The sequence below is a fragment of the Hypanus sabinus genome, unplaced genomic scaffold (genome assembly GCF_030144855.1).
Source record: "Hypanus sabinus isolate sHypSab1 unplaced genomic scaffold, sHypSab1.hap1 scaffold_1400, whole genome shotgun sequence".
In the NCBI taxonomy this organism is placed as follows: Eukaryota; Metazoa; Chordata; class Chondrichthyes; order Myliobatiformes; family Dasyatidae; genus Hypanus; species Hypanus sabinus.
This window is the reverse complement of record NW_026779473.1, coordinates 7460-79548: the sequence shown is the minus strand read 5'-3', so window position 1 is coordinate 79548 and position 72089 is coordinate 7460.

Genomic DNA, 72089 nt, shown 5'->3' with positions numbered 1-72089 from the left:
CCGCTAGTAAACCAATCCTCATTCATGCCAGTATCTTTCCTGTAATACCCTGATCTGTTGTACTGTTAAGGAGCCTCATGTGCAGCAACTTGTAAAAGACCATCTGAAAATTCAAACAAACAACATTTACTGCTTCTCTTTTCTCTATCCTGCCTGTTATTTCATCAAAGAATTCTAACAGCTTCGTCAGGCAAGATTTCCTCTGAGGGAAACTATGCTGACGTTGGCCTACTTTATTATGCTCTTCCAAGTACATCGGAAAATCATCGTTAATGGACTCCAAGATCATCCCAACCACTGAGAGTCTAAATGTCCTATGATTTCCTTTCTTCGGTCTCATTCGCTTCTTAAAGAATGGGCTGATATTTGCAACTGTGTAGTCCGCCAGACCCATTCCCAAATCTAGTGATTCTTGAAAGGACATTACTCGTTCTTTAAGAGAAAGATGATGGGCGACTTCTTCACTCAGAGGAGATGAGACTGTAGAATGGGCTGCCAGAGCAAGTGGCAGGTTCGATTTCAACATGTAAAAGAATTTTGGATGGGTTCATGGTGCGAGGGGTATGGGGGAATATGGTCCCAGTGGAGGTTGCTTGAACTCGGCGGATAGACGGATTGGCACAGACTAGATTGGCAGAATGGCATTATACTGTGTTGTAGTGCTCTCTGGCTATAATGTCTGCGCAAACTCTTCGGCTACCTCTTTCTGAAGCCTGGGGTGTTCACCATCTGTCCGGGAGACTTATCTACCTTCAGAACTTTCAGTTTCCAAAACACATTTTCTCCTTAGTAATAAAGTCTACAGTATACTCACTTCTGTCCCCGATGCTCTTGAAGTATTGGCATTTTTGTGGAAAAAAATGATGCAAAGACAAAGTAAGGAATGTAGAGTGGACAGCGGAGGAAGAAGTACAAGGTGGTAGGTCATGGGTGAACATCGGGATGGAGAGGGGTCAAGTAAAATATCTCCCCAGGATATACTTTGTACAACGAAACCAGGATTCAGCACTCCATGACAGCATGTGTAAAATTAATAAGGAGTACATAGCACTGAAGTTAAATGAAAACACAATCCAGAAAAATGAAGAAATGGTCACTATAGAAGATCAAGTTCACCACTCATGTCCCTCCATAGGAGACCTCCCGGGATCTGAGCAGACAGGTTTCTATTAAAGATCTGCCCTGAACACTGGGTCAAAGGGGCTCAGCTGATAACTCTTGACCACGACAGCCCTTAAATTCTAACTTTTTTCTCCTGGCCATGTGGACTTTGAACCAGCCTCTTCCCTATTTGGACTCTCGCCAATTACCCACTTATCTCCTCAATAGCACTCACCCAACTGTTTCTGTTCTCGCTTATTACCCGGTCCACTTAAAGCCTGCCTCGACTCATACTCTCTGCCTCTTCGTCCAGGTCCTGAACTGAGTCGTTCCAGCCTGCGATAGTGAATTTGTTGAATTCTTGTTGATAGTGACTACTGCCAACTGAAATTGTTGAATTTTGTGTTTCCGGATTCTGCCTGTTTGGAACCTGATTCTTGCCTGAAGCATCCGTAATCGTCTTCCCTCGCCGGACAGCTTTTCCCGGGTAAGACCTCCGCCTGCCATTCCGGCTACGTCCCTGCCTCCTGGTGTTGATAGACTAATAAAATCCTGGTAAAAGAACATTCATTGGTCTGTACTTGAGTCCTACCGCAACCGGCCCCGCCTGACAGTCTGATATTAACCTGCTGACTAATTCTGACACACGCATATCGTCCAGAACACCGCGCGCTTATCCGAAACTTTCTTAAGTTCTTCCAATACCACATTCATAATTTCCCAATTTTCCAGCTGTTGGCCCAATCCTGAACTCACACTGACACTGCTAATCCCGTGGGTGTGGATATGCAGGCTGGGTTAACCATCTGTGTTTCAGTGTAGCCGTTGTGCTGGTAATCTGTATCTAGGTCTTGAGTTCAGTCTGGGACTGAATCTGAATTTCTCTGTTGTCTGAAACTGTGGAACGAATGAGCTGTCGGTATCTCTGTGCTTTGTAACACACCTTGCGTGTCAGAGAGGAGCGACTGCTCCGGTGCCTCCACAGGCGGGAAAATCGGAGTTGATTGAAGTTTTCCCTGTTGGTAGGAGAAGGAAAGTCGGTCAGTGAGGGAGAGGTATATGCCAGACGGTTGTGTGAAGCGGCCGTTGCAGCGTGTGCCACTGTCAATCTGTCGGTCTGACCCTCTGTCTTTTTCACACAGTTATAATATAGCATATGATGCTTGTCTTTCATTCATTCACTTTCATCCATCCTACGTCGATTCATTTCCCAATTTAGAGACCTATGTTTAATATTTATTATTGAATATTCCCTTTGCAGATCGAAGCATTTCTTCCTTTGAGTTCTGGCTGGTCTGAGATGCCCTTAAGATCCAATTACATCAGCAACATCTCAAGATTTTTTTCCCAGCACTTTGTGTGTTTGCCTTCCTCTGAGGATCTCCAGCATCTGCAAATTTTGTCATCTTTAATACATCAGCATCGCGGTCATCCGAACACGGTCATTCCGCGTGTGTGTGCTTGCGTCCAGGATGATGTTGAAAATGGAAAACCACAGGGACAGAAGTTTGGGTTCGGACGTGTCGTTGAACTCTGTTCACAAGTGGTTAATTAGCGGAGAAAAAAATGAAATCTGTAAATGTGGCTGCTTCGGGTGTTTATCAATGGAGTTCAGGCATTCTTCTCACTAGGTGAGGAACCGCGGAGGTAATGCCTAGGAATTTAGAAGTGCTTGTCGTCTGTCGGCCCAATATTTACACCAGAGACAATGAATGGTGTTGAATCACCATGATTGTTCAAGTGACTGTAGTCAGTCAGCGGCATAACAGTGTCTCTGGAGACTGAAAATTTCTATAAATCCGGGACGCTTTGAATACATTAGTTCAGAGTTTCCGAGGGAGCTGTGAATTCAGGAGCAACACAATTGGCAGTTTATCACGGACATGGGTTATCCAGTCCTTTTGAGGATAGGAGAAGTTTACTATCCTTTTATTTCAGCCTTTGGAATTCTCGGTAAGCTGCGGCATCGGCTGCCGTTGTTGGGAATTGAAGTTAATGTGTATATAGTGATTGTTTCTGTCACTGGTTTCCACAACCTCATATCCAGTGCTAGTATTCGACATTCTAGGAATGGAATCAAAGCCAGCGACTGTGGATTCTGATATCTGGATCTAAAAATAAACCGCTGTAAGAATTCAGCGAATCCGCCAACATCGGAAGACCTCAGTGGGACAGGCAGATATCTTCCAGCGGTTTGTGTTCAATAATGTGACGCTCGGGTCTCTGTGCTACTGGTCTCGAAGCAGCTACACTGCATTTGCAAATTCTGTGTTTATACTGCCGCGGAGATGATGCTAATTGATTGTCTGCATAGGTATATGAGCGGTTCTGTCAGGTACGTGTCATGATCATACAATCGATTAGTGGTAACGATTCAGCAAATTTGTGGAGCTCCCTGTCGCAGCAGGAAGATTGAGGGTTTTCAGTAAAAGTGAGCGGTGTGACAGAAAGTGAAGCAGTTGCTGGACAACACAATGACGTCGTTGCTGATCAATTAACAAAACCGACGAGTTGATTCATAAATACCAACACTGTGAAATGTATTATATTATCCATATAACTATAAATACTGTAAAATGTATTATAATGTATCCACATCTGACACCGCTACATACATCTGACTGTGTCACCGTGCCTGCTACTGGATGTTGTATTATGCTCCCGGCTTCCCTGTGATAGAGTCAGTCGGGGGCGTCAAGTATATCTGAGGGGCTGTATCAGACTCGGCTGTGACTGCTACCTCAGTCAAAGTTCTGCTGTAAAGTCGGCGAGGTGGCAAATGCTGGAATGGGAAACAAACACGGGAAATGCTGGAAACACAAAGCCTCAGGCAGCTTGTATAGAAAGAGTAAGAGAAAGTAGTGTCATGGGGGGTCTCTGAAAACGGCTCAGAAAATACACGTTAACTGCTTTCCCACATATTCTATTTTGCCTGGATGAGTGGTTCCGGGAATTCCTGTTTCTGTGTGTCCTTCGGCTGTTCTGTCGCTGACAGGGAGTCACAGAGAAGTTGATGATTGTTTAATGCAAGAATCCCCCATCGGCGTCCGAACTGATTTATTTCATTCATATCAGACGCGGATGACGCCCATAAAAATGTTCCAAATAGTATTGACTCAGAGGGTACCTAGTTTTGTATGTCCGCTGCCTCTTCATATTTTTTGGCCATCAGAAAGGAATCCGAATTTAACTCATTTGACTTTATTTTATTGTGTAAACTCAGCCAGGTCTTGTCCCTCTCTTCACCCTTCTACCGTTAAATGCACCAATAAAATGGGAATATTACATGATCCCCGAAAAGTGTGGCAATGGGTTTTAATCAGTTTTTTAATCAATTTCCTATTTCCGCTCTCTCTTCAGCGAACTTGATGGCGATTGTGATCCTATCCCGGGATAAGTGCGGTCTCTTCAAATGTGTAATTCTCTACCTGGTGGGAATGGCAGCGGGCGATCTCCTGGTCGTTATCTCGCTTCCGCTCCTGATGTGGACTGCTTGGCTTTACTTTCGCCGATCATTCCTGTTCATCACACCTGTGTGCAGTATCGCTAGGTGGCTGATTCATACGAGCACTAATGCTTCGGTCTGGCTGACTGTCTCTTTCACCGTCGATCGATTTGTGGCTATTTGCTGTGAGAAGCTGAAAACAAAATATTGCACCGAGAGAACGGCGGCTGTGGTTATCGGGACAGTGAGTGTTCTGGCCTGTTTGGAGAGTGTTCCCTGGGGCTTCGTATACGAGCCTGTGATAATAATTGATGGTATCCCCTGGTATTGTGTTCTTACAACGAACTACAGAAACTCTCCCTCATGGGTGGTATTTGAGATGTTTCACCGCATTTTAACCCCTTGTGTCCCATTCTTTCTGATTTTGTTTTTCAATATTCTGACTGTCAGGCGGATTCTGGTGGTCAGTCAAACCCGCAGGAGGCTCCGGGCTCAAAAGAGTGGAGAGAATGACAAGGACCGGGAGATGGAGAGCCGACGCAAATCCATCATTTTGCTCTTCAGCATAACTGGCAGTTTCATATTGTTGTGGGGAACACGTTTGGTATTTTACATCTATCGACGGATTTCAAAGAGTTTTGTTGATTATTCTGTCACGAATCCCGTTTACATTACAGATGAGACAGCGGGAATGCTGCAGATCCTAAGTTCCTGCACGAACACGTGTATTTACGTCCTGACTCAGAGCAAATTCCGTAAGGATCTCAAGAATGTGGTGAAATATCCAGTTAATCGGATTTTGAAACTCATTAAAACATAGAAATAAATGCTATCCAGTAGTACAATTCAGCTGACTTCACGCTCCTATTCTGTACTCCCACTTGTAATAAATGGAAACAATGTGATGAACAGAGTTTCAAACAAAGCAGGAGAATATCTGTGGATGATCGAAATATAGAACAACACATACAAAATCATGAAAGTTGTCGGCCCGAATAGTTGAATGTTTACTCTTTTCCAAAGTTGTCATCCATCTGCTGAATTGCTCCAGCATTTTGTCTGTGTTGCCTTACAGTTATACAACAAATATATACAGTCGATCGCAACGGCACTACTGGACTCAGCATCCCAGTAAAAATCCCCTTTGCATCTCACCCTCATCCCGCTTAAGTTGTGCCTTGAGGCGAACCAGTCAACCCTTCTTCCCGATTCTGATAAAACAGCTTGATATGGAGTATACTTCCGTCGGTATTAACCATTCCTGCTCCCATCATTACCCGTCCTTTACTTCACGCTGATTTTCTCCTCTCCCTTACCTGTATTTTACCCTTCTGATTTCCGATTTGAACTAATTTCCAGGAACAGAATGTTAGCTTTCAAAGGGAATGTAGAGGCGCGGTGTTAGGTGGACGAGCCGATGCTGTGAACCCGAGGACCAAAGACACAGAACTGATATGAACTAATCCTGCACAAAGTACTGGTGAAAGTCTTCAGCTCGGGCAGCAGACTTGTAGAGAGAGAGGAAAATAAATCCAATTCTGATGAAAGGTCTCTGCACTAAAAGTCCACAGTTTACACTTGTCCACAGATGCTGCCTGGCCTGCAGAGCTCCTCAAGCACTTTGGAATTCTAGAGTCTGCAGATTGTGTCTTGCTTCTGACTGCTCTAATCTTAGTCAGTGTCAACGAGATATTCGACTATACCAACGCAGGAAAAAGAACATGGAAGGTATGTTTGAAAAGGACAGTGTGATAGAAACGGAAACTTGATAATTAATGGAAAAAAAAAAACGTTCTGCTAATTTTGAATTGATGCAACTGGAGGGTTTCTCTAAACAGATACGATCAGTGATAAATTATTTATTCAATTAGAAATATGTTGGGAATTGCTGCAGTTGGCATTCTGATTTTACATTCTCCAGAGAAAGCTAAATTGAGAAATTAATCTGAGTGGTTGGTCCATGATGTTTATTATTTTAAATCGTGAGCGGGTAATATCGCAGTAGAAACTCTTAATATAACCTTGGTTAAGACGGGTAATAAGTAGTGAGGATAATCCTGGGAATTGTAAAACAGTGACTACTGCCATCAATGGAGGCTAAACGTTTGAAGGGGATTCTTCACGACGGGTTTGACAAATAATTGGAGAAGCATAATCACAGGCAATCAACTGGCTTTGTGAGGGGAAGGTCAGAACTTACGTACCTGAATGACTTTCTGAGAGAGTGACAAAACAAATTAATGAGATGGATGATCTGTGTATGGAATTGAGTGAGGCGTTTGACAAGATCCCCCACAATAGCTCGATCCAGAACGTCGGGAGGCATGGTGAGTATGGGGCTGGCAGTAGATGGGGCGTTTCCAAAAGATCAGTTATGTAACCCTGCTTTCTCTGATATTTGTAAATGACTTGAGAGAAGAAGTGGATATGTGGGTTGGTAACTTGCAGTTTGTGTTCCACGTAGCATCCCGGTTAGAATCAGACGATTCCAGCTCGGGGCGATGGAAATCGGAGTTCATTCCTGTGTTTTTTTTTTCCGGAAGGAAATTGTACATCCCCTCCGTGATATTTGTGGGTATTCTTACAAGGTAAACGGAAAAAAAAAAATAAACAACGAAAACAACTTAGCGATTAGGCTGGTGTAAAATTGAGGTTATTGTGTTCCATGGTTCATTATTCTTCGCTTCATCTCTAAATGAATCAATAACAACTATGTGATATTGTGGACAACGTAGAATTACATCACAATAAGTAGTTCATACACGATAAAATTTTAAACTGGATAACAGAGTACATATGGTAGATTTGACCGCAGTGTGGAGGAACAGGAGACTCGTGCTGTGCAAGCCTATAGATCCCCCAACATTTCCAAATAAGTTAATTTAGTGGTTCCGAAGGCTCATGGCTGAAGAGCTAGCAACTCCGGATTAGTGATCTGACGAGGGAAGAGATGTTAAGGAAGTCCAGGTGAATGTGTGGCTAACGATTTGTGCTGGAGGTCATCGTATACACACATTATTGGACTTTCTTCCAGCATTTGGTATGACTGGTGTAAGCAGCACTGATATTATTTATGTACTGAAAAAGATTTAATATTCTAACTGGGGAGTTTAATGCAGCGACCCCGGCATTAACATGTGGTATGCGCATGCCTGCTGTTGGGGGGTGGGCGATGGAGTAGGAACTAGAACCACAGGTGAGCAAGTAGTATTGAATGAAAGGCAGAGACGAGGTCAACGAACGCCAAACTGAAGATCAGACTGGACACAGTTAATTATCCAGGTGGCTCCGAGGCCGGGGTCAGTTTATGTCACAAAAGGTGTGTAACACTTAAGACAGACGTACTTCGAACCTGGATTAATACGTAAAGTAGTGAGCCACCTATTACAGAGTTATGGTTCAGAGCAGAAAATGGTTGTCCCGACAATAAAAGTTCTCACGCCCCCTAAAATTAGTTTGCAAATCGTCCTACATACCCAGATCTGGCTGTCACCCAAATTCGTGTGCACTCCCATATTTAAAATTCCCACTTAAAAATGCGCACATCACTGAAATCCACGTGCACCCCCAGATCTGCGCATATTCCCATATGCACATTAAATTATCCAGACGAAGATTCACTCCAAACACAAAATGGCGACCTGAGCGTTAAATTATCCGCACGCATCCCAAGGTCCGACATAGCTAGATCCATCTGAACCATCATGTACACCCACAATAACTTTGCCACTCCCATATTCGTCGACACACCTCTAAATCTGCTCAATCCCCAAATAGATCCACAGCCCCATATTGGAATACACACCCTGAATCAGCGCACGTGTGAAAATGCGTGTGCAATCCCATTTTCAAGAACTCACCTAAATCCGTGCGCATCCCCGGTTTCATGACCTCCCCAAGGATTCGTGCGCAATCCTTGATCCGCCAAACACAGCCAAAACTATACGTATTCCAAATACATGTGCACGCCCATCAGTGAGCTCTCCCAACACGCGGACACACCACATATAATATATTATCCCAAAGCAAAGTCCATTTCAACCAGTTCACAAAATGGGAGCCTTGTCATTAAAAATCCACATCAAAACCGTCTGCAAATCCTGATCCGCCAACACACCCAAAACGCATCCCCAAGTCTGTGCACCTCACCTAATCAGTGCGTACCCAAAGACATCCCACATACAAAATAGATTATTCCAGAGAAGGAATGATATCAAACAGTTCGGAAAATGTCTGTTTCGACATTTAAAATTCCCACGCACACCAAAATGCGATTTCAACTGCAGATAGGGCGACAGACAGAACTCCAATGCATGTCCCCAATTTGTGTGCACCGTCAAATTGGACAACACTCTTCTCAATTTGTGCACATCATCAAATCCGTGCCCAACGCTCAGGTAAACACTTTTAAATCTGTATGACTCCCCAAATCCATGTGCACTCCATAATACAGTTTGCAGACACGTGTTTGCCTCCAAACCCCTGAATCTGCGGATTTCCCAAATCACTGTGCACACCCATATTTTACAAGGCACCCCTATATGTGCGCATCTCCAAATCCATGAGCACACCAAAGCAGTGTGCACCTCCATATTCGCCGATGCTGCCCTAAATCTGCCACATTCCTAATTGAGTTTCCATCCAAGCCCGCAGACACATCCACATAATCATGAGGTTAACATTTCAAACTGTTCAGAATATGACCGCATTTTTTGATTAAGCGTGAACACACGATCAGAAATGCTGAGCTGATCAAGTTCACCAGTTCCCAAAGAGAACTCTGCAAGGCCAATCAGATGGTTCACTGCTGCTTGGCGATAAACCATAAAAAAACCGCATCTATAATTAGGAAACATTAAAAAAGAACAAGTACTTCATCATGATGATCATGATGAAGTAAGCTGGAGAGAGACATTTATACACATCTTCACCTCCGTAATTCAAAGAGATTGAAGGATAAGGTTGCAGGGTGACAAAACATGACAGGAGCACTTGGCACTATAGACTGATCACTACCGCGAGAAAAAAGCATTTGTCCTTTTCTCACTTTCTCCAGCAGTTTACGGCCGAAGTCCAGCCGCAACAGAACAGGGTGAGAAGATGGTCCTCGACATTAAAAATCCACACGTAACCCAGAATGCGTGCGGAACCCCAAATTCCATGTGCACTCAACCTGCTGACAACCGCATATGCACGTTTGGTTCTGTCAGATTCAAAAACATTTTACAGTGTTAATCCCAAATCCGTGTGCGTCCGATACTGGAGAACACATCCCTAAATCTGCTCAATCGCCAGACATATTTGCATCTACATATTCGAGAAGATACCATGGAATCTGTGCAATGTCCAATTCAGTATGCACCCCAAACGTGCTGACACCTCTCACTTTCTCACCAGATATTCCCAGAGCAGGAACCGTTTCAAACAGTTCAGAACGCAGCTGACTGGACTTTAAAATCGGTACATAGCCAAAAATTCGTGATCAAGTTTATACCCTCTGACACAAGCAACCCTGTGATTAACCCGAAATCCATGTGCATCCCCATCTTCGACAACGTACACCTATATCTGTACAAATTCCCAAATCCGTGTGCAACTCAAAATATATACCCATCCTCAAATACGAGTGCACCCCAAACCGTGTGTGTATGTGTGTGTGTGTGTGTGTGTGTGTGTGTGTGTGTGTGTGTGTGTGTGTGTGTGTGTGTGTGTGAACCCACTGAGAAACCCAAATGCATATTCGATTATCTCCGACGAAGAATCATTTCTAATTGTGACATAATGGCTGCCTAAAGAAGAGGAAACATGAAATTCAAGGACAGATGTCGACGTTCAAATGACACTTTTGTTACTGTATCTATAAATGCAATAACTTTGAGATTCGCCACACCTTCGAATCCGCAGACACGCCAAATCGGTAGAACACCGAGATCCGTGCGCACCACCAAATCCGTGTGCACGTTCATGTCTACGTATAATTTGAAACCCGTGGATACACCGACTTGAAAACTACATTATCTGAAAAACATACATCCCCAATATCTGCCCACTGCCCGCAAATCAAATTAGTATGCACCTCAAATCCAGCGACAACCCCGAATCTGTGTGCACCCCAAAACTTTTTGAAACACGTTCTAAGGAACAGGATATCTAAGTCAATTGTAAAATGGTAAACTGGATTTGCAGATGACATCTGGATTTAGAGCGTGAGTGGACAGCGGAGTAGTTTATGAAAACTTTGAGCATCAGTGAAGCTGCTGGAAAAACGGGCTGAACATTTTACAGTTGGAATACAATGTGTCATTCCATCCAGATGGGATCTAGTGTGAGCTGTTGCACTTTGGTCGGATCTAGCTGGGTAGACATATATAATAAATAGTAGGGAATTGTGGAATGCGGGACAGCAGAGGGACCTAAGAGATAGATAGGGTAGACCGACACTCCGAAATCCGTGTGCATCCTTAAACCCGCCGAGGCGCACAAATCTGTGCGCATCCCCGATCCAAGTGCACCAAAATATTCAAACAAACCATGAAATATGTGCAAATGTATTTGTCATACCTATCCTCAGCTCCTTAACAAAGTTCCAAGTTCGATTTTTAATGTATCTATAAATGAAACAAACTTGTGATTTGTCGCACCCCCCAATCCACCGACACACCCAGATCCGTGTCTACCCAAACTCGCCGCGCACATGTCAAGATCTCTGAGCACCCCCAAATCCGAGTGCGCCCCTACATCAACGAATGTTCATCCCAGAGCAAGAAACATTTCAAACATCTCACAAGATAGTTTAATCCACATTAAAGTAACAAGAACAAAGCTTGACGTTAAGGTGCATTTTTATCCTAGTATCTGTAAATGAAACAAATTGAATTTTCGCATAAATCCAATTCCCTTGACATCCAAAAATCCACGCCCACTCCCAAATCCGTATGCACACCCGAATGGGTGCGCACTCCGAACCCGTCAACATCTCCTGTTTACAGATAAGATTATCCGAGAGGAGAAACAATTTCAAATAGTTCCCAAAGTACCAAACTCCAACTTAAAAATCACAGTACTAGCAGAGTAGAAAACTGATAGCATATTTATTAATAAAGTACCTATCAATGAAACAACCTTGAGATTTGTCAGGACCTCAAATCCAAAGACAGCCCCAAATCCGGGAGCACCCTTCAATCGTGTACACAACCGAACCTGCTGAACATGTTGATTTTCCCAAAGGAAGAGTCACTTTAATGTGGCAGCATTCACCTTAAAGAAATCGCGAGAACATAGTACACAGTTTAAAGTGCAGCTATTATTAAAGGCACTAGAAATGAAATGACTTTGAGATTCGCCACAACACTAAATCAACCTACAGCAAAAATTCATGTGCACCCAAATGCGCCGACCTGTCCTCATCCCCAATCCTCAGTTACCCCCATATCCGTGTGCACCCCAAATCTATATGGCCATCTGAACTCTGTGCAACTATATTGGCTGATACATCACTAAACCAGTGCAAACTCCCAATCAGAAAGCACAACCAAGTACGTATGTCATCGCAAATTCACCCACATACCCATATAATCACTGTACACACATACTCGCCGAACGTCTGCGAAAGCTATGTACGCCACCAAATCTGTATGCACCACCAAATCCAGTGAAACACTCCCATGCACATTACATTATTCTGGAGGAAGCAGCATTTCCATCAGTTTCACAAAGTAGCTGGCTCATATGTTAATAATAGCTAGAACCAAGTTCACAAAATCGTCCTTAACCGATCAGTAAGAATAAAGTATTAATTTGTAATTGCATTTCTTAATAAAGTATCGTTAAACATCCAGCGACAAGCCAGATGCCTATGAACAACCAAATTCGTGTTCGACCACAAATCCGCAGCATCTCTCGGATCTGTGTTCATGCATTAACCTCCGTCCACCCCCAGGTACATGTGTTCCACAAGTCTACGCATATTCTAAGTGTGCACTCACAAATCAAAGCGCACTCCAAACGCGCTGACACCCCTCTAGGCGCAGCAGAGCATGTCAAAGCAAGAATTATTTCAAACAGTTCACGGAATGGCTGCCTCTAGCATGAATATCGTCGAAAGTAACTGTAGCTAAAACAAGCTTCAGATACGTCACGCTCCAAATCCGCAGATAGCACAGATCTCTGCGAATCCCGAAATCAGTAAAGAACAGAACATTTCGAAATCAGTGTGCACCTCTATATTGACGATTTTTACTGAATTTGTTCGCATCGCAAATCAGTTGCCACCCATATATGCCGAAGAAGATCTAAATCTGCGCAATCCCAAAGTCGGAGACACCCCAGATGCAGAACGGATTATCCCAGACCAGCAGACATTTCAAGCAATTCGGAAAAATGGCCGACCAGAGGCTAGAAAGCCATATGTGCTCCAATATCCTTTTTGCAGATCAGCGAGACACTCGAATCTGCGTGTCAACCCAAATACTTGGGCAGCCCCATATTCAAGACTATACGCAGGCCACTAAAATCCTTCTGCACCCCCAAATCTGCTGACAATCCCACAGGCATAAAATGGCTGTCTTAAGCCAACACATCGATATGCACCCACAAAAACATGGAGACTCAGATATTCACAAACTACCCTAAATCTGCTATCCACAAGTAGGTGCGCACCCCTGTATCGGAACACACCCCTACGTCAGTGCACAATACCAAATCAGTCTGCAACCATTTATCAGAGAACGCTCATAAATTCATGCACAACCACAGATCCTTAAGAAGCACAAGACCGTGTGCAACCCATATTCGATGACAAAAAATAAAATTGTGCAATCGAATCAGTGCGAAGCCGAAACCAGGGATCTCCGCCACGTAAATCAGATTTACCCGGAGCAACCAGCATTAAAACAATTGAGAACATGGCAGCCTCGAGATTAATAATCGGCACGCAAGCTCACCATCCGCCAACTCACACAAGTCTATGTGCATCTCCAAATAAGCCCATGATAGAAAAAGGCATCACAAATCAACGCACATCCCCAAATCCAAGTTAATCCTTGAATTGGTGCACATCAAGAAATCACTGCGCACCCTAAACGCCCTGAGACACCCACTTTCATTTCTGGGGCTCGTTGTATGCAGATTTTGTCATTTGTGGAAGTTTGAAATAATTTCTTTGAGATAATCGAATTTGCCTGTGTGTGGTGTCCACGGTTTCGAACTTCTTCAAAGATATTGGAATGCATTAGCATTTGTAGATGCACACGGATTTCTCACGTATTTGGTGTATCTGCGGGTTTGTAGGTTTGCCGAATCCCAAAGTTGTTTCCTTTAGACCACGAGAATAATAAATTTATTTCAAATTTGACATGAACTGCTTTAAACGATTATTCCTCTGTGATTCTTCCTCTTCCTCATGGATTTTAGGGTGAGCTCCTTTTGAGGTGGTGCACCTATTTGAGGTGTACATGGATTTGAGAATGAGTACAAATGGGCGTAAACAAGGATTTTGGGAGAGATAGATTTGGGCGTGTCGGCGGATCTGAAGTTGCACTTGAATTTTGATCTGTGGGCGGATTTTAATGTCGAGGCATCCATTTTCTGAATTTTTGAACGGATTCTAAAGTGCATGTAGGGAGGAAAGCGGTTTTGGGGTGCGCACTGAATTGGGCCGCGCAGATATTGGGCAGTGTCGGGCAATAAGAGGTGCACACTGTTATGGTGTGAGCTTGGATTTGGAAATGTGCACGGATTTAAAGGTGGGGTGAGCACTTATTTCATGAAGGCGTAGACTTAGGGGTTGGCGGCAAATATGCACACGGATTTGGAGATACGAACAGTCAATTACTTCTGTAGTCAATTAGGGTGGCGTAATTAGATTTTGTGATGTTTGTATATTCCGGGGACTGTTTGTCAACAGTTGCAATCGCATTTGGGGTCCGTGCGATTTTCAAACGTCGAAATAACCATTTTCTGAACTGTTGGACATGAGTTCTGCTTTTGAGTTATCTATTTTTTATATGTGCTGTGTCATCATGTTTGGAGTGCGGACTTCATTGCATAGGATGATGTGCATAGGTTTTGTGGATTCATGGCGGGCAGTTTTGATTTATCGATGCAAAGCATCTGCTAAATTAAATTCCGATAATCCGGAGCGCTGCTCAACTTTACGGACTATCGGTCTAAATATCAATACTGTAACATACTTTAACTTCACATTTAAAGGTACTGCGCTGTGCTTTTAGAAATTACTACAAGTTTGAAGGGAATGCGTGAACATTTTCGTTTGGGCCGTCGGGGTCTCCAATTGTAGCGGTGTTCCCCACACAGCGCTGAAATAACGACACGCCGTCGATGAGTTGCAGTTGCAAAAGAGATTTATTCAAACTTCGCGGCCTCGCTTTAAAATCTTCCTGTTCCCGCCGTCCCCGAGCGGGAATGCTGTAGGGGGCGCGGATCCACAGTCCCGTCCCGCGAGTGGGCTTCTCCCCTTGCTGGTGAAGCAGGCTTGGCGCCCGTTTTGGGAAATGCCTCATTGCCGGCGCGCGCCACTTTGTGAGCCGGTTCGAGTGACCTCGGAAGTGGGTCGCCACAATACTGTAAAATAAAACGTACAGTGAGATTGCAATTACATGTTTACATATACATGGACTGTACTTAAATGGAGGCTGGTTTCGGGATTATCTGAGTATCAGATGACTCTGACAGAAAATGATAAGTTAACAAACTGAATTACCTCTAAAATATGCCGACGTCCAGAGCGTTATGCGGTGTAATATACTCTGCATGTTTTAAATTTTATACATTTGTATTTTTCTTTTGTATAGTTCATTGTTGAAATTTTGTTCATGACCATTTTTTTAGAAGGGAGGTGTTACGTACCCGTGGGTATTGTAGCGTTCTCGTTCGGGTGTAATGAAAACGCCGAATTAAACGCCGAGATCAACCACAGTCAATGAAAACTAGGTCGCAGTAAGCTTAACCATGTACTGTCCATTCTTCACATTAACATATGGTGAAAACTGTTGATAAAACAATACAAGATTGATACAGTATTTGTTCCTTTCTTAATATCACATTTCCATTGTAAATACTTGTAAAAGTGACTATAACTACATGACATTAAGGTGCAATATACAGGCAGAGTTTACCTACGCCACTGGCTACTTTAAATACACTTCAATGCAAATTATCCGCAACTCTTTAACTAACGAAAACATAAACATTATCGACCGTCGTTAGTTTTAACAGGATCGGCGTTAACATCTTAGTTCAATATATCGATTATCTATTAACTTATAGCATTGCTCTCACTGTGATTTCTAATGCTTGTAAAACAACTTCTGCTCAGGTATGCCTCGTGGTGAGTCCCCACACTCGCGTCGATCTCAAACCGGTATTTTCCCACAAGACGCGGCGAAACCGGATGTGACGTCATCGCATGCCGATATATTTTACAGGCAATGAATATACTTTAAACACTTCTAATTCTAACTAGAAAATACTAACAAATGAATTACTAAGCGAAAATATTATAAACTAAATAACTGCCATAAAGACAACACAGGTATCTTGTGACAGTCACATGACCATGATGTAATGAGGCTCTGCCTGGTCTGATGAATAGTCTTGAGATGGTCGTGTAACAATTTCCATCCCTAATGGACATTCGCTAGATAAATCAGGGTTCACGCTAACTTCATTGAGGCCGGCTTGAGTTTTGGGAAGGGTGAAAGAGACTCGCCTAATGTGAGGATTCAAATAGTTTACCATTTTTATCCAGAAATCATTCCTCCCGCTTCCCAAAAAGCAAACTCCGTTATTCCTCTTCTATTTCTCCCTCCGCAGTTGATTAACTAATACTCCATTTCCTATTCTTTGACAGTTCCCATTTTTCCCTACATCACTAAAGTCCTCTCTGTGTTCGCTGGTGTCAGCACTGTTCCCTCTGGTTGCGCGGGTGTGCGGCTGCGCAGTAACTGAACTGCTACCGCGATCATAGCATTTGGGGTCGTGCTGCTGGGTTTTGTATAATATCATGTAAATATAATTCTGGAATTATGGTGATAAGTTTTACAAATCTTTATAATATAATGAAATATTCTGAAATTAATTGTGTTAACGAATCTAATCCATAAATATTCTGAATAATAAACGTACAAAAACCTTTAAAATGAAACATTTTCCAACGTCATCATATTTACAGCGTCAGTGTTTCCAGTTCCAACACTGTTAAAATAAATACAGTAAAGACAGAGTGGTGGAGCGGAAGACGAACAGGAAGGGTTAAATGTGTGTCTACTATCGTAGCCACAGTCCCCGGCAATTTCACGTCTCTGAGGATCGAGCACCTGAGTGGAGTGAAGTGGTTCAGCGTGCTGGATCTGAAGAGTGGGGATTACCAGGTCCCCATGAGTGAGGCTAGCAGGAGAAACGGCGTTCATATTTCTAAAACCACAAAATGTATGCAGAATTCATCAGGCCAGACAACATCTGTGGGAGGAGGTAGTGACGACTTTTCGAACCGAAACCCTTCATTCATATGTCTTACAGTTCGAAATAGTGCCACAGGTCATTTCCGGACACACGGCTACTCTCCAGCGTGTCATGGGTAATCGGTAGGGGATATATACTTGCGTGTGATATTGGTGTACCTGGACATTGTGTTCGGTTCCACCTTGGCGGAACATGAAGCGAGCCTGATGAATGTGTTAGGCCCTTGAAAGCTGGAGGATTATAACTTCCCCTGGTTAATTTTCAATACTGCAACACGTCTGTCAACCGTGTTAGTTACACAGTCTCACGGGATGAAATCGCCACGAACCCTCAAAGATAGAGGCGGTAGCCACATGGCCAAGGCCTCAGAATTTGAGCGCCCTCCGCTCCTTCCCTGGATTCTGAGGGTACAGTCGGAGGTTCCTGAAGGACTATTCAAAAACGAGTCTCCATTTGAATAAGCTTTTGTGTGGTAACCCTCCCTTGGGAAAGAAAAGGAGGAGGACGAAAGAAGAATGTAGAGGTTATCTTAGTCCTTTGGAACCATTTGAAAGAAGATGGGATGCAAGACCTGAAGAGGCGTTTCAGTTGCTGTAGGAGCGGCTGACGGAACCGCTTGTGTTGGTTGTTCCTCAGACTCCCAATTGCCGTATATATTGCATGCAGACGCCAGAAGAGAGGGCTTACGTGGCATTCTAGATCAGGATCAAGGCACAGGGTTGAGAGAAATTGCTTTTGCCAGCCGGAGTCTGTCTATCCGAGCGGTATTGCCCCACGAACTAACTGGAGTTTCTGACATTGATTTGTGCTCCAGTTGGTAAGTTAAGTACCACGTACGTGGTGGAGTCGGACAACAATCCATGGACATATTCCTGACCTCGGAGAAATTGGATGCAACTGGTGGCATTGTCTACCCATAATTTGCCTGTGGTATCTGCTGCGGAGCCGGAGCATTGATGCGGAGGCTTTGTTCGGATATGTGCAAGAAGGGTTTTATCAAGTGTTGCTCCAGAAAAATCTGATGTACCTTGGCTGAGTACGCGGGTTTGGTGCACGTAATGAACTGGAGTTCGTGCAATTTTAGTTTTTGTCATCTAAAATGTGTTGGTGGAGGCAGCTATTAAATGAACAGTTTGAAAAAATTCTTCCTCCTGGATACTCTGCTATGCCTGAGGAGGGTGTCTGCGCGTTTGGGGTGCACTTTGATTTGTGGGTGCGCAGTTGCAATGTGCACAGATTTATGAGGCACGTGGATATGGAGATTCACGTGTATTAATGGATGAACACAAATTCGACTGTTGCGGCATTTCAGCACGAATTTGGTTGTGCATGGCGATCTGGCTTGTCGGTGGATATGGAAGGATATCTAATAAATGCACTTGAAAGTTTGTACTGTATTTTTATTGATTGGTTAAAGACGGTTTTGTGAACTGATTGAAATTATTCCGTCTCGAGGATATTCTTATGTGCATGTGGGATTGCCAATGCGTTTGCTGGCGCACACTGATTTGTTCTGTGAGTGTGAAGAATCTCATTTATAGAAACCCGGCTACTAAATGCAATTTAAACCTTGATCTTTGTTCTAACTATTATTGAATTATGAGCCAGCTACTTTATGAACTGTTGGAGATTATTCTACCTCCAGAATAATCTAATGTTCATGCGGGTGTTTCAGCGAATTTGGCGTTGCATCCAGATTTAGTGGCGTACACAGATTTAGGAGAGCTTCTCCGAAATCGTGTGCAGTGATTGTACGGGTGCATGGATTAGGGATTTGGGAGACAAACGTATTTGGTGGTGCTTTCTGATTGGGAGGTTGCACAGGGTTAGGGATGTGTCAGCCAATATGGGTCCGTATCGATATGGATATCCGGGTGCATGAGGATTGGGGATGAGAACAGGCTTATGTGCCTATCGTCGTACATGGGTGCACATAAATTGGTTGGTCTCGTTCGATTGGGGGTTGTGGCGAATTTCAAAATCATTTCATTTATAGTACCTTTAATATTCGTTGCACTTTAAACTATGCACTATGTACTCACGATTGCTTTCAGGTGAATGCTGGCACTGAAAAACGATTCTTCCTTTGGGAAAATCCAATGTGTATCAAATAACCGTTTCAAATAACTCCTGCTTCACATTTGGTATGCTTGGATTTGGGAATGCACACACATTCTGGGCTGCGTGCCGATTTTTTATGTTGAGGCCCATATCCTTACCCAGTTATGATCTGGCTGGACCTAGTCCTAAAACTGTTGGAGAAATTGCGGAAAGGACAGATGCTGCTTTCTCCCGGTAGCCATTAGTTTTTAGGGCCAAGTGCTCCGGTCACGTTTTGTCACCCTACAAACTTATCCTTCAATCTCTTTGAATTATGGAGGAAAGCAGGGGTATAAATGTCTCTCTCCAGCAACCTCATCATGACTCCAGTATTTCTACCATTTTTTAAAAAATATCTCCTAACTGTACATGCGATTTTAAAATGTTTTATCGCCGACCAGCAAAGAGAAATAATTTTCTTTGGGAACCAGTTGACTTGACCAGCATTTCTGATCTGGCTACAGTTTACGATCGCACTTAATAAAAAGGCAGTCATATTCTGAGCAGTTTGAAATGATAACCTCATTATCAAGAGGATGCGTCAGTGGGTTTTGGTGCACAATCAACTGTGAACGGCGCAGATTTAGGGCAGCATCGGCGAATATGGGGGTGCGCACTGCGTTGGTGTGCCAAGGATTTGGAGATGCGCTCGGATATAGGGCTGTTTTATCAAATATGGGGGAGCGCACTGCGTTGGTGTGCCCATGGATTTGGAGATGCGCTCGGATATAGGGCTGTTTTATCAAATATGGGGGTGTACACTGCGTTGGTGTGCCCAGGGATTTGGAGATGCACACGGATATAGGGCTGTTTATCGAATATGGGGGTGCGCTCTGCGTTGGTGTGCCCATGGATTTGGAGATGCACACGGATATAGGGCTGTTTTATCAAATATGGGGGAGCGCACTGCGTTGGTGTGCCCATGGATTTGGAGATGCGCTCGGATATAGGGCTGTTTTATCAAATATGGGGGTGTACACTGCGTTGGTGTGCCCAGGGATTTGGAGATACACACGGATATAGGGCTGTTTATCGAATATGGGGGTGCGCTCTGCGTTGGTGTACCCATGGATTTGGAGATGCACACGGATATAGGGCTGTTTTAACAAATCACAGGTTTTATCACGGGTCTGCAAACAGGATTATGGATTGTACCTGGATGCCCGCGCAGATTTAAAAGTGTTTACCTAAGTGTTTAGCTGAGTGTTCGGCACGGATTTGGTGATGTGCGCAGAATTAGAAGAGTGTTGTCCAATATCAGTGTGCATTGTGGTGTGCGTGTGAATTTTAAATGCCCAAACGGACATTTTCTGAACTGTTTGAAATCATTCCTGCTCTGGAATAATCTATTTTGTATGTGGGATGTCAGCGTCTTTGGGCACGGACTGATTATGTGAGTTGCACAGACTTGGGGATGCGTTTTGGGTGTGCTGGCGGATTAGGATTTGCAGACGAATATATTCTAGTTGTGATGTGGATTTTTAATGACTAGGCTGCCATTTTGAGAAGTGGTTGAAATGATCGTTGTTTTGGCCTAATCTAATATGCATGCAGGGATGCCAGTGGGTTTGTGGTTCACACTGTTTTGGGGACTGTGCAGACAGAGCTGTCTTCACGGATATGGGTTTCACACGGTTTTGGGAATGCACATGAATCCGGGGATATGGCTGATATACGGTTCTGCTCTCGAATTTAGGGTCCACACGTATGTTACAATGTGCGCATATTTAGCCGTGCCTTGTCGATTATGGGGTTTCACATGTACTTATTGTGGCGACTCTCGACCGATCTACAGTTCAAATCGTATTCGGGGGTACCTGGGAATTTTAATGTCGGAACAGCCATTTACTGAACGCTTTGAAATGATTCTTGCTCTGGAAAAATGCGATGTGGTGTGTCAGCGCGTTTGGAGAGCTCACTGACTTGCAGACTTGCAGAAAACACAGGGATGTGTTTTCAAAGATGGGCGTGCACATATATGTGGATTACGAATAGACTTGGCTGTGTTTGGCGGATCAAGGTTTAAACACATGCAGATTATTAATGACGAGGAAGCCATTTTCTCAACTGTTTGAGGTGATTCTTTCTCTGGGAAAATCTGATGTGCATGTGGGATTGTCAGCAGGTTTGCGGTGCGCACTGAATGGGGATTACGCATATTTAGATTATGTCGGCGAAAACGGGAGTTCAAACGTTCCTGGGGAGGGCATGAATCCGGGGATGTGCACGGATTCAGATGAGTTCTCGAAAATGGGTTTGCACACGTATTTGCACACGTGCGCTGATTTAGGGGTGCGTGCTCCAATACGGGGCTGCGGATCTATTTGGGGATTGAGCAGATTTCAGTGTGTGTCGACGAATATGGGAGTTGTAAAGTTTTTGTGGGTGTAAATGATGGCTCAGACGGATCTGGCTGAGTCGGACCTTGGGATGCGTTAGGGTAATTTAATGTCCAGGTCGCCATTTTGTGTTTGGAGTGAATCTTCGTCCGGGTAATTTAATGTGCATATGGGAACATGCGCAGATTTGCGGGTGCACGTGGATTTTAGTGATGTCCGCATTTTAGAGGGCATTTTCAATATGAGGGTGCACACGAATTTGGGTCACAACCAGATCTGGGTATGTAGGCCGATCGGCAAACGGATTTTAGGGGGCGTTAGATCAATTATTGTCGGGAGAGGCATTTTCTGCTCTGAACTGCTCTGCTCTGAAATTCTCTGCTCTGCTCTGCTCTGTAATAGCTGGCTCACTACGTTACGTATTAAACCAGGTTCGAAGAACGTCTGCCTTAAGTGTTACACACCTTTTGTGACATAAACGGACCTCGGCCTCGGAGCCACCGGGATAATTAACTGGGTCCATTCTGGCCTTCAGTTTGGAATTCCTTGACCTCGTCTCTGCCTTTTATTCAATGCTACTTGCTTACCTGTGTTTCTAGTTACTACTCCATCGCCCCCCCCCCCAACAGCAGGCATGAGCATACCACATGTTAACGCCAGGGCAGCTGCATCCCCAATTAGAATATTAAATCTATTTCAGTACCTGTGTAAAACCCGTGCTCCTTACACCAGTCGCAGCAAATGCTGGAAGAGAGACCAATAATGTGTGTATACGTTGACCTCCCGCACAACTCGTTAGCCACACATTTACCGGTACTTCTGTAGCATCTCTTCCCCCGTCAGATCACTAATCCGGAGTTGCTAGTTCTTAAGCAATGAGCCTTCGGAAACACTAAATTAACTTATTTGGAAATGTTGGGGGATCTATAGGCTTGCATAGCACGAATCTCCTGTTCCTCCACACTGCGATCAAATCTATCATATGTACTCTGTAATTCAGTTTAAAACTTTATTGTGTATGAACTTTTTATTGTGCTGAAATTCTACGCTGTCCACAACAGTGCATAGATGACATTGATTCATTTAGGGATGAAGCGAAGAATAATGAGCCAAGGCGCCCGGTAAACTCAATTTCACCCCGGCCTGATCGCTAAGTTGTTTTCCTTATTTTTCGTTTACCTTGTGAGAATACCCATGAACATCACGGAGAGGATGTACAAATTCCTTTCAGAAAAAAACACCGGAATGAACTCCGATTACCATTGCTCCAAGCTGGAATCGTCTGATTCCAACCGCTGTGCAACATGGAGCCCCAAACTGCGAGTCCACTTCTTCTCTCAAGTCATTTACAAATATCAGAGAAAGCAGGGTTACAGAACGGATCTTTTTGAAACGCCCCATCAACTGCCAGCCCATTACTCACCATGCCTCCCGACGTTCTGGATCGAGCTATTGTGGGGGCTCTTGTCAAACGCCTCACTGAATTCCATACACAGATCATCCATCTCATTAATTTGTTTTGTCACTCTCTCAAAAAGTCATTCAGGTGCGTAAGGTATGACCTTCCCCTCACAAAGCCAGTTGTCTGCCCGTGATTATGCTTCTCCAATTATTTGTCAAACCTATCGTGAAGAATCCCCTTCAAACTTTTAGCCTCCATTGATGGCAGTAGTCACTGTTTTACAATTCCCAGGATTATCCTCACTATTTATTACCCGTCTTAACCAGGCTTAAGTTAGAGCTTGTACTTCGCTATTACCCGCTCACGATTAAAATTAATAAACATGGACCAGCAATGGATCATGGACCAACCACTGAAGGACTCAGAATGATACCTCAATTCAGCTTTCTCTGGAGAATGTAATATCTGAATACAAACTGCCGCTCATCCCAACATCTTACTAATTGTATAAATAAATTGTCCCCGATCGTGTTTGTTTAGAGGGAGCCTCCAATTTCCCAGTTGCGTCAGTTCTAAATTAGCTGGAACTTTGTTCCATTAATTATCAAGTTTCTGTTTCTATCACTCCGTCCTTTTCTACGATACTTTGCTTGATCTTTGTCCAAGGTCAGCACTGTTTTGGCATAGTTGAATGTCTAGTTGACACTGACTAAGAGTAGACCAGTCAGAAGCAGGAGACAATCTGCAGACTCAAGAATTCCAAAGTGCTGGAGGAGCTCTGCAGGCCAGGCAGCATCTGTGGACAAGTGTAAACTGTGGACGTTTAGGGCAGAGACCTTTCATCAAAATTGGATTTATTTTACTCTCTCTCCAATTCTGCTGCCTGAGCTGAAGACTTTCGCTAGCACTTTGTGTCGGATTAGTTCATATCAGTTCCCATTTCGCAACGCTGTGTCTTCTGTTATTGGGTTCACAGCATCGCCTCGTCCACCCAACACCGCTCCTCCACCTTCCCTTTGAAAGCTAGCATTCTGTTACTGGATGTTAGTTCAAATCGGAAAACAGAAGGAAAAGCTACAGGTAGTGACAGAGGAGTAAAGAGGAGGACAGAGGAGTACTTCACCGTGAAGTAAAGGACGGGTAATGATGGGAGCAGGAGTGGGTAATACCGACGAAAGTATACTCCATATCAAGCTGTTTTGTCAGAATCGGGAAAAAGGGTTGACTGGTTCGCCTCAAGGCACAACTTAAGCGGGACGAGGGTGAGATGCAAAGGGGATTTTTACTGGGATGCTGAGTCCAGGGGTGCCGTTGCGATCGACTGTACATGTCTGTTGTATAACTGTAAGGCAACACACACAAAATGCTGGAGAAATTCAGCAGATGGATGGCAACTTTGGAAAAGAGTAAACATTCAACTATTCGGGCCGACAACCTTCATGATTTTGTATGTGTTGTTCTATATTTCCAGCATCGACAGATTTTCTCCTGCTTTGTTTGAAACTCTGTTCATCACAATGCTTCTGTTTATTACAAGCGGGAGCACAGAATAGGAGCGTGAAGGCAGCTGAATTGTACTACAGCACATCATTTATTTCTATGTTTAAATGAGTTTCAAAATCCGACTCATTGGGTATTTCAGCACATTCTTGAGATCCTCTCGGAATTTGCTCTGAGTCAGGGCGTAAATACACGTGTTGGTGCAGCAACTGAGGATCTTCAGCATTCCCGATGTCTCATCTATAATGTAAACGGGATTCATGACAGAATAATAAACAAAACTCTTTGAAATCCGTTGATAGATGAAAAATACCAAACGTGTGCCCCACAACAGTATGAAACTACCGGTTATGCTGAAGAGCAAAACGATGGATTTGCGTCGGTTCTCTATCTCCGGGTCCTTGTCATTCTCTCCACTCGTTTGTCCCCGGATCCTCCTGCGGGCTCGACTGGCCACTAGAATCCGCCTAACAGTCAGAATATTGAAAAACAAAATCAGAAAGAATGGGACACAAGGGGTAAAAATGCGGTGAAACATCTCAAATACCACCCATGACGGAGAGTTTCTGTAGCTCGGTGTAAGAACACAATACCAGGGGATACCATCAATTATTATCACAGGCTCGTATACAAAGCCCCAGGGAACACACTCCAAACAGGCCAGCACACTCACTGTCCCGATAACCACAGCCGCCGTTCTCTCGGTGCAATACTTTGTCTTCAGCTTCTCACAGCAAATAGCCAGAAATCGATCGACGGTGAAAGCGACAGTCAGCCAGGCAGAGGCAGTAGTGCTCGCAGAAATCAGCCATCTAGCGATACTGCACACAGGAGTGATGAACAGGAATGATCGGGGAAAATAAAGCCAAGCAGTCCACGTCAGGAGCGGATGCGAGATAACGACCAGGAGATCGGCCGCTGCCATTCCCACCAGGTATAGAGTTACACATTTGGAGAGACCGCACTTGTCCCGGGACAGGATCACAATCGCCACCAAGTTCGCTGAAGAGAGTGGGGAAATAGTAAATTAAGAAAATACTGAGTAAAACCCATTGTCGCAGTTTTCGGGGATCATGTAATATTCCCAATTTATTGTTGCATTCAGCGGTAGAAGGGTGAAGAGAGGGACAAGAGCTGGCTGAGTTTACACATTAAAATAAAGTCAAATGAGTTAAATTCGGATTCCTTTTTGATGGCCAAAAAATATGAAGAGGCAGCGGACATACAAAACTAGGTCCCCTCAGAGTCAGTACTATTTGAAACATTTTTATCGGCTTCATCCGCGTCTGATATGAATGAAATGAATAAATTCGGACGCCGATGGCGGGATTCTTGCATTAAACAATCATCAACTTCCATGTGACTCCCTGTCAGCGACAGAACAGCTGAAGGACACACAGAAACAGGAATTCCCGGAACCACTCATCCAGACAAAATAGAATATGATATGGGAAAGCAGTTAACGTGTATTTTCTGAGCTGTTTTCAGAGAGCCCCCATGTCACGACTTTCTCTTACTCTTTCTATACAAGCTGCCTGAGGCTTTGGATTTCCAGTATTTCCCGTGTTTGTTTCCTATTCCAGCATTTGCCACCTCGCCGACTTTACAGCAGAACTTTGACTGAGGCAGCAGTCACAGCCGAGTCTGATACAGCCTCTCAGATATACTTGACGCCCCCGACTGACTCCATCACAGGGAAGCCGGGAGCATAATGCAACATCCAGTAGCAGGCACGGTGACACAGTCAGATGTCTGTAGCGGTGTCAGATGTGGATATATTATAATACGTTTTGCAGTATTTATAGTTATATGGATAATATAATACATTTCACAGTTTTGGTAGTTATGAATCAAAACGTCGGCTTTGTTAATTGATCAGCAACGACGTCATTGTGTTGTCCAGCAACTGCTTCACTTTCTGTCACACCACTCACTTTTACCGAAAATCCTCAATCTTCCGGCTGCAACAGGGAGCTCCTCAAATTTGCTGAATCGTTACCACTAATCGATTGTTTGATCATGACACGTACCTCACACAATCGCTCATATACCAATGCAGACAATCAATTAGCATCATCTCCGCTGCAGTATAAACACAGTATTTGCAAATGCAGTGTAGCTGCTTCGAGACCAATAGCACAGAGACCCGATCATCACATTATTGAACACAAACCGCTGGAAGATATCACTGAGGTCTTCCGATGTTGGCGGATTCGCTGAATTCTTACAGCGGTTTATTTTTAGAATCAGATATCAGAATCCACAGTCGCTGCTTTGATTCCATTCCTAGAATGCCGAATACTAGGACTGGACATGCGGCTGTGGAAACCAGCGACAGAAACAATCACTATATGGGTATTAATTTCAATTCCCACCAACGGCAGCTGATACCGCAGCTTACCGAGAATTCCAAAGGCTGAAATAAAAGGATAGTAAACTTCTCCTATCCGCAAAAGGACTGGATAACCCATTTCCGTGATTGTGTTGCTCCTGAATTCACAGCTCCATCGGAGAATCTGAGATAATGCAATCAAAACGCCCTTAATTGATAGAAAAGATCAGTCTCTAGAGACACTGTTATGCCGCTGACTGACTACAGTCACTTGAACAATCATGGTAATTCAACACCATTCACTGTCTCTGATGTACATATTGGGCCGACAGAAGACAAGCACTTCTAAATTCGTAGGCATTTCCTCCGCGGTTCCTCACCTAGTGAGAAGAATGCCGGAGCTCCATTGATAAACACACGAAGCAGCCACATTTACAGATTTCATTTTTTTCTCCGCTAATTAACCACTTGTGAACAGAGTTCAACCACACGTCCGAACCCAAACTTCTCTCCCTACGGAGTTCCATTTTCAACATCATCCTGGACGCACGCACACACACGCGGAATGACCGTGTTCGGATGAACACGATGCTGATGTACTAAAGATGACAAAATTTGCAGATGCTGGAAATCCTCAGGGGAAAACGACACACACAAAGTGCTGCGAAAAGAATCTTGAAATTTTGCTGATGTAATTGGATCTTAAGAGCGTCTCAGACCTGCCAGAATTCAAAGGAAGAAATGCAAAGGGAATATTCAATAATAAATATTAAACATAGGAGTCTAAATTGGGAGAAGCATCGACGTAGGGTGGATTAAAGAGAATGAAAGAAAGACAAGCATCATATGCTATATTATAACTGTGAAAAAGACAGAGGGTCAGACCGACAGATTGACAGTGGCACACGCTGAAACGACCGCTTCACACAACCGTCTGGCATATACCTCTCCCTCACTGACCGACCTTCCTTCTCCTACCAACAGGGAAAACTTCAATCAACTCCAATTTTCCCTCCTGTGGAGGCTCCAGAGCAATCGCTCCTCTTTGACACGCAAGGTGTGTTACACAGCACAGAGACACCGACAGCTCATTAGTGCCAGTTTCAGACAGCAGAGAAATTCAGATTCAATCCCACACTGAACTCAAGACCCAGACACAGATTACCAATACAACGGCTACACTGAAACACAGATGGTTAACATTTCCATTGACCGCGGCACCACTGTCCTACAGTAGAGACACAGACCCAATCTCCATATCCACACCCACGGGGTTAGCAGTGTCAGTGTGAGCTTAAGACTGGACGAACAGATGGAAAATTAGGAAATAAAGAATGTGGTATTGGAAGAACTTAAGAACGTTTCGGATAAGCGCGCGTGGTTCTGGATAATACGTCAGAATTAGTCAGCAGGTTAATGTCAGACAAATGAAACAAATGGAACATGTTCAAACATTTAGGTACCTCGGGGCTTGTGGCTGAAACCGCAGCTGTTCAGAGTCTACTGAGGAGATTTGTCCGTGAGGTCGAACTATATTATATCCATGTCTGCTACTGTACAGAGCTGAATGGCAGGGTTAGTAGTGAGGGGTGCAGTGAGGGTTTGGGGATGCAGACAAAAGTGAAGGAGTGAAGATGTGACAGACGGACAGTTGATAGGGTTATGTGAGGCCATTCATTTCCAGATGGAAGTAAACCGAGAAAATCAATATTTACATGTACGCAAATAATTATAGAGCCAAACAGTATTTATTTTTATGTTGTGATACAGGAGGATTGATAAGAGTTATAGAGATATCTTACTAGGAGGTGTCCTGCAGTTGTGATAAGAATGCACCCTGAATGTTAGATCCAGGTCTTGTCACACTTCTTAATGAAAGTTGTCACTATTGAAGAGTTGGTGCCGAAACTATTCAGCACACTGACAGTATAGTTCAGGGGAACTTGCTGAGTGCGGGGAGAGTGAGTCTGTATTCGCTGGAATTGTGAGCAGAATTGCTGGATTCTTTCAGATCATTCAGCCCAGTTGCAGGGAGGATCTTTCCCCTGAATGATCATTATATTGCCATGTGTCACAGTCCCAGAATGAAGGAGCGGATATTCAGCAAGAGTGATTCCCTCTTCAGTTAAAACATACAAACGTGCAGTACAGCAGGAGGACATTCCGTCCGTCATGTTGGGCTGACATAAGTAAGCCAGTGATGTCTCATTAAACTAATCCCTCGGCCTGAATGCACGTCACATATTATTTCCAGGTCCGGGCACAGTTCCTCAGGAAAGTTATCCCTGCGACAGAGAGAGTGAAGGGACTATTCCTCACTCTGACCTAACGGCTGCAGCGACGGCAGGCTGTCTGTGTGAGGGGAGAGTGCATGAGCTGGGCCTGTATTCTCTGGAATTGTGAGGAGAATTGATGGATTCTGTCAGGTAATACGACCAACTGCTGTGAGGATGTTTCCCTTGAATGAAAATTCTTTTACCATGGGTCAAAAACTGAGAATGAATGAAATTATATTCACGATGGGATGGAAAATAAATTTCCCTCATCAGGGATTATGCAGTTAGAGAATTTGGTACTGGAAGAGACAATTTAGTCTGTGATGTTGTGCCGATATGGTTCAGCCGGTGATGCCTGATTAAACTGATCACCCTGCCTGCATGTTCTGTATATCCGACCCTTCTCTGTGCATTTGATTGCCTATCTCAGAATCTTATGATTACCACCGCCTTCCCCACCACGCTAGGAATGCATTCTAGACACCCGCAACTCTCTGCTTTGTTTTGTTTTAAACATTTCCCCACACATCTCCACTGAACATTTTCTTATCTCACCTGAGCCGCATGTTACCCGATGCTTAAATTCATTGAGAAAAGTTATACTTGCTTAATGTATTTATGCTTATCTATCTCCCTTTGGTGGCTGCCAATCTGGAAAGAATAAACCAAGTTCGTGCAAATGCTCCTTTTAAATCTGCTCCCTTTATAAACCTCTTCTGAACCCTTTCCAAAGCCTCGGCCTGTTTCTTATAATGAGGCGACCGAAACCAGTTTTAAACTCCAGATGGCACCAAACCAGAGACCGATAAAGCGGCAACATCACCTCACTTTTAACAAAAGAGCTGTTTCAGTTTGTGCAATTTCAGCAACTTGAGACCCTGTAGGTCTTCTCTTAAAGTCCACCCGATAACCTATTCTATCCCCTTTCCAAATCTTCGTCATCCTCCCTGTAATGGAGCGACTGAAACTAAATGCAATATTCCACAGGCAACCTGACCAGAGCTCTATTGAAAACCAGAGTTCTCTTGACGAGGACGAACCAACGGGAGTGGGCTGGGTCTGCGATGGCACGAGAAGCAGTAGGTGGGAGAGAGATGGACAGGTGGATACAGTGATCATCCGAATTGAACGGCCACAACATTTCCTCCCTCACCACAAAGAGCTTGCTCGACAGGAAGCTGAGCATGAAATTCACATTCTGGATAAACAGGAAAAGCCACAACTGGGCGAGCCAGAACGAAGGAGTCAGTGAGGAAAAGACCTGATTAATTAATTGCCTAAGGGTTTTAACTACCGTAAATATTAGTGAACGTTACGACCATGGGGACGGTAGTTTGACTTAATGGCGGGTAAATATGCTTTTATCCAAATTGACAATGACCTGACTGGAGAGGATTTGCCTGTTCCCATTGGAGTATCTGGAGAGGCGGTACCGTCCATGTATGGGCCGTCCATACCTTCGGGGAAGAGGGGAGTAAAGGAGAGAGTGCTGAATTTGAAGTCGAGTTTCCTGTAACTGAAGCCAAAGCCTTTAAAGACAAGTTACATTCGTTTCTGCGGAGTGAAGCGAAAAATCATTCTGCTGTTAATCTGTAAAATGATTCATTCAGCAGTTGATTTAAATTCTGAACTCGGGTTGGCTATTACAAATCTGGTTGATAAATGCAGAGGTATTTCTTCGGAGAGCCAAAGTTATTGCAGGCTTGGAAAGTTCGGTGGCATCAAGCCCATATCCGATGGGGATGAAGAATATGAGGCTTGCGCTGAGCAGACTTCTCAGTTACTGCATGAATAATGTGAGAAAACTGAGTTTGGTAGAGAGCTTGATATAGCTGCTGATATAGCGAGTTTCCTAAAGGCAGAACATTTATTGCTTCATCAGCGAGTTACCTGCATGCTCTGGAAGAGGCTATTGGCAATGCTGAAAGCGCAGCCGATCTTAGGGTAAATTTTAGGCACATATTTTAGTAAGAAGGAGCTAAATTGCCTGCCTACATTTTCAAATTGGCGAAGCTGCTTCACTGTTTGAACTACAAAGTGTGCATTCCGCTGTTTTTGATAAATTGAGGATGGAGCAAATTATGAAGAGCGGGATGTCACATGACGTGATTGCTCTAAGTATTCGAATGACCGGAAAGATGCGGCCTCTTCCGACTTTAAAATGAATTACTCAGAGATGTTGGAGAGCAGGATAACAAGATGGAGGAGCAGAAGGCCTCCAACATCAGAGCAAAGTTCTCGTAGAAACTTCTGTTATTGAAGCGCACATTACGGCACACGGGGTGCGTTCTGCAGCTCGTCATGAAACATCTGACAACCGATGTAATTGGGATGATATCGGTTGGAGCTGCCAACAAGCACCAAGGGCCGATAGGATGCCCGACCCACTGGTGCAATGTACCGAGGCGAGGGCTGCTACTGAGCAGGGTCTTTAGAACATTACAGTGACCAGTGTTTTCTGTAGCAATTGACGGGAAGATAGACATTTTAAGCGGGAGTGCGAAAAAAACTATTCCTAAAGGTTACTGGGAACAAGCTCTGATGTATCTCGTGGATTGATGGTGTTGATGCTGGAGCCATAACTGACACAGAATCTGAAGTTAATTTCCTTTACAGATCCATTTACAACCGGCGTCCGACGCACTTGCCATTGACTCCAGTGAGTGCCCTTGATGTTCCAGGGCTCAGGACTGATGACTACCCCGGCGGTGGTTACTTTTCGTTGAAGCTGCAATTTACGAATGCAGATGTTGGATTAACAGAGACTATTGACACAACATCGTTGTTCTGCCCAGATTAGATTGAAGTGGATGGAACTGTTATTATCTTGAGAAGGCTCCTAGGAGCATGCGAAGAGAGAAACAGAGATAATATTTTGTCATGGTCCGATTCGTGAAACTCGCAGTCTGGTCCATATTATATTCCAGTTTTTCCGTGTTTCCCCAGTTTCTGACCAGGCAGCTGATTCTCTTTCGGGCTGGCTTCATAATTAGATCAGGATACAGCCTCTGGCTGCTGGATTGTTCCAGTCCAAAGTCCCCGTCTGTATCCCTCCCTTTAACCTTCCTGTCTGGAGCCTTGCTTTGCCACGCCTCGCATGGAGTCTTGCCTCACCTGGCGCCTTTGTTCCATTAATTATTAAGTGTCTGTTTCTATATCAATGTCCTTTTCAACCATTATTCGCTTGTTCTTTGTCCAGGGCCAGTTCTGTGTTGGCATAGCCGAATATCTCGTTGAAATTGTCCAGGTGTAGACCAATCAGAAAGAAGAGAAAATCTGCAGGATCTGCAAATCCAAAATGCTGGAGGAGCTCTGCAGGCCAGACAGCATCTGTGTAAAAGAGTAAACTACGGACTTTTTGGGAAGAGACACTGCAGCTGAATTGGATCTTTTTATTTTCTCACTCTCTCTCCAGTCCTGCTGCCTGAGCTAAAAACATTCTCCTGCACTTTGTCTAGGATTAGACCATGTCAGTTCCCATTTCGCCTCACCTGTGTCTTTTGTTCTTGTGTTCACAACATCTGCTCTTCCACCAAACCAACTCCAGATTCCCTCCCCCCAACTCTTTCACTGAGGGATAAATTTCTGTTACTGGAAGTTATCTCAAACCGGAAAACAATAGGGAAAGCCACAGGTAAAGACAGAGGAGAAAACGAGCGTAAAGGAAATGACGGGTAATGATGGGACCAGGAATGGTGATGCGGACGAAAGTATACTCCATATCCGACAGTTTTGTCAGAATCGGGAAGAAGGAGTGATAGGTTTGCCTCAAGATTCAATTTAAGCCGGGAGAAGGTGAGATGAAAAAGGGATCTTTACGTGAGGCAGCTCGTCAGGACGAAAAAGAAAGCATATGTTAGATATAAGAAGCAGGAAGTAGGAGGGGCTCATGAGAAATATAGGGTAGCCAGGAAGGAGCTGAAGAAAGGACATAGGAGAGCTCGAAGGGGGCATGATAAGGCTTTTGTTATGGTCCAGTCCGAAGTCCGTGTTCTGGTCCACAGACTCCGGAATCTGGGTTCTCCGGCGGTCACTTGCTTCGCTTGGACTTAACCAGAAACATCTGAGGCTCATAGTGGAACTGGGAATATAAGTGGTCCTGGTACTGAGTGTGCCCCTGGGGTCGTCTTCTCAAGATTCCCATGGCACAGATGGCTGGTGGAAGGCTGGAACGGACTCTTGGCATCCTTGGGGCTGCGTAGGAGAAACATGGCTACGGGGAGCCCTGCTGGTAGTAGTCGGAGCTGCCATTGCAGTATGGATTCAGCTGTTTATCGGTCCAGGTGGCCGACAGCCACTCCTAGCTAGGTAGGGATCCGGTTGCTTCCATAGCCAGCTAAGGCTGCCGGCCGTAACGGCTACTCGGAGCTACCCCGATGCATAGATGGAACTGTCTATCGTTCTTTCGTGTTTGACTACTTCTGTCCTCGCCCCTTGGGGTAAGTTAGGCCGTTCTGCCATTGCCCTGAGGGGGGAGCTGTCTAGCCTTATACTCGCCTTTGTGGGGTAAGTCAGGCAGTTCTTCGATTGCCCTGCGGGGGGAATCTATCTTGTCTTGTCTTTGCCTCAGTCGGATAAGTCCGGCCGTTCTGCTGTTACCCGACGGACGGTCCTGCCCCATCTTGGTGTAGAGATAAAGATGAGTCCCGGTTTGTCGGCGGATAAGTCCCGGCTCTATGTCTGCGTATTGTCCCGTCTCATGTCAGCATCTAGCTAAAGAGGAGTCCCGGCTTGTCGACGGTTAAGTCCCGGCTCCATGTTGGTTTACCGTTCCTAGTCTGCCTCCTAGCTCCAGCCTCCGAATTATTCAAGCTCCAGCCGCAAGCCTCGAATCAAGCCTGCAGCCTCAGGATCTCCAGCCTCTCGCCAAGTCTCAAGACACCACGCATCTAGCCAAGCTTCAAGACTCCAAGCCTCTAGTGTCTAGACAAGACTCAAGCCAAACCTGAACCCCAGCCCCCAGTCTCTAGCCAAGAATCTCCATGTCCTCGCCTGGGTTTGGGGATCCGTGCCCGAGGCAAGACCCAGGTTCTGCGTTCTTGTTCCTTGTCCAGTATCGGGCTTCTATTCCATCCCAGGCTTCTCGGTCCCAATTCTTCGTCCGAGCCCGACTTCCCTTGACTAGACTGCATCCCGTCCCGTCCTTGGTTCCGTCTCGTCTTGTTTCCCAGACTACAGTGCCTGTGTCCTGCAGTTGAGTCCCGATGCAACACCCCCATATGACAGCCTTGGCATGTAGGATTAAGGACAAGGATCAAGGCGTTCTATGCATATGTGAAGAACAGGAGGGTGACGAGAACGAAGGTGGGACTGCTAAAAGATAAAAGGGCAACATGTGCCTGGAGGCGGAGGAGACTTGGGAGGTTCTAAATGAACGCTTCGCTTCAGTATTCACAAGCGAAAATGATCTTAATCAGGGTGAGGTCGAAATACAGCGGGCCTGTGTGCGGGACAATGTGGAGATTAAGGGAAAAAAGTGCTGAATCGTCTTAAACATCAAGATTGTTAAATTCCCAGGTCCGGATATGACACAACAACCCCAGGTTGTTGGGGGAATAGAGTGAAGAGACTGCTGGAGTTTTAACTATGATCTTTGATTCCTCTTTGGCTACAGGGGAAGTGTCGGAGGGCTGGAGAAAAAAGAAAGTAATAGGGAGAACCCTGGGAACTATAAACCAGTGAGTATTATGTTGGTGGTCTGCAAATTACTGGAAAGGATTCTTAAGGATAGGATCTACGAGCATTTGGAGAAGTACAATCTACTCATGAATAGTCAGCATGGTTTTATGAAGGGAAGATCGTGTTTCACGAGCCTGATTGAGTTTTCTGAATAGGTAACAAAATAAATTGATGAGGGCAGGGCAGTGGATGTGGTCTACATGCCACTGAATAAGGCATTTAATAAGGTCCCTCAGGAGAATCTAATCCAGTTAGTCATTAGACATGGGATAAGTAGAACCTTGGTTGTTTGGATAAAAAAAAAAGCTTGAAGGAAGAAAGCAGAGGATAGTTGTGGAAGGGAGGTATTCTGCCTGGAGGTCGGTGACTAGTGGACTGCCACAGGGATCTGTCCAGGGACCCGTGGTATTTGTGATTTTTATCAGAGACCTGGATGTAGACGCAGAAGGATGGATGAGTAAGTTTGCGGATGATACGAAGATTGTACGAGTTGTGAATGGAGCTGCAGGTTGTCGAAGGTTACAAGAGGATATAGACAGGCTGCAGAGTTGGGCTGAAAAATGGCGGATGGCGTTCAATCTGGATAAGTATGAGGTGATACGTTTTGGAAGGACAAACCAGAAGACTGAGCACAGGATTAATGGTCAGTTACTTAAGAGTGTGGATGAACAAAGGGACTTTGTGGTTCAAATCCATACATCCCTCAGGGTCGCTGCGCAGGTTGATAGGGTATTTAAGAAGGCGTATGGGATGCTAGGCTTCATTAACAGGGGGATTGAGTTCAGGAGTAGAGAAGTCATGCTAAAACTCTACAAATCTCTGGTAAGACCACACTTAGAGTATTGTGTTCAATACTGGTCACCCCATGATACGAAGTATAGGGAAGCTAAGAATAGGGTGCAGGAGATTTACCACGATGTTGACTGGTTTGGAGAAAAAGTCATATGAAGCCATGTTAGCAGAGCTGGTACGTCTCTCTTTGGAGTATAGAAAAATGAAAGGGGACTGGATAGAGGTCGACAGGATTATGAGAGGCATAAATAGGGTGGATAGTCAGTACCTGTTTCCAACTGCACCAACAGCAAACACCAGAGGGCATATGTACAAAATTAAAGGAGGGAAGTTTAGGGGTGACATCAGGTTAAGTTTTTTTTTACACAGAGGGTTGTGAGAGCCTGGAATGACTTGCCACGGACGGTGGTGGAGGTTAAATCATTATGGGTATTTAAGAGCCTCTTGTACAGGCACAGGAATGAAGGAAAAATAGAGGGTTCCGGGGCTGTGTGGATTCAGTACTTTTTTTAAGGATTATATAGATCGGCACAACATGGAAAGCTGAAGGGCCTGTACTGTGCTGCAGTGTTCTAGGGTTCTATGGAGTTTTCTTGGATGCTGAGGCCGGTGGTGTCGTCCGGATCGGCTGTAACTAGTTTTATAACGATAAGGCAACACCGAGAAAATGCTGGAGCAACTCAGCAGATAGAAAAGAGTAAACATTCAACTCCTCGAGCCGAAAACCGTCATGGTTTTCTGCGTGCTATTCTGTATTTCGAGCATCACCAGATGCTCTCCTGCTGTGTTTGTAAATCAGTTCATCATTCTGTTTCAGTTTATTCACAAGTGGGAGTACAGAATAGGGGCATGAAGGCAGCTGAGTTGTACTGAGTTGTACCCGTTATACTGAAGAGCAAAACCATGGATTTGCTCCGGTTCTCCATCTCCAGGTCCTTGTCAATCTCTTCAATTTTTTTCCTCGGAGCCGCCTGCGTGCTCGACTAGCCATCAGAACTCGCCTGGCTGTCAGAATATTGAGCATCAAAATCAGAAAGGATGGGACACAAGGGGTAAAAATGCGATGAAATATCTCAAAAGCCGCCCATGTGGGAAAGTTTCTGTAGCTCGGTGTAAGAACACAGTACCAGGGAATACCATCAATTATTACAAGAGGCTCAGAGGTAAAACCCCATGGGACACTCTCCAAGCACGTCAGCACATTCACTGTCCCGATAACCACAGCAGCGGTACTCTCGGTACAATATTTTATCTTCAGCTTCTCACAGCAAATAGCTACAAATCAATCGATGGTGAAAGAGACCGTCAGCCAGACAGAGGCCGCGGTGCTCGCAAAGGTCAACCATCTAGCAGTACTGCACACAGGAGTGATGAACAAGAATGATTGTGGAAAGTAAATCCAAGCAGTGCACATCAGCAGCTGTTGCGATATAACGACCAGGAGATTGGCCGCTGCCATTCCCACCAGGTAGCGAGCTACGCATTTGGAGAGACCGCTCTTTCCCCAGGACAGGATTAGAATCGCCACCAGGTTCTCTGAAAGAGAGAGGGGAAATCGCAAATTGAGAAAATACTGAACAGAACCCAGTGCAGCAGTTTTTGGGGATCATGAAATACTTCCACTGTTTTGCTGCATGTAGCGGTGGAAGGGTGAAGGGAGAGTCAAGATCTGGCTGAGTTTACGCATTAAAATGAAGTCAAATGATTTGAATTCGGATTCCCTTCTGATGATCAAAATATGAAAAGGCAGCCACAGAATAAAGCTAGGTATTCGCAGAGTCAATTAATGGTTGGAATAATTTCTGTCGGCTTCATCCGCGTCTGATATGAATGAAATGAATAAAACTCGACGCTGATTGCGGGATTCCTGCATTAAAAATCATCAACTTCCATGCGACTACCTGTCAGCGACAGAACAGCCGAAGGACACAACAGGAACAGCAAATCCCCGAACCACTCATCCAGATAAAATAAAATATGTGGGAAAGATGTAAACGTGTATTTTCTTTGATCTGTTTCAGAGAGCCCCCATGACACGACTAACACTTTCTCATTATTAGAGTCGTCACAGCCTGTGGTATAAGCATCCCACATTATGGTAGTCATGGACATTATCTGACCCATGTTGTAAGCAGCAAGCGCATCTTTAAGCTGCAGCACTTTGGTCCAGCTTGGAAACTTTTGTTTAATGGCTCCAAACATTCCTACCTCATGTCTCGGTTCCTTGCGTAAGATGTTCTCTGCTGCCATAAGATCCACGAAGTGAATGCCAGCGTTTATCAACCTGCATGAGACCAAATGCATTCCCATGGTTCCCGCAGGCATTTACCAAGACATTGCCTACTCGAGATTCAAGAGATGCTATAGCACCAGTGGGGGCTGGATCGATGTGGTGGGCATGGACAACTTGGTATATCGAAGACTTGCAACGATTTGCCCTCTGGAGATCAGTCTCCATCATTTTTTGAGAAACCGTAACACCACTGAACCCTAGGCCGTCCTGGTTTGCAGTGTCCTGGGTCGCGCATAAAGCTCTGCGGTGTTCCTCAAAAATTTTGAGATGTTGCTAATGTAACAGGCATTTTATAGTATCTGTTAGAGGTCAAACGAAAAAAAAACGAAGAAATGTTTCGATCTGCAAAGGAAATATTAAATATAGAATATTAAAATTTTGTCTCTAAATTGGGAGATTTAGATAGGATGGTCAATAACGCAGGATAGCTGAAAGTGAAGGAAAGAAAGACAAGCGTCACATGCAATGATATACATGCGCCAAAGAAAGAAAGAGTCATACCGACAGATTGACAATGGTACAGGGTGCAACAACCGATTTTGGCAACCGTCTCCCTCACTGACCCTGTTTCCTTTTCCTACCCGCAGGGAAAAATTTCAATCAACTCCGATATTCCCTCCTGTCGAGGAACTAAAGCAGCCGTTACTCTCTTACACACAAGCTGTGTTACAGAGCACAGATACCCCGACAGCTCATCAGTTCCACATTTTCAGACTACAGAGAAATTCAGACTCAGTCCCACACTGAACCCAAGACCGAGACACGGATTACCAATACAACGGTTTACACTGAACCGTCAATATTTACTTGGTCAATATTTACATTGAATTCTGTACGTATCCAACAGGTAGAGATACAGACCAAGTCCCCAGATCCTCACCCACGGGGCTGGCAGTGACAGTGTGGGTTCAGGATTGGACAGACAGATGGAAAATTGGGAACTGATGAATGTGGAATTGGATGAACTTAAAAAAAGTTTTGGATAAGCACGCGGGGTTCTTGATCTTATGCCTGGGTGAGAATTAGTCAGCAGGTCAATGTCAGGTAGAGGAAATAAATGGACCACGTTCAAACATTTAGGTGACTCAGGGATTGCGTGTGAGACCCCAGCTGTTCACAGTCTACAGTGGAGTTTTCAATGTGAGGACCAACTTTATTATATCCATGTCTCTGTTGCACAGATCTGAATGGCTGGGTTAGTGGTGAGAAGGGCGCAGCCATGGTGTGAGGATGCAGACAGAAGTGAAGGAATGAAGAAGGAATGCAGACGGACAGAATATGGAGGATCTGTGGCCATCCATTCATAGTGGAACAATCTAGAAAATCCATATTTATTTGGGGACAGATTGAATGGTTCAGAGGGACCTCACGGTCCTTGTCAACAGGTCACTAAGAGTTAACATACAGGTACCGCAAATAATTAGGAAACAAAAAGCAGTATCTTGTGCTGTGATGCATGAGTATTGCAGAAGAGGTATAGAGCTGTCTTACTGGGACGTGTCCTACAAGTTGTGGTGAGAATTATCTTTGAATATTAGTTCCAGGTCTTGTCACATTTCCTTGGGAAAGTCCTACCGATTAAAGAGAGTGTGCGAGACTATTGCTTACACTGAAAGGACTAAGTCCCGGGATGGCCCGCTTGCTGCTTGTGGGGAGAGTGAATCTGTATTCCCTGGAATTGTGAGGAGAAATACTGGATTCTTTCAGACCATTCAGACCAATTGCAGGGAGGATTTCTCCCCTGAATGAGATTTATATTACCGTGTGTCATTGTCCCAGATTGAAGGAACAATCAGGAATGCGCGAGAAACAAATGTCCTCAGTCAGTGATCCCTTCTCCAGTTAAACCATACAAAGCTGCAGGACAGGAGGAGGACATTGTGTCTGCGACGGTGGACTGACCTGATTAAGCCATTGATGCCTCACTAAAGGAATCCCTCTGCCTGAATGCACATTAAATGTTTTTTTTTCCATTTCTAGTTACAGTTCCTCAGGAAAGTTATCCCCGCAACGGATAGAGTAAAGGGACTTTTCCTCACACTGACTTGAATGCTTCAAGAGATGGTAGGCTGTATGTGTAAGGGGAAAGTGAATAAGCTGGGACTGTTTTCTCTGGAATTATGAGAAGAATTGATCGGTTCTTTCAGGTAATTCAGCGCGATTGCTGGGACGATCATTCCGTTGAATGAGATTTTATTACCATGGGTCACAGACTCAGAATGAACGACGTCATATTCACGATGGAGTGGAAAATAAATTTCTCTCATCAGTGATTATCTCTTCAGTTAGACCGTGTGGGGCAGGAAGAGATCATTTTCTCCGTGATGTTGGGCTGATATCGTTAAGCCTGTGATACCTAATTAAACTAATCACGTTGTCTCCGTGTTGTCTATACCCGTCCCTTCTCTGTGAATTTGTTTGCCTATCGCAGAATCTCATAAATACCATTGCCTTCACCAACACGCTAGAAATGATTTCCAGACACTCGCAACTCTCTGTTTTATTTTAAACATTTCGCCACACATCTGCTTTGAACATTTTTCGCTGTCACATCAACGGCATGTCCTCTGTTATCTGGTACTTTAATGCTGTGAGAAAGGTTACAGTTGCCGACTGTATTTATGACTCTTATAAGCCTCTCGATCTCCCGTTGGTGTCTGTCATTCTGGAAAGGATAACAGGAGTTTTTGCAAATCTTCCTCATAGATCTCGTGCCTATAAATCTCTTCGAAACCCTTTCCGAAGCCTTGTCCTCTTTTCTATAATGGAGCGTCCGAAACTAATTTGAAATTCCGGATGGAACCGAACCAGAGCTTGAAAAAGCGGCGACAACACTTCCTTTTGTGAGAATAATGATCCTCTCAGTTCTCACCTTGGCTTCCGCCACTCGGACAAGAACAATCCAAGTTTGTGCAACTCCTAGTTCTCCTCCCGAAGGTCCTCCTTATAACCTCGTCTATGCTCTTTCCAAATCCTCGTCACCCATCCTATTAGACGACTGAAACTAAATGCAATACTCCACATGCAACCCGAACAGAGTTGTCCGGTGAAGAGGGACCCATGGGAATAGGCTGGTTCTGCGATGTCCCGAGAAGCAGTTGGTTGGACAGCTGTTGGTGGCTGTTTTCTCTGCACCCGGATAGCTGGGTATCGTTATCAACAGAAAGGAACGGTCACAGCACTTCCTCCTTCAAACACAAGAACCTGGACCCACGTCGGGGTCTGAGAGGTCCTTTCCCTATTGAAGACACAAAGCCAGTGAATGATCACCCAGTTCCACCAAATGATCATGGAGACATCTTGTGGGACCACATCGCGATTCCCTCCCCCTATCCAGCCAGTTACTTGTGGCAGTCCACACCTCAGCAGCCACGTCCACCTTGGCAGAAAGCATCCTGACTGGACACATCATGGCTTGGTACCGCAAACCGATCCTCCTGTGACTAAGAGACACTGCCGAGGGTTCTGGACGCAGCTCAACACGTCACGGAAGCCAGACTCCCCTCCGTGGCCTCTGTCTTCACTTCCACTACCAGTGCACTCCAGGGTCCTACCCATCCCAGACATCCTCTCTCCCGTCCAATCGGACAGAAGATGCCAAAGTATGAAATCACACACTGCAGGCTCAAGGATAGTTTCTAGCCACTGTTATAAGGACAAGGAATATGTTCTAACATAGTTTTACGTGATAAGAATATCCCTAATATGAGCAGATGGACTTGACGTCATTCTAGTGGAATAGGATCTTGCAGCTTATTGTCTATCTGGCCGCTGATGTAGTGGCATCGGCACTGGACATCGAGGGGAGTGATCCTGGATTAGAACCCAACCAGCCTCTTCCAAAACAGACAAAAGTGCTAAAGAAACGCTCTCTCAGTCGACATCTGTCTAATAGGACACGAACATATATACATTTTTAAAGTTATTTTATGTCTGTTTCTTCGTCCATCTGTACCGTGTTCCTGGGACAGTTAAAGGCTGCCATTTACAGCCTGGAGATGGTTTGACTGCTCCGGCGCTTTGCCAGCTCCGAGAAGATTCTGTGACAAGAGTACGTAATCAGACGACCATAATGAGAAGAAATTCCGATGCGTGGCGGGAATTTCTGTTCCACACCGTTTCGCCGTTTAACGAGTCCATTAATCTGCCGAGGAGGTTCGAGATATCGAGGTAAATGCGATAAGCGAGCGAGAGTTCAGCGCCGGTTGCCTGTCAGAGTAGGAATCTATAAGTGACCGATCACAGTGTGGGTCTCTGTAGACGGCGGGTACGCCTCTTTGATTGTGTCTTTTCTCCCACTTTTGATGAATGTCGTTGATATCAGAGGATGAAGCTGCGTTTATAGACTCTGGACTTTCTCAGATTTATGCTATTTATATTCTGTGCTTTTATCGTCGGTTCCTTTTTGGTTTTGTTGTGTGAGGGGAAGAAGTTTCGGGGTTAATGCTCATTTAGTATTCTAAATGTCTGTTTTGTTTTCGTTCGGGACATGAAGCAAATGCACCTGCTCCGTTTCGTCGTTTCGTGCGGTGGTTTGCGGGGGTGGGGAGGGGGGTTTGGACGTGGAGGGAATTAGGTGATCAGGATGCTGTTCCTTTTGAGTAGGGAAGGGTTTGGGTTCTCTCTCAATGTTTTTCCTTGAATTAATTCCATGTACTTTCTCTGACTCCTGCTTCTCTAAGAAATGTTTAAGAAATCAGCTATGCATAAGGATGTATGATTTGATAATAATAAAAAAAAAACTTTTGAATCTTTCAAAGTTGCCGTGCGGTTCATCAGAACTTCGTTATTGTTTAACTCTACTGCACTTTATCTGTGGCAGTTATACTCTATTCTGTATTCTGTTATTGTTTTACCTTTTCCTTCCGCAATGCACTGTGCAATGTAGTGATTGTTGTGCACGGTATTCAAGACAAGATTATCTCTGTCCCTCGGTACAGGTGTCCACAATAAACAAATCTTGCCAGGTACGGCAAGGCGCCAGAGCACGGCTCATTGCTCTTCTTGTCTGGCATTGCTGGGTCATCGCCCACATCATATGACATGACACAATATAATGGCAATGATCCACTTACTCCTGACAGAGTTTTGATCCCGGTTTTCAGTACTCTCTCTCTCTCTCTCTCTCTCTCTCTCTCTCTCTCTCTCTCTCTCTCTCTCTCTCTCTCTCTCTCTCTCTCTCTCTCTCTCTCTCTCTCTCTCTCTCTCTCTCTCTCTCTCTCTCTCTCTCTCAGAGGTTACATTCTCTTGCCGTTTTCCATTCAGCAGTAACCCTGACCTCCAAGGTCCCATTTTCCCTTTTCAAATTGAAGGCCCTGAACTTATGGATTACATCACTTCTTCGCCAATTCTCTCATGTCACATAACAGATTTAATTCTGGCGTGACCCTCTCACGTAGCTTGTCACAAAGATGGCACGTTAACTAACTCTGCTGACAGCCACATGACTCAGCGCCTTCCATAAATAACACATCTTCGGTTGGTATAATTTGGCATCAACCAAACAAGTAAGCATGCATGTTGCAAAGGGGGAACTTTAACTCTGGCGATTGCCGAGTGAAAGCTGCCCCATGCACAGTTGTCATTCATCCGGATATAACAGATCGTGCACCGGCATAAAAAAAAATAATAAAAAAGACAAAGGGCACATTGCAGATAAACCAGTCTAAACGTGTACATAAATGTTGGAGCTTCGTTCTGTAGTAGTTGACTGTATCACTTTACTCACGATGATGGATTCCAGTCACCGGCCACAGATCGAAATTCCCTCAAAGATAGTCTGGCTAACACAGAATTATTGGCATTTCCTCCTTGCAAATATTCTTTTGAACAACGCACTCCTGGCAATAGGGTCTGCACTTCACGTGTTTTCTACAAGCGTCTACCCTTGTGCTCTTCTCTACACAACAAACGCGGCTGCTGTCCCTCGGAAACCTGATCCCGCTCAGCTCTCTCGAAACTTCCATAGCTCCCACTGGGTGCAATGTTACGAAATGCTGTAAAACGAACTTGGTTGGCCTACACGACATTCCTAAGTTTGGCAAATGACACCTCGACTTTAGCCAAAGCCAAAACACTGGTCCATGTGGTTTAACAACAGAACATGCTGTTTCTGGTAGAAAAAAATCAAAAACCTGCTAAACTAAAAATACCTAACAGCATAGCAGAATAATACAATACAGCATGTACTTAACCAGAGCATTACATCTGTAACTACTATCGGGAAATTTGAACGAGGATTAGTCTTTCTGTATTAACTTCACCACTGCCTCGAGAGCCAGTCTGGCATACGGACCTGAAACATTCCTATGGCTCAACAAGCTGTTATCCTCAGTTGGTGTCATTGCCTTTGGGTCAAAACTCTTTAGACATTTTCTACCACCTACCAGACTTCCAATCGTTGTAGCTGCACCCGAATCTATCATATCTTCTGGCAGCATCAAGATTTAAAACTTTTTGGTTAGTATTCCAAATGAACAATTTCAAATAAAAATAAAATAATTGTTAACCCGGATGCAGCACAAAAACATTAAGATTGAGAACAACAGATTAAATTGGCACATAGAACTCATAACTTGCCATATATAGATATACTCATTACACTCAATAACAGGTATTTTCCTGTTTCCTTAGAATTTTGTCTTTGTTTATGTTTGAACACAAGTTTCTGACTACATGTATCACGTAGGAATTTGGATAAAAAAAAGAAATTAACTCTCATTGAAAATAATATGTTTACTTGCATAACGGTGCTGACGATTTGCATTAGCTCAAACGACCTAAATGGTTTTGTTGATGATTTTTGTCTGCTCAGTGTTTTGGACCTCTTGCTTAGAACAAAACAATAATCAGCCGTCATTGGGAGAAGGTCATGTGGTGCAGGGCAACATCTGAGGTTCCAATCTCAGTCTCACCCTCAGGGAAGATATCACCTCTCTCTGTCTCTGGCACTGGCCGTACTTCATTCCGTACACTCAGGGAATGCACCGAGAGAACATATTCATTGAAGGACGGTGGTGGCTGAAGCAGCTGTTGCGTTCATCGTTATCTGGATGTGGAGTCCAGGAAAAAAAAAATCAACTGTTCAGCCAACTGTTCACCCAGAAGGTGAAGACAGAGGGAAAGGAGAACTCAAGTCACGCAGCAGGTGGAGCACAGTTTCAGAGAGGTCATTAGTTGTGGGGGAATATTTCACGGTTTGGTCAAATATTGGATGAAAATTTCCGCGGTAAACTTATACCTCTCCCGATAGCTTTAGAGTTCTTCTTCCTGGGCAAAGGAGCGTTGCTGTTTATCTCATTGAGGCCCCTTGTGATCAAACGAATCTCTTTCAGACCACGTGACATAGAGGCAAAATTAGGCCATTTGGTCCATCGGGTCTGCTTCGCCATTCCATCATGGCTGATTAAACACTATGAACACTATACTAAACACTATAAACACTGTCGAATAAACACTATACACCTGACTGCTTCCGAATAGTTCAACTTAACTAATCGAAAACCTCAAGTTCCGTTTTAGATATACTTAATGTCTTGGCCCCCACAGCCGTCTGTGGCCATGGTTTTCACCGATTCGTCGCTATTTGGCTAAAGGAATTCTGATGTTGTTGCCTCTGGTCCTAGTTTTACAAAATACAGGAAACATTTTCTGCACATACTCTACCTAGGCACTTGAAAGACCAATAATTCAATGATATGAGCTCCTTCATTCTACGCTGAGTACTGGCGCAGAGCCATAAAACGTCCTTTATATGTTAACCCTTTCATTCCGATTATTATTCTCCTGAACCTCCAACTGAGCATCTCCAATGTCAAAACATCCCTCTTAGATAAAGATTCCAAGCGGCACACAACACTCCCAAGTGCAGCCTGACGCATGCTCTGTAGTGGCTTAGCATTTCACTTTACCCGTCAGCCTCCGTATCTCCACGGAAAACGTTCTTAACCTGTCCAGTCTCTCAGTAAGTCCGTCAATCCTGGTGAATCTGATCTGTCGTCGATCATAACTTTGTGAAACATGGGTCAGGCCTCAGCTGGAGTGTTTTGTGCAGCCTTAGTCGCTAGCTTAGAGGAGGGGATTCGCTGGGTTATGGTCCGCGAAGGAGAGACGTAGTAATGCAGAGCATAGAGAAGAGACACATGAGAGAATGAGATGGAGATAGTGTGAGACAGAGTGAAAATATAATGGAATGGAATGGGAGATGGAAAATGCTATGTAGTGAGAGAGAGGAAAGAGGAATGAGTGTGACCGAGGGAGAGATGGGGAATGGGGGAACGTCAGGCGGAGTGATGGACAATGAGAGTGCTTCAGGCACAGATGTATAAGGGTGGATATGTGCAGGAGTGTCCTGTGGTGTGCGTGTGTTAATAGATGTCTGTTAAGTGTGGACAGGATGCTTTCCGCAGACATCCGGAGGTCCAGAGACGTTACACACTACATCCATACCTCATGACAACCTCACGGTTTTGCTTTTTATCAAAGCGGTATTCATTATTTTACACATTATTTCAAATCAATCAAGTAGTTAACAGCAAATCTTTGGCAATAAATTAAAGCAATGAAGCCCGACGTCACGTAATTTTCCAAATGTATTGTAAGCCCAGATGTGTGTCTCACACTGATCCGATGTTTCAGTGAGGGGTGTCGGTGGTTATGGGAACCATACACCGTGGAAAGTGTGTGACCTCTCACACTGACTCATTCCGGTGTTTATCGGGGCCATACACTCTGGAAGGTGTGTGTCTCGAACTGACCCAGTCCTGCAGTAAGCGGTGTCGCTGCTTACAGGAACCAGACACTGTTGAAGGTGTGTAATCTCTCACACTGCCCCAGCCCTGTAGTGAGGTGAGTCGGCTTTCACAGGGATCATACTCTGTGGAAGGCGAATGACGTTCTGTACTGACCCAGTGCTGTTGTGCGGGGTGTCCGTGTTTACAGGGCACGAAACACGGTGGAAAGTGTGTGACGCCCATCACTGACCCAGTTCTGTAGTGAGTGGTGTCGTTGCGTACAGGGAACCATACACTGTGGAATGTATTTAACGTCTCACACTGTAGTGTGTACGGTGACCATACCCACGATACTCCGTGACTCCAGGCTTCTGCTGTCACTACTCAATGGGATAATACTTCATATTTTGACCAACTAAAAACACGCAGGCTGCGATACACAGCGAATTAGGAGAATGTAGTAACATCTTGAAGTTCAACTAGTATTAAGGCTCTGTGGACAGTATATTTGGCTTAAGGCAGGATAGAGTAAGGGAGAGGGTGTGAAGCGTCAGGGAGATAGAACTGCAGACTTCTTCATTCGTTGATGGGTCGCCCCTCACTCCTCCGGAATCTCCGACATGCACAGCACAAGCTCGAGCTGAGGATCTGGATCACCGAACATCTCCTGGAGCTGCGTAGAGGAAGGTAAATGCTTGGTGAGGTAGTTGAGGGGTTTTGAGGGAGCAAGAGAAGCTGAGAGAGGGAGGTAAGAGGAAAGAGGTGTATGAGAGTAGAGAGAATGGAAAGAAGAGAGAGAGAGAAAAGAGAGAGAGAGAGAGAGAGAGAGAGAGAGAGAGAGCAAGAGAGACACGGAGGAGGGAGAGAGGAAGAAGGAGACGTAATGGGAAGCGAAGGAGAGAATATGGGCCCCAGCGTTCCTCCTCACCCCACCATAGAACGCTCAGATCGCTCTCTCACCTTGTGCCGAGTGGCTTCCCGCACCTCTTCGTCAGTCATGCCGCCACTCGCGGCCACGATCACTTCAATCCACTTGTCCTCTTCCTCTAAAGAAAACAGCCCTGTGTCAACATGGTATCACTCTCGGGTCAAGTACCGCTCAGAGCATGTGTTCCGTCGTCTCTGTCCCCTCGATTGCGCAATCCCCTCCCCCTCCAGCACCGTCTGAGACATTGGATCCGCCTACCCGACCTCATCACGTACACTGTCAGCCGGTGTTGCTCACGGTAGGGGTAGGACGAGTCTGAGATGACGGCAGGCGGGTTCGTGTGGGGGTCAGGGAGAGGGGGAGTAAGGCAGAGAGCATGTCGTGTTAGAAATGAGAGGCAAACAACAAGGGAGAGACCGACACTGAGCGCGATGAAAAGTGATAGTGACAGAGAGTGAATGAGAAAAAGAGACTGAATTGTGAAGAGAAAGTTGTAAGAATCCAGAGTGAGAGAGGAAGAAACATAGAGTGTGAGATTTCCCAGTTCTCTGGATTGCAATGTGTTATACACATGTGGAATTATACCAGTGATATCCACATGTTGGATTAGAGCGGCACATGTTCATTGCTGCAGAAGAATAGAGTTCCTGGTATTTGGTATTGTGTGTTAATGAAGAATGAAGGCTTATGACCACATGGAGAACAGGCACATGGAGTAAAATATCGTGGAATCAGGCCCTTTCACCCGATTGGCTTTAAACCACCCGAATTCACTCAATTTATCAGTCTCCGTCAGGCCTTACCAAACGTAACCCAGACCATCCCTCTCACTCCGCAATCATTCCCACAATCTCTTCAGCCATACAACATGCCACACCACAGCCAATGAGTCCCTCCTTCAGTGACATGAGGTCTCTGTATTCGGGCTCAGGTTAAAAATTACCGACACATGTCGGGAAACGGATTGGTTCCACGGAAACGGAATAGATACAGACACACACACACACACACACACACACGTAACGCTTATTTCACTGCACATTCGTGGAGGGAGGGTGAGAGAGAGAGAGAGAGAGAGAGAGAGAGAGAGAGAGAGAGAGAGAGAGAGAGAGAGAGGAATATGGGAGAGGGAGAGGAGAGGAAGAGGGATAGGGAGATGGAGAATCAGAGGGAGAGAATGATGAAGAGAGAGGGGAGGGGAAAGGGAAAGGGAAATGGAGAGGGAGAGGGATAGGCAGTGACAGAGAGTGAGAGAGAAAGAGAGAGCACAAAGATGCTCTCCACCCTCCCTCCTCGCACTCTCCTTCACTCTTTAATTCTATCTTCACTTATCCTACCCCGCCTGACACTTCCTTTGGCCAGTTTTCCTAAGCTTTTCTCCCTCTGCTTCCGTCAACCCTCCGTCTCTCCAGACCACTCTCTCCCTTCGATCTCTCATTCACTACCTCTGCACTCGGTTCCTCCCTACCTCCTCTCTCCTCATTCACCCCCATTTGTCATCGGATTTCTGAATGAACATTGAACCAATGAACTCCACCTTTCTACTGTTTTTCTCACTCTGCAGTGTTTATTTAACTGAATATTTGTACATTAGAAATACATTTCTGTTTACTGTAGTATACGGGATGTTTGGATGCTGTATCACTGAGTACCGCTGTCACATGACGGCTAATTTCACAAGGTATTGACCCTGATTCTGATTCTGGGAGGATGTTTGGAGGCAGGGGCTCAGGGCCCGAGTTGGAAGGACACACAAGTGTGCTGTGCAGTGGGCTGGTTTAAATATGAAACAAACAATGCGCTGTGACTGACTTATTATCGCTCTCAAAGACATTCTCCCGCAATTTCCCTGTAATCTTCGGCTCTGCTCCTAATCAAGGAGCGATCAACCTCCACTGTAAATATAAGCAGGTATTTGACATAAAATGTCACTGATTCATCACAAACGGAAGAAATTTCACCTGGTTGTTGCTCTAAAGCAAACGGAGAGGACGGAAGAGGGAATGAGAGAGTGAGCGAGCCACAGAGTGACAGATGTCCAATGACCGTAACAGACACAAGCCCTGGTACCTAAGGATGGCTCTTCATTTGGGGCAGTTGACGGTTCAGTCGCAGTTAGTTTTGCCTCTTCCGTCGTAGCCGTCTCCGGGGCTGTAATGAACGAACAGAGACAAGGAAGTGTGGCAATACCGAAATAGGTCATCATAATCGGACAGGAATTCAGGGGACGGGACACGCGGTGTGTGATGCAACCAACATCATACGTCTCATTTTCAACTCCGATATTACACTATCCTGGAAAACAGTCCACACCACATTATCTAATCGCTCATCTCCGCCCTTCTCACTTTCACACCATATCCAGCCGCTTCCTTCTTCACTGTCCATCCCTTCCCGTCACTCTCCGCACGTCCATATCCACTGCGGCTGCTACTCTGCTCTTCGCCTTTCCCCGATATATCTGCCCTTCTTCCAACCCTGACTTTGCCGTCTCCCCGTTGTTTATTCTATTTCCACTGCCTCCCAGTACCCTCATTATCTCCATACCTCTCACTCAGTGTCTCCCGACCACACCACCTTATCGACCTCCCCTACTGGCCACTCCCCTTGGTCCCTCCCTTTCTTCCACCCCCTCAGCCTCTCTTCACGTCTCTCTCCCTCGGTATCTCATTTTCTCCTTCTCCGCTCTGTCTCTCCTTACCACCCTCTCCCCTCCGTCATTGGCCTGTTCTATTTCCCGTCGGACTCTCCCTAATTCCTTCTCCCCTCGGCCTTTCCCTCCCTATCTCCTTCTCCTCTACTTTTCTTTTATACTCATCCCCCCCCCCCCCCCACGTCTCTCCCTACTTCCTCTCCTCGCGGTCTCTCCTTATCAGATTTTCCCGCGGTCTCTCCCTACCTCCCTCTACCCTCGGTCTCCCCCAAACTCCCTCTGCCCTTGGTCTCTCCCTACCTGCTTGTCCCTCGGTTTCTCCCTACCTCCCGCTCCCCTCGGTCTCTCATTACCTGCCTGTCCCTCGGTCTCCCCCTGCCTGCCTGTCCCTCGGTCTCTCCCTACCTCCTTGTCCCTCAGTCTCTCCCTACCTGACTGATCCTCGGAGCCCCCTACCTCCCCAAGGCCTCTTCCTAAGTCTCTCTCCCCTCATTCCCACCATCTCACATTGCAGGATATGGCATGTCCACACTCCAGGCAGCTGTCTGGAAAACTCAGCCTGGTTGTACATGTTGGTCACTTGGGACGCCCTCAGTTACGCCACAGTACCCTTATTCAGTGTGACAAGGGAACGGTGACCTACCTGTACAGTACACGGCGCTGGAGATGGGCGTCGGTTTCAGCTGATACACAAAGTAACGGCAGCAGTTTTTCACCTTGATTTCCCTTCGCCAATAACAGGTAAATTCTCTCCAGGTGAAGCAGACGGTTCTGGTGACCTCCCCCTCTTCCACACTGGGATGGGGACCTAGAATGCGGTTAATCAACACTGTAAAATGCACACGGTCTCTCAGTCGTCAAAAATAACTAAGCTCCACAGATGTAAACCCTGATCCTACCGTTCATCCAGCCCGTGATCAATCCGGAACAACGCTCCTCTGGAAAGACTGTCTCGGAAATCATCCGTCCCCCGGAACTGAAACAGTAATCAGAAAGTCAATCCCTGATCAGAGTGGGTGTCTTTCAGATAGAAAGAATTGCGGAATTGGTCTCACCCTGTCTGTATCCCGACTCTGGTAAATAACCCCCCAAACCTGGGAATCCCCACCCTGTCGTACCTGCCACTTGCTTCTAAGCTGAAGAAAGTTTGAACCGCCTCTCCTGGTATTTACTCCCCATCGCAGTTTAATTACTGATAATCCCTGTTTGCATGCATTTCCAATTCACCCACACCTTGCTCCCACTACTTACATCCCCTTCTGTGATTGTTACCTCACGTTACCTGTTAAATCTGTACCAGCCCACTTCAAGTTCTCCATCACCCATCCATTGTCCTCCGGTGCACTCAGTGTGGGAACAATCTGTGCTCCTCCAGGGCTGATCCAGGACGGTGTGAGTTACACACGGGTCAAAGCGGGCGGTGCCAGCAGCTGAGGGATAGAACAGGGTTCACTGTGAATGTGAACTTCGGCTCACGTCAACGACCATCCACATCTGAACCTCCAATATCATTAACCCAGAGATCCAATCATCTCCCGTTTATTAATAACAACATTCCTTAACTCATGGTTCAGCGCCCTCACATCGTCTACTTGTTTCAACAGAAATGGCCTTACACCCTTAAGGAGATGATAGCCTCGGGGGGTAGGGAGGTGCGGAGTATGGTGTCCAGTCCTATGATACCCATCTCCCCTGCCTCTCCCGTTTTCTTCCATATATTCGCACAGTTCATCCACAAGGTCACCTGGCCTTTGATTTCTCCTGACATTGATCCAAGGTTTGAAACATTTGATAGGAGCCAATTAAGCTGCACATGTTTGTGTGGTGGAAGGAAGAACCCACACGTTCGCATGAAGAACTTGAAACTCCAGACAGAGAGCACTGATGACAGAATTGAACACGGCTCACTGATGCTGAACTGAATAATCCAGCAGAGCACATGGTTCCCTGACAGGGACACAGGACTGGCGTGGGCAGCTGACGGGGGGCGTGAGAGAAAGCGCAGAGGGCGGATACAGCAGAGAGCACTGGAGTCCGAATTGCACACGGCTCACTGATGTAGAACCGAATACTCCAGCAGAGCACATGGTTCCCTGACAGGGACACAGGACTGGCGTGGGCAGCTGAGCGCAGAGGGCGGATACAGCAGTTCCAGGATGGAGAGATTCTATAGATCTGTTACGGGGAGTATTCTAAATGTCTGTATTCCTGTCTTGCACTTTTTTTGGGAGGTTGGAACAGGCTCAAACTATGCTGCTTTGTTATAAATTCAGTCAACACTAGCCTCCTCGGCATCCAGGGTATCTTCGAGGAGTGATGTCTCAATAAAAAGCCTCCATCATTAAGGACACCAATCACCCAGGACATGCTCTCTTCTCATTGTAACCGATCAGGGTGGAAGTACAAGGAGCTTTCAGACACACAGGAAGCTGGTAGACTGATACTCAAATGTGCTGGCGGGTGGGAGGGAAATAAGAAACAAGATATGATCTGTTTTTGACCAGTGTAAATTGCTGGTAATTTCAGACCATATGACTCTACATAGCTATCATGACCGATTTATTCGCAAATAATTCACAAATTCATCAGACTCTATTCTCAGAGACGCACTAAGGCAATCACGGACAGAGAATCAGAGACAGACACAGACACAGTGATAGAGGTCTAGAGAGAGAGGGTAAGAGAGGGGGGAAGGGGAGAGAGAGAGTGAGTGAGAGAAACAGAATCTTTTGTTGGGTCAGAGTTCGGTTCATGGGTGGAACCTCCAGTCCATGGTAATTCCGGCTGTTCCATGTGGAAACCTCCAGGGCTGTAAGGAAGGAACAGGGACGTGGGAGAGTTGAAACACTGGAATAGGTAATCAGAATAGGTCTGGGCTTCAGGAAGTTGGCAACTAGGTCTGTGGTGAAACCAACGCCAACCCTCTCCTGGAACATAGTCCATAAGCCTTTGCATAATCTCTCATTTCCTCCCCTGTCGCATGTCACACCACATCCAACCATTTTCTTACTCCAATCTCCGTTTTGCTCTATTCACATTCTCCTTCCATTTCCATGAACTCTCCGTACCTCCTTTTCCACTGTCACACAGTTCTGTTCTCTTATCGCACGAAAATCTTCCTTAGATTCATCCCATTCTCCTCCACTTTATTGGTTATTCTTCTGCCCCTTCCTGCGGTCAGTCTTCCCAATCTCAATTCTATCCCTCACTGGTCTCCCACACTCTCTCCTCAATCTGTTCATACCGCCGTCTCACCTCAGTCTCTACATACACTTTGTCTCTCTTTGACTCTCCCCACTCTCTCCCCACTTCCCTCTTTCTGCCAATCTATTCTTTCCCTCATGCTCTATCCACCTCCGCCTCCCCTCCTCCTTCCTCCCCTCTCAATGATCCACGCTCCCTTCCTCCCTGCTCGTCGTTCTCAGTGTCCCTCAATTATCTTTCTCACTCTACTCCCCTCACCTCTCGGTCTTGCTCTAGATGTCCCTCCTCTCCGTCCTCCCCTACGTCTAGGCCAATTCCTCACTTATTTGTCGATCCCACCATCCAACCGGACCATAGTTTTATCACCGTACAGCAGCTGTTTGGAAAACTCAGCTCAGTGTTCATGATGGTCACACGGGATGACCCAGAAATTTCCCAGAACACACATATTCCATTGCCACAGAGGAACAGTGACCGACCTGTACAGTACACAGCTCTAGAACAGGGTGTCGGCTTCAGATGATACACAAAGTAATCGGAGCAGTTTTTCAACTGGATCTCCCGGCTCCAGTAACAGCTGTCTTCATTCCAGGTGAAACAGACGGTCCTGGTCACCACCCCTTCTGTCACGTTGGGATGGCTACCTGGAATAACGTTTATAAACATTATGAAATATCCCGGCCCCACAGTACGCCAGGGTGTGTGATACGGGACCCAGTGAAAAAGCAGACCCGCTCAACTACCTCTCCCCACCCCACCCTGCCCACAGCAGCAACGGCTCATGGGCAGGAGGGTAGTCCGAGGGACTGTGCCTATACCTCTCAGGGAGTTTGGGTTCAGTGTCTGTGTTTGAAGTTATCCAAGTGTTCGGACTGAGCTTCCGCAAAATCAACCAACCCCCATAGATGATTCTACCCCTAATCTTACCGTATAACCAGCCCGGGATCACCCCGGAGCAGCGATCCTCTGGAAAGACTGTCTCGGGCATCGTCCATCCTCCTGAACTGAAACAGTAATCAGAGAGTCAGACCCTGATCTGAGGGAGTTTGCTCAAAATTTTAGCAGTTGGTTCTATGACATAGTGTGCATCTGCAATGCAACTCTGATATGTGTCTATTACAGATATCAATTAAATACAGAAATTCCATGAAAAAAAAATCATCAACTTCACTCCGGCCCGAAAAATTAAAGAAGCAAAGCTCGCAGACCACGCGCTGCCAACCTCCCGGAGAGCTTAAAAAACAAACATCAAACAAACAAACAAACAAACAAACTGCTAATGTAACATTCACTGACAAATGATTCGCAGAAAAGAACAGCGACACTAGCACCCATCCCCTAACGAAATAAGCAGATCACCAACCCACCAATCGTCTACAAGGAACACGCCGTAATACTGAAGGAAATCGATATAAAGTACAGTCCAACAATCGCTTATATCTTAGAATATAGGAAACGTCTTTTTATGTGCATACAAAGAGTGCAGTAGCACAAACGCAGTCCTTTCGTAATCAGAGATCACAGAACCGGGTCCGAATGTCGCCAACCTGCGGCCAAAGCCCACCGGCTCAGGCACGAACATACTAATCCGGCCTCTGACCGTCTCCATTGGGAGCCTTCACTGACTCCCTCCGCTTTCACCTCGATGCTTCAATCGTCCTCTGCTCTTAGAGATATAATTCTTCATGACCCATTCTTATCTCTGGTCTGTTCCATGAGTCAGCCTGTGTCCTCAGACACTTTTCCCACCCCCATCTCTGTTATCTGCCAGTCAGTTCTCCAAACGCAGCGTAGCGCTGGGGCCTACGATCCAGTTTCAAATAGCACGTCTCAGGCACTCAGACAGAGAGATGGGAAAATGGATTCACCCTGTCCTTTCCCCGTTTCTGGTCAATGACCCACCAATCCGCTGAACTCCCTCTCAATTGTACACGCCCCGTATTTCTGAGCCCAAGAGGTTGGGATCTACCCTCCTCATGTATTTACTCCCCAACGCATTGTCGTCACTGATAATGCCGGTCTCTCTGCATTCCCCATTCACACGCACGTTTTTCCTTTGTTTGCATTTCCCTTCAGTGTGCAGTTTCTCAGTGATCATCACCTCACAGTACCTGTGAAATCTGTACCATCCCTCTGTAAGATTTCCATCACCCATCCATTGTCCGTTGGTGCAATCAGTTTGGAAGCAATTTGTGCTCCTCCACGGCTGATCCAGGACGGTGTAGTTTACACACGGATCATCGAGTGTGCAGCTAGCAGCTGAGGGATAGAATAATATTAGTGTTAATCTGAAATTCAGCTCAGGTCCCGTTTACTCTCTGACCAATAACGACATCCCTTAACTCAGTAAACACAAAGTACACTGCAGATGCTGTGGTCAGATCAACACGTAGAAACAAGCTGGAGGTACTCAGCAGCTCGGGAAGCTTCTGTGGAAAGGAGCAGTCAACGTTGCGGGCCGAGATCTTTCATCAGGACTGAAGGGGTGGGTAGGGGTCCTATAAACCATACTACACATAGTGCTTTCCCCTTACATTCCTTCTTCACCTTTCCTGCTTAATCCCTCCCTGCTTCCCCTTCCCAACCCTTGATCTTTCCTCTGATTGTTTTTTCACCTGGCACCTACCCGCCTTCTCCTTCCCACCCACCCCACCCCCGCACCTCTTTATAGGGCTCCAAATCCCCTCCTTCTTCAGTCCTGACGAAAGGACTCGGCCCAAAACATTGACAGCTCGTTTCCACAGATGCTGCTCCACTTGCTGAGTTCCTCCAGCTTGTTTGTACGTGTTGATCCCTTAGCTCAGAATCATTGCCCTCCCACTTGTAACAACAAAGATGGCCTGAAACCCGTCAGGACAATGGCACTTTCAGGGGACCAGTCCCACACCCCACCGCTTCAACTCCATACACTTCCACAGCTTGTTTCCTCTGACTCCTGTCATTGAGGTGAATGGATCCGAATAAGCGGCACACGGTCACAGTGGGAACTCGTAAACTCCTCACAGAGAGAGTGGGGGGGGGGGGGGGGGTCCGGATCTAACGTGAGGGATGGAACCGAATAGAACATGCAACATTGAGGAGAACAGCGCGGAAACAGGCCATTCGGCCCACAATGTTGATCCAAACCAGCGAGAAACAAATCTGAAACACCCGAAGGCCGATTGCCCCTACTTGCACCATGTCAACATCCCTCCACCTTCCTCACATCCATGTGCCCATTCAAACGTCCCTCATATGTTTGCCTCTCCCATCATGCCAGGCAGCATCTTCCAGCTATCCCAGGTTCACTTATCTTACCATCCCTGTCCTTCCTTCTAACAAGTAGATATCTATCCTGTACTCTGTGCAACTATTCATTGAACACCCTTTACGTCTGATATGGATTTGTCAGATAAAAAAGGTTTTCCCAATGAATTCATCGTAGTCGTGCCTTAGCACCTCCTATTCTGTTCTACTTGCATTTAAAACGCTCCCATAAGGAGCATGCCTCCTCTTGCCTAAAGCTATCCTGAAAGTTAAGGATTTGTGGTCACTGTTCCGTAACTGTTCACGCACTGAAAGGTCAGTCAATTGACCAGGCTCATTACCCTACAGCAGCTGTCTTTTAGCCCCTCTTCTCGATGGACCATGATTTAACAGACCCTCATACACAGACTTCTCAAATTCTGCTCCATCTAATTTCCACTGCACTAAGAATGACCCACATATATTAGGGGATTTGAAAAGCCCCACGTCCACATCCCTATTATTTTTAAACATTTCCATAATCTAGCTGAATATCCATTCCGCAATATCCAGATGGCGATCAGGGGGTCTATACTACAATCCATTCAGTGTGATTGTACCGTTCCTATTCCTGACTTCTACACAAATCAACTCAGTATGATCCCTCCCTTATGTCTCACCAGGGTGCAGTGGTGATACTGTCCCTGATACGTAGTGCAACCGTGCCTTCCCCTTCAAACCCCTCTCCAGCCCCTTCAACACCACCTCCTTTACGCTCTCTGTTCAGGTACTGATCTACAATCTACGTTAATTAGAGCACCATTTAGAACAGTGATGCCGTAAAACATTTTCACCCAGAGGGTGGTGGATATGTGGAATGCTCTGCCCCAGAAGGCTTAGGCTCTGGATGCTTTCAAGAGAGAGTTAGATAGAGCTCTTATAGATAGCGGGGTCAAGGGATATGGGGAGAAGGCCGGAACGGTGTCCTGATTCTGGATGGTCAACATTGATCACAGCGAAAGGCGGTGCTGGCAAGAAGGGCCGAATCACCTACTCCTGCACCTATTGTCAACTGTCTATTGTCTATGACCTTGTCCGATCATACTCCAGGAAATAAAATATGCACACTTCAAGTTATCCGACCAATCATACCTGACATTTTGAATTTGCTTTTCATTACATTCCCTGATAGGTACCTTCTGGTCCGATCCTTTCCTTACCCGACCTGGACATCCGGATCCAGGCCACCTACAGATCTGTTTGAAAGTCACAGATAGCTTCCCGACCAGGATACTGTTCCCATTCCAGCTGAGGAGCAATCCGTCCTTCTTGTGCAGGCCATCCCTTCCCCTGAAAAGTTTACAATGATCCTAGAACAGGAAACCTGGTCCCCTGCACCATGTTCTCAGCCGTTCATTCATCCGGGCGGTCATACCATTGCTAATTGTCCTGGCCTGTGGCACTCTGAGAAAAAAGGAGATTACTATCCTCGAGGTCCTTCCCTTCAACCTCTGTGCTAAATATATATACCCACTGTGTTGGAACTCTTGCCGTTTTTTTTACCTATGTCATGGGTGCCAATGTGTGCCAGTACTTCTTACTCCTAACCCTCACCCTTCGGAGTATCATGCACCCGCTCTGATGCACTATGGACCCTCGCAATACAACAGCCTGGTGTCTTATTACACCCACAGAATCTGCTACCTGTCCCCCTGACTATCGAGCCCCGTGAAACACCGCACTGCCATACCTTTGCCTTCCCTTCTCAGAGAGCGGAGGTCAGTCAAGATGGCGCTAAACGGCTACTCCTTTGTTTGCATATTCGGAAACTGCTCTGTTTTCATCTGTATCATCTCTACTTTTTCCCTTTCAGGGTTTTTTTAAAGATCCTGACCTGGAGTCACACTCTGACGTCGGTTCTTTCCGGGAATGGGACTGGCTGTCGGGGTGTTACGACTGGCCTTTATCCGACATGAAAAGGGCTGGCCCGAAGAGTTCGTCTCGCCTTTGGTGGACTAGAATCTCGGGGCTCTGTCGGACTAGGATTTCGGGACTTTTGAGGCCGGCGAATCGAAGTCGGTGTTTCGGACGGTCATGTCGTGAGAACTGGAGCATCTTCAGCTGTGTGCCCGGAGTCCTGAGTTCTTGTGTCTCCTCTCGCTCTAAAACGGCAACATCTCTTTCTCCCTTATTTGGCAGAGAGAGAACCTGTGTCATGTCGAATACCGGGTGAACGCGCGATCTTTGGTTTATGCAAGTCTTGTTTTTGCTGTTGCTTTTGCTGCACGCTTGACGACTCAGTGGCAATTGCCGATGTTTTTTTCTGCTGGTGGGCGCAGAGCGGATCATTGCTTGCCGCCGGTTCTGCGCGGGAAGTGGGGGAGCTGGGGGTTGGTGGTAGTTTGGTGTTCCCACTCTTAACTGTCATTCATTCTTTGGGGCACTTCTCTGTTTGCGAAGAGAATGCAGTTCAAGAAGTATATAGTATTTATTAAATGTACCTTTGAAATATTTTAAACCTTGTAAACTTTCTGAGTCTCATGTCAAAATGTTAGTCCATTTGCTGAGTCCCTCCATCATTTTGTGCCAGATTCCCTGAACAAAACCCGACCGTTTTTGGCATGAGAGGAAAACCAGGCAAACTGTGGGAGGCCACATAGTCGCAGGGGGACCATATAAGCGCCATGAGGTCAGATTTGAACTGGGTCACTAGAACTGCCTTTGGTCCTACTTTAAACTGTGCCGAGCAGCACTGAAGCCTCAGTTCCCCAGGTTTATCCATTCGCCTGGCCGAGCGCTCGCTAGGTCTGTTACAGTCACTGACTGGCTCCTGTCACGTCTTTGCCCCACGGCGACGCTCGCTTTTGTAACATCACCCTACTCCGCCCCGAGATCATCCCATCTCTCACGGAAATCTCAGCCGCCTCCCACACCTGCCACACCTCTCCACAAACACCGCGGTTGTTCCTAAAGTCGCATAAAACCCAACTTTGCTTTCACATCCCAACATACTCAATACATCCTCCAAGGGTAACCACCTGCAACTCTTACACTCCCTCCAACCCCGTGCTCTCGGAAGGTAATCACTGCATTTCCAGCCGTTCCTTCTCCTCAGACGTCAAGCCTGAAAATCTCTGCTGAAGTATCTCTGCCCCCGATCTCCAACCACTCCCGATTGTTGTACCAAACCGGGTATCTGGATGTTTCTGATCAGCGGCTCTAATGCTATGTATCCCGCAGTCAAATTGGATTCATAGTGCTCCCCTGGTCCCTTCAATACTTTCCCCCATTAAACTCAGACCGCCTCCGCCCATCTACAGAAACAATAAATAACATCTACTTCATCTGATTGTAAACTGCACACAGATTGTCCCGACAAGTCTCGACTCACCTACATAACCCAGGATCAGCAGCAGAACCGTCAGCTCAGCCAGTGACATTCTGGAAATGAAAAGTAGGAATTAACGCAGAAATAACACGCTAGGGCTGAGGACAATGTGGTCATGGGTCTGGGGAGTGAGGATGGAAAGGTATACCCACCTGTAGTTTGATAGATGCATTAGTCTCTCACTGCAATCACGCCGACAGAGGGGGAAGCATATATTTGCTTTACTTCACTGAGACCCATGGATATAGATGAAAATTTCCTCGTTGAAACACCATAGACAATGGTAGGATCTCCTTTGCACCTTCATTGAGACCCCAAGGACAGAGGTGGGACTTCTTTTACTGGGAGCCCACGGACAGTGGTGAGATCTCCTTTTCTCTTTCAGTAGAACCACACAGACCGCGTGAGATCTCCATCAATGAGACCAAACAGACAGAGGTAAGACCAATCACTGAGATGCCATGAACAAGAGGCAACATCTCCAGCTTTCAATCACTGAGACTATGGACGGAGCTGAGATTTCCACGACTGCTACCCCACAGAAAAACAAACAACATGAGATATCATTCAGGGAGACCCAACAAATGTAGGTGTCATATCACTCACTGCGACCACAAAGACAGTGGGGGGGAGTAGACACAAGATAAACGGCCACCCACATCGGTAGTGTTTCAGTATGTGGAGTAATGGGAGTGGACCGTGTGCAGGGTCTATAATGGTGAATAAATTTAGAGAAGGTATTATGATATATGCAAGGTCTGTTTGTACCTAGTCAAATCTTCCTTTATCCAGTCCAAATTTTTCCTAAATGTCACTCTACACGCACTTACGACTTCTGTTGAAAGCTTGTTGCACTCACAAGAACCTCTGAGTGAATCGCCCCCCCCCATCATCAGATTCCTTTTAACAATTTTATCTTCCCGCTCAGTGAGAATCCATAGACAGTACGATGTCCCTCATGACCTCACAGAAGGAGATGAGATCTCACTCACAGAGATCTTTCAGAGGTCAGATCACCAAGATAAGTTAGATATGGCCCTTGTGGCTAAAAGGATCAGGTGGTATGGAGAGAAAGCAGTTACAGGGTTCTGTGTTGGATGATCAGCCATGATCATACTGAATGGCGGTGCAGGCTCGAAGGGCCGAATGGCCTACTCCTGCACCTATTTTCTATGTTTCTATGTTTCCAGCGGGTCTACTGGGACCACACATACATGAGATTTCAATGACTGAGTCCCTGGACAGAGGTGTGAAATCACTTCCTGAAACCTCACAGGTAAATGAGGAGTTCCATCCATCTTACTTGCAGACCCTTTGTCTCTCTGTACCTCCCATGCCCATTCTCCTCCTCTCTCTCTCTCTCTCTCTCTCTCTCTCTCTCTCTCTCTCTCTCTCTCTCTCTCTCTCTCTCTCTCTCTCTCTCTCTCTCTCTCTCTCTCTCTCTCTCTCTCTCTCTCTCTCTGTCTCTCTTCTTTTTTACTGGTTAGACCAGATACGTGGATGTGTGCTCACTTGTGACTCCCAGTCAGGTGATGGAGTGCGACCTGGAAGGAAATAGGGCCACCTACCACCTTTTGACTCTCTGCTGTAAACGGTGTAAGATGAAGCGACACGACACTGACTACTTTGCGTATCAGCTTATCGAATCAGTGAACCTGGAGCTGAATGGCGGAACGTTCGTGTAAAAATAATCCAATGCAAATAAACACCATTTATCCTGAGGCTCTGTAGTGAAGAGCCTTTTGTTCTCAGTCAGTGAGCTTCCTCTAACAACCACGGGTTCTGTGATAATCAAATGAGCCGGAATTAACACAGGTTTTGGAGAGAAAATAGTCACAGAATTAGATTTGTCAGGTTTATAATGGATCAGAATGTTCGATTGGATGTGTATATCGTCAGTGGTGGAGAGCACACATTAGCAGGAGTCGATACAACATAAACCCCTGGTCAGGTTGGCAATGCTTCAGTACTGGAGTAATGGGTGTGTTTCGTGTGCAGGGTCGACAATGGTTAAGGAATTTAGAGAAAATATTATGAAAAATGGGAAGATATTTGTACAGAGATGCAAGCATGTAATCACACTGGCCCACCACAGAGTGTTTACCTTAGATTGCAGGAAGGGACACCAGTAGTAGGGAAGGCAAATGGACATGGACATTTATGGTATGGGGGTGCTGGTCAGAGAGTGATGGAGTACCACAGCACAGAAAAAAAGAACTACCACCCGTCAAGTCCATGACAGCATAGTCCAATTTCCCTGCATCCAGACCATCGTCCTCCATACCTCATGATCCATGATCTCTTATCTCATCCAGCTGTCCAAACTTTCCCTATATTTCTCTATTGGACGTGCATCTAGGACTTCTGTCGGTAGCACGTTCCACTCACAGGAACCTCTGAGTGAAATTACTTCTCAGATTGCTCTTAAATATGTTATACTTCACACTAAGCACATCAGCGAATAAATTCCTAATGCAGTCAAACCGTCTCTGTAGCTCCGATCCTGAAGTACCGACAACACTCTTGTAAATCTTGTCTGCATTCCTTCAAGTTTATTGATATCTTCTCTATCAGTACTCATTACTTTGAAATGAACTTCACTAACATCTTTTTCTATAATTTCAACAGACCTACCAACTCCTGCATTCAATGCCCTGATTTATAAAGGCCCATGTACTCAGGCTCTCCTTACAGCTGTACATCAACCCGTGACGCTGATTTCAAGGAAATATTGATCTGTATTTCCAGGTACAGCAAACATTCACTGTTGCATTGTGTGTTTCCCTCCCAAAATTGCAATATCCCACCCTCAGCGGCAATTAATTCAGTCTGTCCACTTTCAGTCCATTTTCTCATTTGGTCCATTTAACACTGCAAGCATTAATAGTCTTCTGCACTGTCCATTTCCCCTTACCCCCACAATTTCGTAGTCAGTGGAAAATTTTGCTGATCCAGTTTAAAGAAGACTAAGGGTAAGTCTAGGTAATTTATCAGTGAAGGGTATGTTTGGCACAGGGTTGTGGGCCGAAAGGCCTGCAGTGTGCAATAGGTTTTCTGTGCTTCTGTGTTTCTTTTACAAACAATGGATCTCAGCACTGAGCTCCGCTGACACCACTAATCACAGGCCTATTGTTTGTGACCCGAGTACCTACTACCACTTTCAGGCCTCTGTCCATGCAGAAGGTTGCTTACAGACTTGTTAAATTCCAGGTAAACAATGTCAAACACAATGTGGTTGTGTAATGCACCCAGATTTGGGGTGTTGTGAAGCATGAGGTAGAATATTATGAGAACCTCTCAGTAAAGACTCCCTCCCCCCCTCTCCAGCTTTCATTTAAATATGTTATATTCCCCGCTAATCATAGCAGTTAACAAATTCCAGATGTTTTCAAATGTTCACTGTCCTCAAGTTCCTTACTGCAAACCCAAAGAAAGAGATGAGACCTACCTCAGTGAGAACCCACAGGCAGTATGATAACCCTCACTGACCTCACAGAAGGAGTGATATCTCACAGACCAAGATCTGAGAGAAAGCAGATCTCCCTCTCTCCCTTACTGGGATCCCACTGATAGGGAGAACTCCCTCAGTGAGATTCCATAAACATTGATGAGGTCTCCATCAATAACCCACAAACAGAAGTAAGATCTCCGTTAAGGAAACTAAAGGCGCTAGGGCTTTAATCTCTGGAGAGAAGGAGGATGAGAGGAGACATGATAGAGGTGTACAAGATATTAAGAGGAATAGATAGAGAGGACAGCCAGCGCCTCTTCCCCAGAGCACCACTGCTCAATACAAGAGGACATAGCTTTAAGGTAATGGGTGGGAAGTTGAAGGGGAATATTAGATTTTATAGAATGTTACCTGTGTTACGGCACCTAAGTTACAGAGGAGGGTTGAACAAGTTAGGTTTTTATTCTTTGGAGTGTAGAAGGCTGAGAGGGTTCATGATAGAGGTATTTATAATTATGAGTGGGATAGATAGAGTTGACGTGGATAGGCTTTTTTCATTGAGAGTAGGGTAGATTCAAACAAGAGGACAAAAGTTTGGGGACAAAACTTTAAGGGTAGCACGAGAGGGAATTTTTTTTTACTCAGAGAGTGGTATCTGTGTGGAACGAGCTTACTGTAGAAGTGGTAGAGGTAGGTTCAATATTGTCATAAAAAAATTGGACAGGTATATGGACAGGAAAGGAATGGAGAATTATGGGCTGAGTGCAGGTCGGTGGGACTAGGTGAGAGTAAGCGTTCGGCACGGACTAGAAGGGCGGAGATGGACTGTTTCGGTGCTGTAATTGTTATATGGTTATATGGGAGATTTTTAACTCAGAGTGAGGTTTGTGTGTGGAGTGCACTGCCTGAGTCAGTGGTGGAGGCAGATACATTACTAAAATTTAAGAAACGACGTGATAAGAATATGGAAAAACTTAAGGTGGGGGTGGTTATATGGGAGGCAGGTTTTAAGAGTCGGCACTGTGCTCTACTGTTCGATGTTGTATGTTGTATGAAACCACACTGACAGAGACAGTCTACAGATGGAGTGAAATCTCCTTCTCCCCTTCACTGTGATCACAACTACATGAGATTTCCTTGACTGAGACGACAGACAGAGCTGATAAATCACTCCCTGAAACCTCACCGATTGATAGGAGCTCCATTTATTTTACTTACAGACGGTTTGTCTCTCTCTACCTCGCACGTCCATTCCCCCCCCCCACCCCGCCCAGCACAGCGCGCGCGCGCGCGCGCGCACACACACACACACACACACACACACACACACAACGATAACAACAACAAAACAAATGCACAGGATCAATCAGATACGCGGATGTCTACTCACTTGTGACTACCGGTGAGGTGATTGTGTACGACTTGGAAGGAGATAAGACCAACTACGACTTTTTCTCTCTCTGCTGTGAGCAGTGTTAAGTTAAGCGACACGTCTCTGACTACCTTCCGCGTCAGGATCTCAAATCAATGAATCTGCAGCTGGTCGGCGGAACTATTTATGTATTATTGTAAAAAAATTATGCAATGCAAATAAGCACCTTTTATCCTGAGGCTTTGTAATGAGGAGCCTATTGTTTTCAGTCAGGGAGCTTCCTCTAACAACCACGGGTTCAGTGATAAGCAAATGAACAGGAATGATCAGCGGTTCAGGGTAGCAAATAGTCACATGACTACTGTGTCAGGTTTATAATGGGCCAGAATGGTGGCGTGGAATGTGTATATTGTCTGCGATATACAGCACGTACTAGCAGGTGGAGACGCTGCATGAATTCCCAGTCAAGTTAGCAAAGGGACTGCACTGGAATAATGGGAGGGTAAAGTGTACAGGGTCTATAATGGAGAAGGAATTCAGGTAAAATATCTTGAAATATGCAAAGGTGTTTGTCCACTGATGCAAGCATGTATTCTCACTGGTCCATTTGGGGTGTTTATCTAAAAACTGCGGAAGGGTCAGCAGTAGTTAGGGAGGCAAATGGCACATTGGTATTTATCGTATGGGAAGTGTTGGCAGAGAGTTATGGAGCACTACAGCATACAGGAACTTCAGCCTACCATGCCAGCCTACCTTTCTGCCTTGTCCCATCCCCCTGCACCCAGACCATAGCCCTCCATACATCATTGACCCAATATCTCTCATCTCATCCAACTGTCCAAGCTTTCCCCAATGTCATTATTGAACGTACATGTACGACTTCCGTTAGTAGCTTGCTCCACTCATAGGAAAGTTTCACCTCTGATTCCTCTTAGTTAATCTTATCCTTTCCACCGAACACACCAGTGAATACATTCCTAATCTGGGCAAACAGTCCCTGCAGCTCAGGTCGTCAGGAACGGACAAACCTCCTGTATATTTTGTCTGCATTCTTCCAAGCTTATGGATATCTTCATTATCGGTAGGTGAACCAGAACTTCACGCATAACTTTCACTGACATATTTTATAATGTCAACATAACATCCCAACTCCTGCACTCAATGCCGTGATTTATAAAGGACCATGTACCTAAAGCTCTCTTTACAACTTCATCTACCTGTGACGCTGATTTCAAGGGAATGTGGTTCTGTATATTGCAGAAACGCCTAACATTCACTGTCTTACCGTGTTTTGTCCACCAAATTGCAACACCTTACACTCACCGGCAAAGAATTCGATCCAGCCCTTTTCAATCCATGGTGCAGATACGACTGGCAGTATTAGTAGACTCCCTCTGTGCAGGAGCCCTCATGTTACCCTTAAACGTTTCACATTAATCGACTTCCTCGCCGTCCATTCCACTCACAATCTTGTAGTCATAGGCAAATTTGCTGATCTAGTATTCTACGTTATCATCCGAATTCTTGTTACAGCCGACAGACAACGGACACAGCACTGATCTCCGTTGATACCACTAGCCACAGGCCTATAGTTTGCGAGCTGCCTACCTACTACCTCTCTCTGGCTTTTCCCACCCAGTCTATGTTGAATCGAATGGACTCCTTCAACCTGAATGCCTAGCGAATTAAAGTTCTGACCAATCTTCTATGTGGTTGCTTGCATAAAAACTTATTAAAGTCCAGGTAAACAATGTCAAACACAATGTGGTTAACTTGAGCAGCAAATTTGTGTAATAAATCCAGTTTGGTCGTGCCGTGTGTGGGTATAAAAATATCATTGTTTGCAGCGGATTTGGTACAGCTGGAGAATTGGGCTGAAAAACGTGATGGAGAGTACATTGACTGTTAGCATCTTTGCCTATGATGGAGACAACAATTTCTAAAATAATGCAGCCGACGCAGCCCATTCCATTACGGGAAAGACCCTCCCTAGCATTGAGCACGTCTCTATGGAGCGTTGTCACAGGAAGCAGCATCCGTTATCAAGGACATCCAGCATCCAGGCCATGGTTTCTGCTCACTGCTGCCATTAACAAGAAGGTACAGGATCGTTAGTACTCACGATCATGATCAGGAACGCTTTTTACCACTCAACTAATAAGATCTTGAACTAGAGGCTATAAATCTACTCGACACATAACTGAACTATACATCTCATGATCTCAATACTGATTACTTAGTTAAGTGTTTATTATCTTTATTATTATTATTATTATTATTATTATTATTATTATTATTATTATTATTATTATTATTATTATTATTATTATTATTATTATTATTATTATTAATTGATTTTTCTCTTTGTGCATTTGCATGTTTTATTGTCTGGTGCACCCAGTGTGGCCTATTATATATTGGTGAGACCCGACGCACACTGGGAGTCCGTTTCGCTGAGCACCAACGCTCGGTCCGCCAGAGAAAACAGGATCTCCCAGTGGACACACTTTTTAATTCCACGTCCCATTCCCAGTCTGATATGTCTATACATGGCCTCCTCTACTGTTAAAATGAATCCAAATTCAGGTTGGAGGAACAACTTCTTATATACCGGCTGTGTAGCCTCCAACCTGATGGCATGAACATTGACTTCTCTAACTTCCGTTAATGCCACTCCTCCCCTTCTTACACCATCCATGATATTTTTAGATTCTCCCCTTCCTTTTTCCCTCTCTTTCTGCCCATCTCTCTGTCTGTTATCCATCTCCCTCTGTTGCTTCCCCCTCCCCTTTCTTTCTCCCGAGGCCTCCCGTCCCACGATCCTTTCCCTTCTCCAGCTGTGTATCTGTTTCGCCAATCATCTTTCCAGCTCGTAGCTTCATCCCACCCCCTGCTTCTCCTATCATTTCGCTTTTCCCCCTCTCCCTACTACTTTCAAATCTCTTACTATCTTTCCTTTCAGTTTGTTCTCACGAAGGGTCTCGGGCCGAACCGTCGACAGTGCTTCTCCTTATAGATGCTGCCTGGCCTGCTGTGTTCCACCAGCAAATTGTGTGTGTGTTGTCTGCACCCTCCCTATCGGTTCTACAGCCTTCCTGTAGTGAGATGACCCGAACTGAGCACAATATTCCAAGTGGGGTCTCACCATGGTCCTATATAGCATTAACATTACCTCTCGGCACTTAAACTCAATCCCAGGTTTGATGAAGGCCAATGACTTCTTAAGCACTGAGTCAAGCTGAACAACTGCTTTGACTGTCCTATGGATTCCAACCTGAAGATCCCTCTGATCCTCCACAGTGCCAAGAGCCTCATCATTAATACTATAATCAGCGATCAGATTTGACCTACAAAAGTCAGCCACCTCATACTTAGCTGGTTGGAATTCCATCTACCACTTCTCAGCCTAGTTTTGCATCTTATTGATTTACCGCTGTAACCTCTGACAGCCCTCCACACCATCCACAACACTCACAACCTTTGTGTCATCAGCCAATTTATTAACCTATCCCTGCTCTTCCTTTTCCAGATCATTTATGAAAACACAAAGAGTAGGGATCCTAGAATAGATCGCTGAGGCACACCACTGGTGATCGACCACCATATAGAATATGACCCGTCTACAACCACACTTTGCCTTCTGAATCCACAAAACAATGTCCCCTTGGAAACCATGCCTCCTTACTTTTTCAATAAGCTTTGCATGGGGTATCTTATGAAAGACTCTGCTGAAATCCATTCACTGCATCTACTGATCTACTTCTCTGAATGTGTTTAGTCACATCCACAAAATAATCAATCAGGGTTCTATTGTGATTTTATTTCTATTTACGGTGTGAGTCCACAAGAAAATTAATCTCTGTGTTTTACATGGTGACATGCAAGGTATTTATAATGAACTTTGAATTTTGAACTCCGAACTGCTTAGAATCGACCTGCTTAGACCTGACTTGTATCTCCCTTTTGTTTACCAGGTCCTAAGTATCTCTCGATCCAAAGTTCCCTGAACCTGTTAGCTTTCCCTGTTATTCTCAGATGAACATACACTCAATATTCCACTTCTGATATCCTCCTATTGCCAAGTGTCTCTTACTTAACCGTATCCACATGCAGCAGATCCCTTCTGATTCCATCAAATGTATATTTACTCCAGTTTAGAAACTCAATCTGAGGACAGGTCTTATCCTCCTACGTAGCTGTCTTGAAATAAATAGAAATGTGATCACTGGATTCACACAGAGACATAATTTTGCTGTCTGGTCTGTCTCATTCCCAAAGTGGAGATCAAGTAGCACGCTCTGTCGAGTTGGAAGTTTTCATATTGATGAAGAAAACTTTCCTGACCACATTGGACAAACAATATCCAAACCCTCCCAACCTGCAGTTGGGAGTCTAAATAATCAGGTCCTTTCACTTTGTGAACATCGATGACATGTTCATCTATGAGAGTTTCATGCTACATGCGCAGATTAACACCTCACAAATGGACACTCTGCTGTCGCTGGCTACAATCTTCCGTAAATCTGCTTTGAAAACACCCTTGGTTTTAGCTTCACCAATTCTAACAGTGATATTTCATGACATCCATTCTTGTCATTCAAATGTCCTTGTTAACCATTCTGATACTTTTCATAGTTACTGTATTTATCTCACTCTGCCTGTGAAATATCTTCTTTCTTCATTTTACCCAACCCTCAAAATTTCCCTCATCATCTCGTGTTCCTTGATCTTGTTACCTTTGGCTCTTGCACTAATGGGGACATGACAGTTATGGCTTGTGTTATTTTTCGGTAAAACATAGTGGTTGAATTAGACAATTCGGGCCATCGAGTATGCTCTGCCATAATGCATGCCTTCTCCCGGTAACCTTCAATACCCTTACAAATCAATAACCTATTAATCTCTGCTGTAAATATACCCAATGACATAGCCTTCATAGCTTCAAAGGGCAATGAATTCCACATATTCACCACTCTCTGGTAAAATAAATTTCTGATCACTGTTCTAAAGGGATGTTCTTCTATTCTGAGGACCGTCTGATTTTAGTGACCCCGATTGTATGATACATCGCCTCCACATCCACTCAATCTCTGTTTTAATATGTAACTGGCTTTAATGAGATCCCCAATCATTTTTACAAGCTCCAGTGACGATAGATCCAGAGCTATCAAAGGCTCCTCCCTTTCATTAACGAAATCATTCCCATGAACTTTCTCTGGACCCTTTCCCATATCAGCAGATCCTTTCTCAGGTCAGGGTCCCCAAACTACCTGCTATATTGCGAATGTAATCGAACAAATGTCACATAAAGCCTCAACATTACAACCTTCCTTTGATATTCTACTCCTCTCGAATAAAATGTAAATATTGCATTTGCTTTCCTTACAACTTATTTAACTGGCAAGATAATCATGAGGAATCCAGCTTCCTTTGCGGCCCTGGACAAATCTGCTCGCCACAGTTCCCGAAGAGACATTGGATTGCATAGTAGGGGAAGGATATCTAAAGGAGCAAGTGGAGGCGGTCGGGACGTTCCGCATGCCATAGTTCCTGAGGAGATTTTGTATTGTGCATAAATAGGCACTTGCAAACGATATAGAACATTATGTTTAAGCGAACTCGCCATTCTGTGTGTGGCCCAGTACTGGAGTTAGGAGAGAAGGTGTGAAGATTTTGTCATCCCGCTGCAAGGGAGCTTTGATTTTACACTGGAGTTGCGGGTGTCAGTTGAAAACATGAGTGATGGAACAGATCGTAGAGTGGTTGCGGGGAATGATGTTGTGGTGCCTGCATACAGAGTCAGAACTGAAAAGTTGAGCCCAGCGAGACGAATATTCTGAGTTGTGTGTGTTTCAATGTGTATTTTAATGCAAGGAGTATTGGCAGAGAGACTGGTGTGGTCACCATGTGGAATCATGACTCTATTGAGACATGGTTGCAGTAGGAACTGATACTCCACTATCGGCTCAAAGTTCCAGGGATACACTGTTTCCGACATGACAGAACAAGGGTGTACGATTCTTGATCTCCTGTTGGGGAATGAGACGCTGCAGGTCATGTTTGATTACGGGAACGAGTTTGTTAATTCGAAACTCTACCCACAGCAGAAAGTTTGCAAAGTACTAGGTGGATGCTAACCCAGAATCTGTCGCCTCGAAGTTCCAGTCTTCAGTTTAAAGGCAATTAAGGTGCACATTGTTCTGCTCCTCGGTTGACGTTCCAAATCATCTACGAGAGTTTCATGCTACATGCACAGATTGACACCTCACTAATGGACAATCCGCTGTCGCTGGCTAGAACTTCCCCCAAATCTGATTTGAAAACACCCTTGGTTTTACCTTCACCAATTCTAACAATGATATTTCATGACATCCATCCCTGTCATTCAAATGTTAAACATTCTGATACTTTTCATACTTACTGTATTTATCTCACTCTGCCGGTGAAACATCTCCTTTCTTCGTTTTACCCAACCCTCAAAATTTCCCTCAACATCTCGTGTTCCGTGATCTTGTTACCTTTGGCTCGTACACTAATGGGGACATGATAGTTTTTCGGTAAAACATAGTAGCTGAATTAGAGCATTCGGGGCCATCTTGTCTGCTGTGCCATAATGCATGCCTCTCCCGGTAACCTTCAATACCATTACAAATCAATAACCTATTAATCTCTGCTGTAAATATACCCAATGATTTAGCATTTCTGATCACTGTTCTAAAGCGATATTCTTCTATTCTGAGGACCATCTGATTCTAGTGACCCCCATTATATGATACATCCACTCCAAGCCCAATCATTTTTACAAACTCCAGTGAGGACAGATCCAGAGCTATCAAAAGCTTCTCCATTTCATTAACGAAATCATTCCCATGAACCTTCTCTGGACCCTTTCCAATATCAACATATCCTTTCTTGGATCAGGGTCAACAAACTACCTGCAATATTGCGAATGTAGTCGAACAAATGTCACACAAAGCCTCAGCATTACATCTTTCCTTTGATATTCTACTCCTCTCGAATTAAATGCAAATATTTCAGTTGCTTTCCGTACAACTTATTTAACTGGCAAATTAATCATGAGGAATCCAGCTTCCTTTGCTGCTCTGAACAAATCTGTTCGCCATAGTTGCCGAAGAGACATTGGATTGCATAGGGATATCTAAAGGAGCAAGTGGAGGCGGTCGGGACGTTCCGTATGCCATAGTTCCTGAGGAGATTTTGGATTGTGCATAAATAGGCACTTGTAACGGATATATAACATTATTTTAAAGCGAACTCGCCATTCTGTGTGTGGCCCAGTGCTGGAGTTAGGAGAGAAGGGGTGAATATTTTGTCATCCCACTGCAAGGGAGCCTTGATTTGAAACTGGAGTTGCGGGTGTCAGTTGAAAACATGAG